Source organism: Phalacrocorax carbo, chromosome 2, assembly GCF_963921805.1.
Source record: "Phalacrocorax carbo chromosome 2, bPhaCar2.1, whole genome shotgun sequence".
Classification (NCBI taxonomy): Eukaryota; Metazoa; Chordata; class Aves; order Suliformes; family Phalacrocoracidae; genus Phalacrocorax; species Phalacrocorax carbo.
Window position 1 is genome coordinate 79,514,230 of NC_087514.1, and position 60,948 is coordinate 79,575,177.

General features: G+C 44.3%; 3 protein-coding genes across 4 annotated transcripts; all 3 read right to left on the minus strand.

The window, feature by feature from the left end:
- Positions 1-13,567: 13,567 nt before the first annotated feature.
- LOC104053917 (serine/threonine-protein kinase SBK2) lies at positions 13,568-23,583 on the minus strand. Its single transcript, XM_009515430.2, has 4 exons — positions 23,511-23,583; positions 15,669-15,864; positions 14,744-14,946; positions 13,568-14,496 (listed from the first exon to the last, which is right to left on the minus strand). The coding sequence occupies exons 2-4, from the start codon at positions 15,853-15,855 to the stop codon at positions 13,927-13,929; spliced, it is 960 nt and encodes a 319-aa protein (XP_009513725.1). The 5' UTR covers positions 15,856-15,864; positions 23,511-23,583; the 3' UTR covers positions 13,568-13,926.
- A 19,511-nt stretch (positions 23,584-43,094) lies between these two features.
- On the minus strand, positions 43,095-50,351 carry LOC104049742 (carboxymethylenebutenolidase homolog). Of its 2 annotated transcripts, XM_064443372.1 has the most exons (8): positions 50,243-50,351; positions 49,946-50,011; positions 48,419-48,471; positions 47,991-48,213; positions 47,094-47,201; positions 45,874-46,016; positions 44,306-44,397; positions 43,095-43,293 (listed from the first exon to the last, which is right to left on the minus strand). In XM_064443372.1, the coding sequence occupies exons 4-8, from the start codon at positions 48,203-48,205 to the stop codon at positions 43,114-43,116; spliced, it is 738 nt and encodes a 245-aa protein (XP_064299442.1). In that variant the 5' UTR covers positions 48,206-48,213; positions 48,419-48,471; positions 49,946-50,011; positions 50,243-50,351; the 3' UTR covers positions 43,095-43,113. The 2 variants fall into 2 exon arrangements, with proteins under 2 accessions (XP_064299442.1, XP_009508786.1); XM_009510491.2 differs by lacking the exon at positions 48,419-48,471 and having other exon boundaries at positions 50,243-50,350.
- A 2,801-nt stretch (positions 50,352-53,152) lies between these two features.
- On the minus strand, positions 53,153-60,471 carry LOC104049744 (carboxymethylenebutenolidase homolog). The gene is made up of 5 exons (XM_064441726.1): positions 60,257-60,471; positions 57,444-57,551; positions 55,611-55,753; positions 54,471-54,562; positions 53,153-53,793 (listed from the first exon to the last, which is right to left on the minus strand). Exons 1-5 carry the CDS (start codon positions 60,469-60,471, stop codon positions 53,614-53,616), a joined length of 738 nt encoding a protein of 245 aa, XP_064297796.1. The 3' UTR covers positions 53,153-53,613.
- Between the last annotated feature and the right edge of the window lie 477 nt (positions 60,472-60,948).

A 60,948-nucleotide genomic window follows, 5' to 3' on the forward strand; every position in this document is an offset into this window, starting at 1 on the left:
TTAGAAATGAGGTCTTCTCATTAACACGTCTCTTGTAATTGGAAGAAGGCCAAAGTCTGGGAAAGTCAAGTTTCCAGCACTGCCTTTGACTTAAGGGCAGCACTAATAGTTCAGGTTAAGTGAGTGTGAGTGCTAGTGGCTGGGAATGAGCTTGGAGGGACAGAAGGTGATGTGTGGTGAGCACTGGGGAAGCAGGAGTGATTGAAATGACTGAAAACCCACTTAGGAAAGATCCTTTACTGAGTAACTTCAGCACAAAGTTGCAATGGCACATCCTCTTTACACTTGTTGCACTGCCTCGCTTTTTGACTATGTTGACTCACTCTCTAAGAAAAGCTACTGCTACAAATCCCATGGGGGCTCTGTTTCTGACTCCCTAGGATCTGGGTCAGGCTCCCTCTCTTCTCTTGTTCCTTCATGCTGGCACCATGAAAGTGCCTAGGAGATGGACAGATCAGCACAGCCTTCTCTTCCCTCCCTTGACAAAGAAAGTTTGCAGAAACATCTTCTGTTTTGCTAATACAAAAAGTGTGTACCCTCCAGCTCCTGCTTGTTTAGGAAGAGTAGACAACATAAGCAGAGATGTGCCTTTTCCAAAACCGAGCACTGCATATTATTGCTTTTGAGTAGAAGTGCAGAAGCTAACAGGGCCAACAAAGTTCAGTGGATGTTTAGCAGTGATTTCATTTCTTGGCTGAAAATAAGCATGGGAGAAGATGAAACTCAGTTCTGGAGGGAGCAGTTTAGAGCTGGTGGAAAACAGGTCATGTTACTAAGTCCCAGGCAAATCTGGATTCCTGAGGCAGGGGTTAGTGAGTATGGGTGTTTGAAGCCTTGGCGCACTCCCAGCACTGGAAGCTTCAGCTACTGCAACGCAACAGTGAGAGCATCTGAGGGACTGAGATATGGTAATGAGAATCCGTGACATGAAACAGTCCCTTTAAGGTATTGTAAAAGCCAGATCCCACTTTGCTTCAAGAAGTTGCTCTGTGGATAAGGCAGAATGGGGACAGGACCTTTGCACACCAGCGGTAGTGCAGGGCGGGATTATAATCCTTACCTCCAAGCCTGAGCTGTAGGCTCTGCTCTAGGTCATTAAAGGAAGATGAGCTAGCTCCTATGAGGGTTTAAGTAGTGCCACAGATGACATAGGAGGGGTCTTGTTGAGCACACAGAGAAGGTAATTCAGTGGCTTTGGTGTCCTGATTATCCAAACCAGAGACCTGATCCTGTTGGTTTCTGGTCTATGTGCCAGGATTTCCATGGAAGACAGGACCTGAGTGACTTGTAGCAGTGCATGCCCAGGCTGCGCTCCATCGTGGAGCAGGGATACGGAATGGGTGTGAAAGAAGTAATTTACATGTATCCCACTTTATGTGCTGCCAAAGTTTACCAGCCCCTAATCCAGGCATGTTGAGTTTATCTTGTGTACAGTTTATTCACTGACAGAAAATGCATACATTTAACCTCTCTGTATACTAACGTTACTGAATCTCATGGCAAAGACGCAGGCCTGAAAAAGTGGGTTTAAGAAGACTATAAAGCCCTTTCTCAGGAACTACTCATAGCTATTCCCTAATCATCAGCCTACTCAGCAGCACTCTAAGGAAAGAAAATGTGGGGATGTGAAGGCAATCCAATTGATTCCTCAGCTCTGAGGCTGAGAAATCTGTCTCAAGACATGTACTGGGTGAATACCTTTCTTAAATACTTCTTTTCAGCCCCAGGACACAGGCAAGAAATTATCTTCTTTAGTGACTGCCCAGACATGACTGGTGCGTTAGTGCTTGCCTGACAAGTTATGGCGAAGGGTGAGTTTTAGTCTTTTAATCTAAGTGCTATATGTCTACATAAGCTCTTCCCTTGTCTGCAGGCTGACAGGTAGTAGCCCTTGGTTCCTAATTGCAACAGAATTATCCGGCAATGAAATCATGAGCAAATTTATCACTGAAGTAAATCCATGTTCAAATCACAAAGACAATGAAGCTAAGGCTAATGAGGGAGATTAGCAAAGCAACAGCTCTGTGAATGAGCATGGGAATTTCTCCCAGCATCCCATGGGATCCTGGAATAAAAGGAAGTGCCAGAAAAGGAAGCTGAACACTGTCCGTCCTAAAGTGGCCTGCCTTGCAAATGGTCTGGTTTTGCTCTTGTTAAGGAAAGGTTCCTCACCTCTAGCAAGGAGTTTCCCATTTCTCTTTCTTTTTCTTTGCCATCGTCTGATTAGGATTACCTATGAGAAAATAGCAAATTCCCCATGCCATTGTCCTCAGACCTTAAGAACAAGCTGAAAGTTTAGAAGCAGGGATGTGAAAACCAACCTAATCCAACCTGAGCATTGGTCCTGACCTGCTACTCTCCCCTGCATAATTCTTGCACATGGATGCTACCCAGCCATCCTCCGCTAGCAAGCCAAAAACAGCCCCAAGAGCCACTGAAGAGCAACAAAATCTGTATCAGAGCTTGGCAAAATAAGTAGCTATGGCAAAAACTGGGAACTTGGCAAAAACTTGCCCTTGGTTTCCCCAGTGTTAGGACTTTAGAGCCTATATGGATTGTGCTGAGGTATGTGCTTAACATTGTTAATATAAGGTCCAAATTGCATGACTATAGACTGGTCAATTTTAATCAGGACTTGAGAAATTAATCATTTGTGCCCCAGGAAGGAACTACTGGAGCTGTTCAGAGGAAATTGTTCTGACTAAACAGAGAGGTATTGGTTTTGGTGCATTTCTTTCATTGGGAGTACAACTCCAGCAACAGAAATGCCCCAAATATTTTGCCACTGTGGAAATACTGTGTGGGGTTGTGCAGATAGTAATCTTTGTTAGACTGCATGAATTATCAGCCAAGCAGCCGAGCAAAAATGATTGCAGCTACAGCAAAATTCTAATGTCTTTGAATGAGACCAGCTGAAACTTTCATGTCATTCTTTCTGTAGTGATTTGGTCTGTAGCAAGAGATATGGAATTTAAGCTGCAAGTATGAAACTCAGATTTGTCCTAGAGTTGTAACTGTTGCGTAGCTGGGTGGCGGGGCTCTGTCTGTATCCACACCTAGCATACTTAAACCATTAATTTCCCTGGTGGTCCAGGAACTCCCTGGCTATTCAGCTGCATTGACGAGGCAGTGGACTGATCTGAGACAGTGGACTGACCTGAGACCAAGCAATCAACTGAACTCCTAGCCACCTTCACAATTAAGTCTTTGACTAATTGCTGCAGGAGTCTCCAGAAGGGATTTTGGACTTCCCTGGAGATCCCGCCAGGCAGCTCCTGCTGTGCCCAGTCCAACTGATAATGTTTCAGTGTCTAGATTAACATCCTGGGTGGAGAATATGGCTGTCCCAGACACTTCCAGGGGGGATCTGATATAGCACTGATCAATCTGTACATAATTCCTACTTAGGGACTAAAGGAATTATCTTCCAGAGCTGTGAGACTCGCTAGAGCTCTCTATGGGAAGAGACTAACACCAGGTCTCTTCTGGATGAGCTCAGAGGGGAGCTACAGTCTGCTGCTGGACTGAGGCAGTGAAACACAGAAAGCCCTATTAAAATCCTTCATATGTTGGCTGAAATCACATAGTAGTGAGAGCAAAAAAGAAATACTGTTTCTGACCTCTGGAGGCAGAAGGATGTTGGCACACACAACGGGAAAGCGATGGCGACCCCAATGCAGGCAAAGTAAGGAGTCCAGTGAATTGTAAACTGAAGACAAGGTGGAAGGAAGACAAGGCTTTTTATTCAAAGAATACAGTCCCAAGCTGAAATCCAAGGGGTGGGAGCTAATGGTAAGAAGAGAAGGAGTGGAAAGGAAAATGAGAACTCTGGGCCAGGGCTTCGATTCTTTGATTAACTCTGGGAGAGCTGTGATATGTGTGCTGGTTAAGGAGGCCTGAAGTCAGGATTACTGAATATTGTTCCCAGCTCCTGCCTGCTGGGTGACCTCAGTTAGAGCTCAGGACGTCGCTCTGTGTCTGAATTTCTAATCAGTAAGGTTTCCACTCATTGAACCAAACTGATTCTTGGAGGTGGGTAGCCAGTTACCTTCCCCTCTTGAGGTCCCATCATTCTTTTGGTCAGTGCCACCTGGCAGCCCTCATATACCACGTGCCATAAACTCATCTCTCTCCCACAGTGATGGAAGGAAAGGAAAGGACAGGGGCGTCCTGTTACAGCCAGGTTTCTGCCAGCCCTATCCAATTCCTGACATGCCCTTGTGCAGCCAGGAACCAGTGGGAGGGTGGCAGGCTGCTCAGGGGAAGGACAGAATCGTTACCTATCATGGCTCCCACTTAATCCCCAGATTTCCATTATGGAGCAGTACGGAAGAGTCCAACCAGTTCAGCAGTCCCTGGGGTAGCCCAGCAACAGTAAACTCAAACAGAGATTGGCAATGGCTACCTTCAAAGACATGCAGAGAGTCGTCAGGAGATCCAGCTTCCCTCTGCCCTCACCTCCTCCAGCGCTGGGAATAGAAGCCGCCCAATCTGCCTGCTGAAGTCCACTCCTACCCTGCTACCAGCAGTACCCAACCAGCAGCTGCTCTTCTTGCAAGTGTTTTCATATGTTTCTAGGGGTAAACAGTCCTGGTGGCATAAAGGTGCTGTAGTCTTCTCTGAAGCACTATGAGCAGTATAGGTATGAGGGCGGGGAACCTGAGGACATAAATGCACGCCTCTTCTTTCTACAGCTCCCCAGATCAGTGGTGCAAGGAAATGAACTGATTCAAATGAGTCATGAGCGAAAGAGAGTAGCACCTCTCCCAGCCAGGTGAAAGGAGCCATTAAGATGTACACTGAGCACCCCTCTATTTATTCTTGACAGCTTAAAGTCTTCCAGGTTTTTGTATCAAGGGATACTTCTTTTGCAGCAGGTTGACCCCTGTGGAGGTGAAATAGCGGCTGGGCAAGTGATACAGAAACAGGGCTGAAGGAGTGAGAAAGATGGAACAAAGAGCAAGAAAGGGAGAGAAAAGAAACACTACCACACAAGGAAGATCCCTGAACGCTCCTCAGGAGCTGAAGGAGAAAAAAAAGTCCCTGTTAAGTGCCTTTCTTCAGCATGAGGGGTGCTGGGCCATAGCAGCGTGAGCACTGTAATACTACCAAAGCCTCATATACATGGAGCAACTACCACCACCCAGCTAGGGTAATCTGTACCCTTGAGAATAACACAGCTATGACTGCCATGCCTCCATGATACACATGTGGCTGTATGCAATAACGCTATGAGCCCTGGCTAGGACGGTCTTGTGCCTGTCTGTGGTCAGAGGCATCGAGTAAATCTGGTGTATGGTGGAATCCCTGCACTCAGTCTGTATGGACCAGTCCAAAGCGATGGAGGTTTACCCTCTGCTCATCTTGCTCAGTTTCAGGGGTTTGAGCATATAAGCACATCCACAGCCACGAGCCTCAGGGAACTGATCTGTAGGTGACAACAGGGCTTAGCATATCATAAAGGCACAAGCAATTAAATGTGTTTTGGTTCCTACCAAGAGGGCTGAGCAGCCAGATGTTATCCAATAGCTTCAGATTGGGGTGCAAGGTAAAGGAGAGGAAAGCTCTGCAGAGGAATTGTCAGGAGTTAAGCTTGCCCAGGATGCCCCTAAGGAAGAGGATTATGAGTTAGCTCTGATTTGGCAATCCCTGCAAGATTTACTGTCCTGAAGAGGAAGATGATATAGTTACTCAAGGCAGAGCATCAGCTGCAATACCTGTTAATAGCAGAACAAGGGGATGTGAAAACCGTCACTTTTTCCCTACCTGGCTTTGGAGAGAGCAGATTCAGTGGATGTCAGCCAAAGTCCGCACGTTGCTGCCCTTGCTCTGCTTCCATCTCCTACTCAGCCAGTGGAAGGGAAGATAACCAGTTGAGGCAGGTGCAGAGCAGCACTGGGGACAAGGACAAGGGACTCAGCTGCCTGCTCAAGCAGCTGTTCGCAGACTTCTCAGCAGCCTCTAGTCATGGTAACAGGACTGCTTTGCCTGAAGCCAGCTCTTTATAGCTAGGTGTCAGATACAAACTGAAAAGCAGACTGTTTTATCACTTACAATAAATTTTCCCCTGAGCATCTCACTTACTTAAATAAATCTGTTTGGTCACAGATCACGTTTTTCACTATCCCCTAAGAAATCTGTCAGCAAAGTTCAGGTGGAAGCTGCACTCAGTCAAAGTTAGCACACAGAAGGTGGCTACCAGAGCCCAGAGTGGGAGCTGGAGCCTGGTGTGATTCCACCCTGAGACACAGGAGCCAGCCAGAGACACGGGTGCTTGGTGGGGTGCAGCTTGTAAACAGCAAAGAAGGGTTAGAAGTTTAATTAGTCCGTGTGACAACTGTGACCACCTTCTGTCACCACCCTGGGCCAGGCCAAATCCCCCTTCCTCCCTCTTTTGCATAAAGCTGGGCCAAGGCACAAGGCTTATAAACATGCCCAGCTGTCTGTCAGACCAGGGGAAAAAAAAAACAAACACACCCACAGCAACAGGCAGGCCTGTATATGGGCAAGCCCAGACTACTGGCTGGCATGGCTGGCTGTCAGACTTTGGATGGGTTGTAAGTAGGGAAACCTAGGATACTGGAGAATTGTTATGGGATTTAGTAGTGGTCAGTCCTCTTCTTGTGGTCAGCACTGATACAGATATCCCACAATAGCACAAGAAGAATTAAAATTATAGTATGGGTAGCAAGGTACTGTGCAACCCAAGCTACGGGATGTGAGAAACACTGAGACTGTTCCTTTGATTTGTCTATGACATTTCCCTCTGGTTCATACATCTCCAGTCAGGGACGCAGGATAGAGGAAGAAGGCGGCTAGAGGTTGAAACTCCATGAGCTATTGCATGTTTCCCAGTCAGGGACCAGGTGTCTTCTGATCCAGCCACTTTCAATCCTGCAGCTCTTTGTCCTTTGGCATGACAATAGGGCTTTATGACTTCTCATGGCTTCTCAGCTACAGGCAGATCTAGAAGACATCAGCTCGGTTGCAGTTGCCACCAGCATGCCCCTGCATGAGTAAAAATGAAAGGTAACAAATTCCCACCGCCTTTATCCCTCAGATATTCTCTCTTTCCATCCTTGTGCTCAGAAGGACAGCTTTTCAGAATAGGGTCTTGTTTGGTGATTTTTATCAAATCTCTGTTCTGCTTTGTCTTTGAAGTGAAAGTCAAACCTTGAGAACAAGCGGTGCGGGAGGAGGCAGGCACAGGCACTTTGCAGTCTTGCATCTGCCTTATCATATTGCCTGGCCTGGGATGCTTTCCCCCACTCATTTTTGGGATCTGGTGCTCAGTCCCTCTGCAGTCTCAAGACCTGACATCTGTGTGCAGAGTGGGAAGGGTCACACAGGATGGTCAGCATCTTGTTCAGGAGACAAGGCTAAGAGGGAACTCTGAGGAATATGGAGAGTTACTCCTTCACTACCCTTCCTAAGAAACTTCACTCACAGTCCTAGTAATGATACTTAACAGAGTTTAAGTGGGAAGGGATGGAAGTAACAGTGTCAGAGTTGACAAGGCAGAAGGAAGGTTATAGACCGCAAGCTTCTAGAAATGATGCCAGACACCTAACTGGAGAGGTTCTGAAGACTGGACCTCTGCCCTGCTTCTGGTCACTGGTCAGCCAGTCCAATGGAGTGGCTTTCATTAGTCTTCCTGTAGAAGGAGGAGATTACATCAACCCCAGTATCCAACCTGGTCCTACCCTCCCTTCTATGTCCTGAGTCCAGCCAGCATCACAACATGGACTATATGTTGGGGACATTGCTGACTTGTGGTTAGCCCAAATAATTTCCCCAAGTGCTTTCTTCAACAATCAACATTTTAATTCTGAGATGACTCATCTGTGGCACTGTTTGATCATTACCACCACCTAGGGCAATCACTTTCATATCTGCCTGCATTTTCCCAGCTCTGTCTAGCGGACAGTTTCCTTCCACTTCCACTTCTTCCTACCAACAGTTCCTAATTGGAAGGAGTGTTATGACCAAGTGACCTGTCCAGTTAACAGATCCAGGCTCAACTCATCACCCTGCCCCTGCAATACCAAAGTGCTGATCTATGCCTTCCCTACACCCTGCAGGCTCCAGTCAGCATCGCAGTCCCCAGGCTGCTGCTGAGTGTGACTATTCAGGAGCCATGTGGAGTGTGTGGCAAAGAGGGAGCAGAATCCATAGTGAGGTGCACAAGGGGATCCAGAAACATAGACCATGCATCCTGCCAAAAGCTATGGGATCCATGCTCCCAGCCTGCACATGCAGTGTGCTGCAGGCACCAGGACACTAGGGCCTGGACTGACACTTCTTGGACCGCAGTCACTGCAGCCAGAACTCACACAGTGCAGCGAGAGCTCTAGTTACCCAATTTATCTCTTCGTTCTATCCCAGAAGGAGTAAAGTACCGTGCCTTTCCCTCCCGTCTGGAGCCACCTGATGCCTTTTTGGACATGACACCAGATCCACCCCATACCTTGTGCCTACATTAGCTGAAACGTTGCCCTTTACGGCGCTGGGCGCCTGGCCAGCCCTGCTGCAGCCAGCGGCTGCGCGTGCAAAGGGCCAGCATGTTTGCACGCAGCTCCGTTCCATTCAGCCTCTCCCAGCAGCTGCTGTGGGGGTGATGGGGACAAGCAGATCTGTTTTCAGACCCCCTGGGGATAGGCTTCAACAGGTCTGTTTATGCATCGATTTAAGGAATCCAGCTGCAATTAAGATTAAGCCACTGAAAAAGGAGCCTGGGCTGGGGACTTGGCTCAGGGCAGGGCTTTTGCCACTGTGCTCACTCCTGTGCTTGCTTCATTGTAACTGTCTGCACCACCAACACAAGGAGGGTGCAGTCAGCACTGATTTCATCACTTAGCTACGTGTCACACAACTTTCTGGCAGCAGAAACCCCTTCTGCCGAAGCCTCAAGGCTCTGTGATAAAGGAGGCAGAGAAACAACCCTGGTCATCACCACTGCTCACTGCCAATAGCCTCTGTCACATCATCTTTGTCACGCAGCACCAAATCCCTGATCCTCATCAGCATGATTGGCTCCTGCAAGAAACTAGCCTTGGTCTTGATGGAATTGTACAGTTTGATCTGTTTCCCCAAAGACATCAGTGTCCACCAGTTCAGGTTTGCTTTAATTTGGAATAAACCCTAAAATCTTGCTAATCCTTTCTTGTCAAGCCAGTTTTGCATCTTGTGCCCAGCTCTGCTGAGGCCACTGCCTGCCTTGCTGAGCAGTTCCAGAGCAGAGCTACTGGGAGCCCCACACTTCTCCAGCTGCAGCACAGAGTGTCTTCAAAATGAAAAATGTTGCAGAATCACACCATGGTTGATGCTGGACAGGACTTCTGGAGACTGCCTAGTCCAACCTCCTGCTCAAAATACAGACAGCTAGAGCATGTTGACTAGGGCCTTGTCCAATCAGCTTTTGAATATCTCCAAAGACAGAGACACTACAATCAATGTTCCAATGTTTGGCCACCATCACCATAAAGCCATCTTTCTTATGTTTAAATGGAATTTCCTGCATTTCAGTTTGTGCACATTGCCTCTTGTCCTCTCACCCAGTACCAGTGGGAAGACTCTGGCTGCATCTTTTTTATACCCTCCCATTGGTTATTTATACACATTGATTAGAATAAAAAGAAAGCTCGTTTTAAAATAACCGCAGTCTAACTTTACACAGTAGCTACATCAAAAATAACACTCTCTGCTCCCGGGTGAGGTTCTAGCTCTGCAGCATGCAGGAAACAGGAAAAGGGAGCTAAATTGGGAAGGTGACCAAAGGACAACATGTCTCTCTGTTCAGTCCTGAAATAAAGACATGGCTGCCATGACCCATTCTGAAACTAGGAGTGAATATCCTCACCACCATCTTCTTTGCATGATATCTTTCCTACTCTGACGAAAATTAGAATAGAATAGAATAGAATAGAATAGAATTGAATTGAATTGAATTGAATTGAATTGAATTGAATTGAATTGAATTGAATTGAATTGAATTGAATTGAATTGAATTGAATTGAATTGAATTTCAGTTGGAAAGGACGTACAACGATCATCTAGTCCAACTGTCTAATCACTTCAGGGCTGACCAAAAGTTAAAAGCATATTATTAAGGTCATTGTCCAAATGCCTCTTAAACACTGACAGGCTTGGGGCATTGATCACCTCTCTAGGCAGCCTGTCCCAGTGTTTGACCACCCTCTCACTAAAGAGATGCTTCCTGATGTCCAGTCTGAACCTCCCCTGGAGCAGCTTTGAACTGTTCCCACACATCCTATCACTGGATACCAGAATGAAGAGATCGGCACCTCCCTCTTCACATTCCCTCCTCAGGAAGCTGTAGAGAGCAATCAGGTAGCCCCTCAACCTCTTTTTCTCCAAACTAGGCATGTCCAAAATCCTTGGCTGCTCCTCAGAAGACATTCCTACCAACCCTTTCACCAGCTTTGTTACCCTCCTCTGGACTCATTCAAGAACCATCACATCCTTCTTAAATGGTGGGGCCCAGAGCTGCACACAGTGCTCAAGGTGAGGCTGCACCAACACTGAATACAGGGGGATGGGCACCTCTTTTGACCGGCTGGTTGTACGATGTTCAATGCACCCCAGGATGAGATTTGACCCTTTGGCTGCCAGGGCACACTGCTCGCTCATACTGAGCCCACTGTCAGCCAGCACCCCCAGGTCCCTTTCTGCAGGGCTGCTCTCCAGGCACTCCTCTCCCAATTTATACTTGTGTCCAGAAGTATAAAGAAGTATAACGTCCACCCTGACCCTTCTCCAGGCTGAATAGTCCCAGCTCTCTCAGCCTCTTCTCCTATGACTGTTTCTTTCCGTAGGCAAGAACCCTCCCTACTGCAATGTTGTGGCTTGATTGAATGTGTTTGGCTCCAGCCTCTCATGGTTGCTCTTGGACCTTTCTCAAATTAAAGTAGGTCATTAGGAGTAGGTATTTTCTTCCCAGTATTTTATGCCATAACCAAACCCCCGTTGAGTCTTCCTGTTTCGGATAGTCTAGCTCATTACTTTCTTTAAGAAGACTTTCTTACAGCCTTAAACCACAGCCCCAGCATGGTTCTTTTCTGACCTGTGTCCAGCTTTGCAGCTTGCTTGTAAATGTGGTACCATCCCCAGGACTGCCCTGTGTGGCATCAAGCACTGATCACTCTCTCCTACTTCCCACACTCCTATTTAGGCCAGCAGGAATCTTGCTAGCAAGATTTTGCTGGATATTTGACCACCTTGAGTGTCTGCCCCTCTGTAGCTGTGCAAGGAGTCCATTAGCCTTTTTTGACAGAATAACACAATGAGAAGTGTTTTATGATCTTGTGTATCTATGATAGATATGATCTTGTGTATCTATGACTTGCAAAGTTTTTTTAGGGGTCCTTCTGTAAGGACACCTTTTATTCCTAAGTGTTCCTACCTGAATACATTTCCCCTGCCTGTAAGAAAATGTATTTTGTTTGAATACACCCAACTTACCCAGTTATCCAGACCTCTAGGAGTGGCCTGTTCCTCTTGCTGTTTATCACCCTGTTTACATTTGTGTCATCTGCAGGGTTTTACCTGCAGTGGTTTTGTATTTACCTTCAAATCATAGGTGGAAATGTTGGCCAGTTTTCATTCAACTATGGATCCCTGCAGAAACCAACCAAACTAACGAAAGAGCATTCCCAACTGACAATTATTTCTTCTGTCCATTGAAAGTTCTCAGTTCACTTAGTGTATGCTTTATTGACCTTACATAGTACATCTTCCTAATCAATAAAGCATCCTGTAATTTTCTTTATGTCAACAGGTCATGCCTCAAAGAAACTGTGTACCATAACGCTATGAATTTACTTTAGCAAACACAACTATATTATCAAACAAAATGCTGAGTGTCACATTCCAAGAAGCCACATTCCTGTTCTATAATTCTCTATTAGCAAGCATCTGTATCAGATTCCCCATTATTTTTCATTGGATAGTTGTCCGCTACGTGGCCTATAGATTCATTGGTCTTAGTGCTTCTCCACTTTAAACACAGGGAGTGTGTTGGTACCTTTACACTCCTCTGCTATTCCTATAGTAATCAAAGAGTAATTAAGGCCAAATCTCAGCAGGCCAGAGTTGAGCAGCATTTATTAAATTTTTGGGTAATTAAATATTCTAAGAGATGGAAGAAGACAGAAGAAAACTGTACCTTGAACAGGGTGAGCATGATGCTGGTTGATAAGGTATGTTGGGGAGTTGGAAGGAAGACACAAGAGATAAGTGATGTAGGAAGCAGGAAATGTACGAGAGAGTAGTATGGAGGTCATGTTGATGGCAGAGGAATGTGCAAAAGGTGTTTACTAGGTGATGGGTAGTAGAAAAGGTAGTGGTTACAAAGTTACAAAGTTACAAAGGCACTGAGAATAGAAACTGAGCTGGAGGTGCTTCCACAAAGAGGATTAGGCTAAGAGCTGGAAGGGATTACCAACAGCATAATCCTGAGGACTGGAAAGAGGTACGAAAGTAAGAGCTTCTGACCCCTAATTCTCTCCTTGTTACCTCTTTCCAGGATTAAAATGTGCACCTAGAAGGGCATTGGTGGTTTAGGAGAGGTGTGTTGCTTGGGAAGGGTTAAAGTGGCGATAGGAGATGGGAGATGGAATGTCTTCTAGAGGGGTAACCAGGCTCTAAAAGAGCGTGAAGAACATTCTCTTAGGACCTGAAGGCAGTAAAAGGGAGGAGGTGTGCTTGGTCTGGTGTTGGATAGACTTGTAAATGGTTCCTTGGGACGGAAGGATTCAGGAGAATAGTAGCAGGGAAGAAGTGGTAGTGGAGGCTTGTGCAGGGGTGGGGCTGGTTCTGTGAGGAGGGAGCAGTCAGTCTGGGGGAGGATGAGGAGTGAGGAGTTTAGGACTGCTGGGAGGTACCACTAGGGGAATTTTTCTGGGGTTATTTGTACAGATAAATTTATGCAACCTGTGGTTACATCTCCTCTGTTAGCCTTTCCCAGTGATGCTCAGGCTGACCACCCTCACAGTGCACAATGCATCAGCTGAATTATACATGAGGACATTTGTGGCAGTGAGCTCACTTTTCCACTTGCACCTAAGCCACTTGAGGAGAGAGAGAGGTTTACTGAGCTTCAGCAGGGCTGTCAGTGTTTGTAGAAGGCCATTTTCCTGAGTGACAGGAACTAGAGGGTGACACTTGTGCAAACTGACAGTAAGACTCCTGCTGCTAACAACCCTCTGCACAGAAAAGCCCCTGCATGGCAGTGGGCAGGTTACAATGTTCCCTGTGGCTTTCTCTGACACCTCACCTCCACAGCTCCCGCCACCTTCTCAACACCATTATCAATCCCCAGCTACCATCCACAGCCACATGCTGGGGGCTCCCCAGAACATCCACCCCACTGGCCTGAAGCCACCCTCCAAGGGTCCTGGTGGAGACCCAGGCAGCATCCCAGCGTGACCCTTGCCTTGTGCAGGTTGTGCTGAGACAGCCACAGGCTGCCCCTGCTCTCCCACAGCAAGCAGGCCCCCCACATGCATTTTATTATGAGGGAAAAGAGCCACATACAGAAACACAAAAGTGCATATTTTGCTCTATTTTGAGACAAGGCAGGTGCTGAGTCCCTAGAAAACACCCTGGAGTCCCTGTGGCCAGGAAGCGAGTGGGTGCTTCACAGGCAGACAGTCATTTCTCAGGGAAAAAAGAGATGCTTTCAAGCCCCAAGGGAGCACAAGGAGGTGGCACTGGGCAGCACTGAGCCATGGATGAGGACCACCAGCTGGTGAAGGAGCCTGGCTCCATAGCGGCAGGGACAGTACTGTAGAGAAGTTGCTCTCTGTGTCACCATGGCCTTTCACATGTGGGCCACCATGGTGCCTCAGAGCTGGAAGCCCCTTGCAGGGTGAGACCCACCTTCCCTCCCTCCATAGGGAGTGGGCTCTAGGGCTTCACCGCAGCTTTCTCGCTGCCCCCATCCTCCAGCCGCCAAGGGCAATCGACGTAGCGCAGTGCCCCGCTGACGGGGCTGCGCTTGGCCGGATCTAGGGCCAGCAAGCTCCGCAGCATCAGGGCAGCCTCAGCCGTCAGGCGTTTCCAGTGGCGGGGCAGGTCCTCCTCCAGGCCCGTCTCCTGCCACAGCATAAAGTCCTCAAAGAAAGGGTCATCTGGCAGGGTCTGCTCCCAGGGGAAGTAGCCAGTCAGCAGGCAGAAAAGCAGCACACCGAAGGCCCAGGCATCCAAGCTGGTGTCGATGGGCACCCCCTGGGCATCAGCAGTGTTGCTCAGCTCGGGAGCAGTGTAGGGGATTACCCCAGCCACCAGCTTGAGTTTAGTACCCTTGGGCCGTGTAAGACCAAAGTCAGTCAGCTTGATGCGTCGACACTCGGGATCAAAAAGCAGCACATTCTCAGGCTTGACGTCACGATACACGAGCCCTCGGCTGTGGATGAACTCCAGCGCGCTCACGAGCTGCTTGGCACACTGCTTAGCAGCTGGCTCAGGGATCCCATCCTGCACAGGGAGAGAGGCGTTACAGCACACACGGAGCACCTCAGCAGCCCTGCCAGCAGGGCTATCACCTGTGTGCTCTGCACTGGGGAAGACCTTTGCATTTCTCATCTTGCAAGCCTGAAGCTACTTCAATGCTGTAGACCCCAGAGAGACCCACAGCGCATTGCCTTTATCTCCCTCCCTCCAACCCAGCCGGCACAGGGGCCAAACACTGCAGTTCCAGTCCCCATGGCCTTGTAGCACTCACCCGGGGTTTGATGATAGAGATGAGGTCTTTGTGCAGTGCTGGTTCATAGAGGAAGCCATAGTACTGGCTGGACTCGATGGCAATTCCAAACATGCCGATGATGGCAGGGTGGGTGGCGAGGGAGAGTGCCACACAATACTCATATAGGAAGGTGTGCAGCTTGGTACTGGCTTTGGGTAGCAGCTTGAGAGCCATAGGAGTCCCTGGGGATGGGGAGAGTGGGTTAGACTCCCCTGAAAGTCACTCACACCAAGGCCAGACAGAGAGGGCACTGAGCAGCCATGGGTCCAGACACACACAGCCACAGAGGGGTCTCTGACCTGAAGCTTCGTGTGGCTATATCATGTAGACACCAGATCTGGGACCAGGCACTGCAGCCAGATTTTTGAGCCAGTGAGTTTTGAGCCAGTCAGTGCGTGCACAGGAGCACTGGGCAGAGCAAGGGAAATTCAGGCTATGTAGGTCCATCAGTCTGTGTTGGGACTACTGGGGAAGAGTAGTGCCAGAGCCCTGTGGGCCCTCATTGGCCTTAACAGCCTTGGCCAACCCCACCTAGAACTTCCATTCACACCCTCTGTCCATAGGCCTTGTGGCACCATTTAAGCTCAGGCTTGGGACTTCACTGCCTGCCTGAGCTGTGTGGTGGGAGTGCTGGTTTCCAGCTATATCACATCCGTGCCAGTGCCTAGCTATGAACCCTATTGGTCCAAGCTTGACCTTGGACCTGCCTCATTACCATAACCCTGCCTCATGTTCTGTCCCACCCCCTGGCATCACCTGCTCCCTGGCTGGGGAGGTCCCTGCCCTGCCAGTCTCCTTGGACACCCCCCACTATGCCTGGTGCCTGGCCCCAAGGAGCCACCAGCCCACCAAGTGCCCTGGTGAATGGAGAGGAGGCCCTCATAAGGTGCAGTTGGTTCCTTACCTCTCTGCCTGTGGGTCACTAGCATCACGTGGCCATACTTGCCCCTGCCCAGCTCCCGAATAACTTCATAGTGCTCAGCCACCTCAGTGCGCACCAGGCTCTGAGCTGTGATCTCCAGGAGCTCATCTAGCACAGTTGGTGCCGCTGTCCCTGCTGCTACCTCAGCTGCAGCTGAGCTTTCGGCCATTGCTGAGTGCTGCAGAAACACCACAGCCCGAGTTAGGAACATGACAACATGCACAGAGGAAACTAGATCAGACATGACATGCAAACTTTGTCGTGGCAAGGGATATTTCTGCCACTTGGAGCCTGAGCACCCTCACAGCTGTGCTAGAGTTGAGCTCGTGCTTTTATACAGCACACCTCTGGGCAAAGCTCTCCATCGTATAAAAGGCCACTGTATGGAAGGCAACATCCATCAGCCCGCTAATCCTTTCTGGCCTCCAGACAGATGCTTGACTTTCTCTAATTGTAGTCTCTGGGGCCTCTCATTTCAAAGACGTAGATCACCTTTTTGTGTCAGCTGTACTAAAGCTTGGCCTCCCAGACCTCTTCTTATTCTAGGCTCCAAGGTGTCAGGCAACAAGCAAAACAGTTACAGAGTCGCAGATTATCAAGCGTGACCAAGTCCTCTTGCTCTCCTTAGCCTACTGCAGCAAGACCATGTCCCGCTACTCAGAAACCCACCCCTACTGGTTATTGAAGAAAGTCCTTGAGGCAGCGGCAGAGACAGACTTGCTCCTTAGGCAGAGGCACAGCTAGTCCATGACAAAAAATGATTTCTAGTCAGAGGCAGTGTGCTCTGAGCAAGCCAAAGAGAGCTCAGTGTCTCACACACCTGCTGACATTTCTGACCCAAAGTCACTCATCTGTGCAGCCAAGAAACTTAGGCAGGAAGGAAGCTGGGACATCAATGGCTTTTTGAGCTACAGCCAGCTGCTTCAGACCTGTTTCAGAAAAATGCTTTTTTCAGTCCCCCCAGCCAGCTACAAGGCAGCATTTTAAGGCACCTGTGGCAACACTCTCTCCTGACTACCTCCCTGTGCTCTGAACACAGGCACCCCAGGCCTGGGAGTCCCTCCTGGCTTTGGAGCAATGTCACAGAACCAGAGTCACAGGATGGTTGTGGTCAGAAGGCACCTCTGGAGATCACCTAGTGCAACCTTCTGCTCAGAGGAAGGTTAACTAAAGCAGGTTGCTCAGGACTCTGTCCAGTCCAGTTCTGAATATCTCCAAGGATGGAGACTCCACAACTGCTCTGGTAAACTTCTCCCAGTGTGTGATTACCTTTATGGTAAAAAAGGTTTTTCTTATGCTTAAATTGAAATTCTGTGTTTCAGGCCCACTGCCTCTGTCCTGTCACTTGATATCACTATGAATACTCTGGCTGTGTCATTTTTACAGGTATTTATGCACATTGGTAAGATGAACCCCTTGAGCCTTCTCCTCTTGAGGCTAAACAAGTCCCAGCTCTCTTAAGCTCTCTTTGTATGAGAGATGCTCCAATATCTTAATCGTCTTCATGGACTAGATTCATTCCAGCGTGTTCACATCTCTCTTCTGCTGAGAAGCCCAGAACTGGATCCACTACTCCAGATTTGGCCTCACTAGTGCTGAGTAGAGAGGAAGGATCACTTCCCTCAACCTGCTGGTAGCATTTTACCTAATGAAGCCCAGGATGCCACCCAAGAGCCTGAGGGTTGCAGATTTCTTGGATGTGTCTCGAACACTGTGCAGTGAGACAGAGCTCCAATGTAAAACCAGTGGCTCACCTCTGCACCTACAAACTCAGGATCTCTTTCCATTAAACATTCTGGCAGACATGATGCCTTTTGGGGGAGGGAATAGGACCTTATGTTGTTAAAAAGGAAGATGGCATCCTAAGAATATGGGTGGGAACAGAAAGAATGAAGCCTTTTCCCTTCAACTTCTTCAACTTCCAGCCCCCAGTGCTGCTAAATCTGGTAATTCTTAAGAATGCCATAATTTAGCAACAGAATTATACAAACCTAGGAAAACTACAAAAAGGCTGGAGTTGTACAGGAGACTGGGGCTACTTGTGGGAGAGTTCCCCTTCTTCTCCCTTCCCTTCCCTCCTAGACTGCATTGCTAAGTCTTATCCAGTTCAGAAGTACCAAGTAATTGGCACTTCTTTTCTGCAAAGGCTTTGGTTTGGTGTGAGAGACAACAGCAGTCAAAGCTCATAGTCTGTAGGGAGTTCAACAATGAACAAGTGTGTGCATGGGAGGTGATTAATGGAAGGCTGGGGAGAAACTCACAGGGAAAGATGGTCTGGAAAGTATTTTAGAGGTTTTGCTTTGATGTCCTCCTCTTTGCTGACCAGCCAGCACAGCTTGTGAAATTCCACACAGCAAGGGCATCGCAGAACCCGCAAATGGACCCACTCTGTTGCTGACACTTCCAAACTGGTGGTGCCACATTTAGGTGTTAAAACAAATAGCTGAAAAAGCCTTTTAAAGAGTCCTAGCTAGGAATATAGGGGAGAATCTTAAAATGTAAGAGGCATTTGAAAGACATCAACCTCCCCGTGATATTAGATAGGCTAAAGCCACACTAAACGGGGTGGAACAACAGGAGAGATGTCTGCTTGTCTTGTGCAGAACACATTAGATTTAAATTTGTGAAAAAAATATCAAAGGACCACTTTTGTAAGATAGCGTTTCTCCTACGTCAAATTTATGGTCATATACAAGTTCTTGTCGGCAAATCGTTCACGATGTTCTCAGATAACTTAATTTCTCAAACTTGAGTTAGCTAAAATTTCTTCCCTTGTAGGCTGGCCACCTGTTAGTGCTGTCTAACCCAAAGGTTAAAATCTTCTCGTTGCAGCCACTTAATGTATTATTCATTAATGATATAATTTTCAAATATCTATTTAATAATCTGGTTTTATTTGTACTGAATTATTTATTATATGATTCATTTATTCTGTTTTTTATATGATTCATTACTTTGATTTACTGTGTGAAAACTTGCTTTTGTGAATGGGAGAATATGCTTCTTTGTATATTTTTGGTTCTTACTCCAGCTTTGGGAGTCAAAACATTTGAGTCCATAAGCTTCTGCAATAAAAAAAAATCAAAAAACTCTTGTGTCCCTCCAATCCACATTTCAAGTGAACTGCAATATAGGTAGCAAGGATCCTTACTTCCATGCATGGCCCTACTGGCATGGGAGGGCAGATATTCTGAGTACAGAGTAGAGCATCAAAGTGAAATAGCCAGCTTGGAAAAATGGATCAACCAGAGGATATGGGTAGAGTGTCCTGAGGGACAGTGACAACCCTGTGGGTCGATCAGCCTCCATATGAAGGAAGCCCCAGCTGCAGTCACTCCAGAACAGTTTGCAGGCTTTGGTCCTTACTGCCCTTGAGGAATCTGATTACAGGACACAGCCCATACTTCAGGAAATAACCAAAGTTGTCAGGTCTTTCTCTGAAATACCACTGCCATTAGCTAGGAAGCTAAGTGAAGGCCAAAATTGGGTCACCGCTGAATAGAGTGTGCCTGGGTGCTCTGCACCTACCTCTGTTACCTTCTAGCATGTCATTTGCCCTCTGCAGAGTGACAAACACTGGGGAGGAGGCTACCAGAGCCCTGGCCAGGATGCACTCACCATTTGGCTGTGCTGTATTGAAGGCAGCTGGCAGGATCCTTTTCAGAACTGTTCTTTCCTCCACTATCCTTCCTGTGCTTCATCCCTGCTAGAGGTCCTGTTTCCAGGCTGTCAACATGTGAGAAACCCTAATTCCCCAGAACAGTCTCTAATTACAGCAGCAAGAAATTCACATCCTTTCCACCACTGGGAGATGCTTCCCAGCTTCCTGAGGAGCTGAGGAGGTGCTAGCCTATGGAGATACAGTGTCTTAGTCCAGGTAATGTTATTCTGGTTATTCAACCCAAATGATTAATATATTTGGCCCAGAAAATAACTTCATACATGTCAAGAGCCAAAGACAGTGTAATCACTATATAACAAGGACAGATGACAGATGACAGAATCACAGAGGTGTTTAGGCTGGAAGGGACCTCTTGAGATCATCTAATACAATTCCCCTTGCTCAAGCAGTGGCAGCTGAAGCAGGTTATCTAGGAAGGTGCCCAGTCAGGTTGTCAGATTTTTAATATCTCCACAGATGAAGACTCCACAATCTCTCTGGGCAACCCAGCAAGTTGTTTCACACCTTCACAGTAAAAAAAAAAAAATAAGAAAAAGCATTTTCCTGTGTTTAGATGGAACTCCTTGTGTTATAATTTGTGCAGTTTGCCTCTCGTCCTGTCAATGAGTGCTACTGAGAAGAGTTTGGCTCCTTTTTCTTCATTCCCTCTCATCGGGTGTTTATATACACTGATAAGATCCCCTCTGAGTCTTCTCTTTTCTAAGCTGAAGAGTTTCAGCTGTCTCAGCCTCTCCTCATATCAGAGATGCTCCATTAAAAATGGCCTTGAGCATATGGTATGTAACGTCCATTTTCTTGTCTGACCTTTTACAGATTTTTAATCCAAAAAAAGCCCCAACAACATTTGGGGCACCTCTTAGGAAAAGTCATGCAGTGTTGGTTAACTATAAAAGACAGTGTTAACATTCTTGCTATTACATATTTATAGGATATCTTAATCTGATTTTAATATCAGATTTAAAAATATGATATCTTAACCTAATCTGCTGCTGAAGTTTCTTGGCTAGAGAAAGGAAGTTTTAATGCCTACTGTATTTCTCCTGACTCTCACAGGGTTTATATGGACTGTGGACAGAGGTACCACCACAGCCTACAAGAACATATTTTAAGCTACTTAGGTTGAATAAAACTAGCAGGGTACAGCCTGAAACTTAGGCTATGTATTTAAGCAATACTTTACTTAGGCTATATATTTAACCAACAGTTTACTTAGGCTTCACAAACCTGCTGGCACACTGTGCTTCTGTAGTGCTCACATCAGTTAGTTTAAAAACAGGCAGGATGCTGCCAGAAATTGTAGTCACATTTTGAATAAACTCCTCCATGCTCCCTGAATAAGACACCTCTCAGTTTTCTTATTGGTTAAATGCCTGCAAACAACCTTCTGTCCAGTTCTCAGATTTTTTTTATGGTTCTTCTCTGAAGCCTCACCATTTTCTATGTCTTCAATGTTAAAACACTGACTGCTCCTGGGGGAATGCCTCCTGTGATGCATTCAGCTAGAATTACCCTCTGCCTTGTATTGTAGCCCCAAGATGTCTTTTTGCAGAAGGACCACACTGAGAAGCTGCACTCTCTTACACATCCACTATGACTCCAGACTTCTTCCAAATTACTAGGGTTTTTTTTAAGGAAAACTCCACTTCCTCTTCACATCCTTTTCTGGGTGTTGCCTGCTTTGTTTCTATCTGAATAGTTTTGCACCACCTTTAATAAAGCACATTTTGCTCAGATGGACTTAGTGTATCAAGTAATTCAGATCACTTGGTGCCTCTGTTGTTATCAGACCATTTCTGTCTAGGGGCTGTGTAAAGATCCTACCTGTGGTGGTTTCCCATCAACCTCTAAATCATTGGTGGGAGTTCAGAGCGGTCCTCAGGATGGTATTGCCAGCTCAGTCTGGCAGGTTCGTGCAGCACCTGCCAGAAACGTCCTATTCACTGATCGTTTCCTGAAAGCTATCTGCACAAATTCATCCTGGCATTGGTCAAAATCAATAAGCCACACATTTTAAATGGATTTAAAGTAAGCCCAGTATAGTGGAAATTATTGTATTTTATTGGTGTCCACACCCTACACAATTAATTTTGTGAAATCTTGACTCTGTTACAATAGTTTTACCTTTGTCCATGGTCTAAAAGAAAGCACTGAAATCATCCAGAAAATGTTTGCAAATGACACAAATTGGGTTTGGGTAGATAATGCATTGCTTGATAAAAGTAGTGCGTGTACATACACGCATACAAAAGTGTTTCAAACGACCAAAGAAGCCAGGAGTTTAGTCTGGCATTGAGTGACAGAAAAAAAATGAAATGTCATATTGATCAGACAAATCTAAGTTCTTCATGCTGCTTTCTAGATAAAATGGTCACTGTGTAAACCCAGAAATGTAGGTCTGGTATAGCCTTACTTCCTTTGCAGGCCTTAGTACATGGGATGATACCGAATTGCACTAGAAATAACCTACAGCAATACAGATACTCGTCTTAATGACACGGATAGAAGTCTGAGAGAGTAACGGTATAAGGGTTACTGATGTTGCAAATTCGACTTTTGCATTCACTCTGCTCAGAAGAATGCCCAGAAAGCATGAGATGCAGGGAACGTCAGCAGTGAGAGGCAAACTAGCATTATCCAGCTGCTGAATTAAGAAAATACGCTTCACTGTAAACAAAAAGATAGATACAGCCATTCAGCTTTACAGAGACTAAGATAGATTATAACAACAGAAGAGATCTGTTCTGAGATGATGTGCCTCTTACAGTGAACTCTAGTTCACTGATGCATTCACTGAACACAGATGCCCCGAGACAGCCTGAAATTTAATCTCTGAAAATCAGCTGAGTTAGGAAAGCTGTATTTCTGAAGAGCTGGCCACCTGCTAATGACTTCTGCACTAGAATTGAGAATATCGTGCACCAGTGGATTTTGTATTTTTATTAGAAATGCATTCCTTCCATTTGTTCTGCTTTGCATTCTTCTTTGTCTACTTTTTAATGATGTTTTTTGAATGTTAAAAATATACTGAAGTGAAATCCTGGCTTCTCTAGGGTAAATTTCCTGAACTCTTCTGGAGGCCAACTGATAGGTCAACAGAACTAGCTATTGGATGTTTCTATCTTTTTAATGTTATCAGTAAGACCACAGTTCAGCAAGCTAACGCTGGTGTCTGCAGTTTGACGGAAAAAGAACCGAAGAATCATGAGAATGACAACAGGGCCGACAATTGCGGGGGAAACTTCCAGGGGAGCAGTCTTGTTAACTTATCAAATAGATAGTGAAGAAGCGACTCTATCATCTGTACGTACCTTTGTGGGTACTAGAATTTCACTAAAGAGGGCTCTCCCAATTAAGTAAAAGCATTACAATAAAACCAATAGCTGAAGATGAAATGAGGCAATTTCAGACCTCAGCTGTGGTGCAGATTTTGTGAAAAAGGATATCTGTCCCTAAAAATCTCATCAAACTGTATGGAAGAATATCCTTCCATCTCTGGAACTTTTACCTCAAGAATGGTGCTTTTTTTTCCCTAAAATGTCCACTCTAGTGCAAACCACGTTTAATACACGCAAGGAATCAGAATAGATTATCGCAGTGGTTGCTTCTGGCCTTATTGCTGATAGATTTATGAGGTTCTTTCTAAAACTGGTCAGCAGGCTAGTTCTTAATCTCACTGCGGAGAACCACACAACTGCCCCCTTCGCAGAAATGTATATTGGTCTTCTTGGTCAGAAACACCTAGCAGCCTCCCTGGAGACAGCCCCATAAGCCTCTCCCCAGCAAGCAGTATACCACAGTCTCCATGCAGCAGCTTCCTCGGACAGAGATCGGCAGCAATCTTGCATGAACCAAGCCACATCACACCCTCCTCCCAGCTAACGAGCCAGCACTGGGGCATCATCCCACTGGACACAACCGGACCCAAAGCAACCTTTCAGGGCAGAGCCAGCTAACGAGCTCACCATCAACCAGATTTGGGAAATGGGTGCACTCCGCGTTGTGCCGGCAAGCTACGCCGGAGTCTCCAAAATCAGTTTGTGAGGGTTGGGTGCCCTTTTATGTTTCTGTCCAGTCTCCTTCATCCTGCCACAGCTGTAACTTCTCTTCCCACACTCCCTCCCCGTCTGTACCAAGCCCCTCACCTTCTCCAGCAGCGCAGCACTGGCGGCCGGCCGTGGACTGCCTCGCTTCCCCTGCTGCAGCCTCTGGGCTGGGTTCAGCCTGCGCTGAGCAGCCGGAGTGGGCTGCCAGGCATTACGGGGCTAAGCGTGACGCTCCGCCCCTTCCCCCTGTCTCTGGTCCTGGGGGCAGACTGCCTCCCTGCTGAAGGTGACCTCTGGGAGGGAAGAAAAGAGGGGTAACAGGGAGAGGAAGGGGGTTATCCATCTGCCCCATTTATAGAGGGGGAGGTGTCACAGGGATTAGGGTGGGGTTGTTGTTTCTGCTCTAACCATACCATCATAAGCCCCACGGACCCTTCAGCTGACCCACCCTTTTCAGCCCTTCCCTCCAGCTTGGGCTGTCATTACAGCTGAGGAAGCAAAGCAGCTCCCTAGGCTGGTGCATGGGCCGTGGTCTGGGGCTGTGCCAATAGTGTGGCCGTGATGGCAGGGCTCAGGATGACTGTGGGCTGCCAGCACTTGCTCTTGGCCACCAAAAGGGCCAAAGACACATCAGCCACAATTGCCTGTGCCAGTGAGCATTGGAGACCAGGCACAAACCATAAGTGTTTCTAGGTCCCTTCATGGGGCCTGGTGGGTCCGGCTCCTCACACACACCAGTACTACAGACCATTACAAGGAAGGAGAAATTATTAATGGAATCTACAATGACTTGCAGATGTTTCCCCTATTCTCAGTACCTCCACCCAGACTGTATTGTCACACCAGAGTCCTCTTTCTTCCACCTGAGCGTGAAAAGTAACACCCTGCAGGTCCCAGACCTTGGCTTTGAAGCACAGGGTTTTGCTCAAAAGGAGACGGACCAATTTGCATATCAGAAGCAGTGATACATGCAGCTGTGATGCTCGTGTGTCACTGGTCTCCATGTTCCCTAGAGCTAGAGCCATGCAGGGGACCTGCAAGTCTTAAGCACCTGATGAGCCCCTGTGCTCCCTCTGGGGGCACAGTATGGAGAGTAGGACTGAGAGAGGACAGAGGTGAAAGACACACTAGCAGAGGAAAACAGAGCAGCCCCCATAACCATAAGTACTCTGAGACTCCAGCACAGGACTGAACCTTCTTGCCTGCTCTCTGAAGGGAGGGGAATTACACCAAGGCCTTGTCTCTCAGTGCTCTGCCCCACATACAGGCAGTAAGGTGAGATGCACTGGACTGCCATCACAGACCCGTGACGAGCAAGTCCGCTGCCGCTCAGGGATGGTGCAAATCAGAAGGCAAGAGAAGTAGCACAGTCAGGATCCCAGCTCTCCCTGTTCTTCGGGATAAGAGGTGGGGAGTGAGGCTGTGGTGCTGATGACCTAAAGGTCTGTGCCATTCAAGGCTGCCCCTTCACACTCAGTCTCGAAGGATGTTCCAGTGATTGGGAAAGGTCTTCAATATACAAAGTCCCTACAGACAGGAATATAACAGCTGAGGGTAGTGTGAGTATATAGGATAAACCTCTCCAATATCCAAGGATTCAGCACTGGGATAAATGGTGTAGTGCAACCACTGCTCTCCAGGAACATGTCCCCTGTATTTTCTGGTCTTCTAGGGGACAGAATGAGTGAGACTGTTGCCTCTACTTGAGACACAAGTCAGAAGTCAAACAGAAGTGTCTCTGGGGATTTGCTTGAAGTCACAGGTACAGGACAACGCTGGAAAAGGAGCCCAGGTGCCCTGACAGCTGAGTTCCTCTTTCCTCCATTCCAATCACTAACTCAAACCTGCTTCCAGATCTAGGAACAAAACACAGTAGTCTTCCTGATTTTCCAGCTAATTTTTTAAGAGACAGATTTCTTATGTTTTCCATTTCTACCGAGTGGGACCTGCTGAGTGGTTTGGCTCAGAGAAGAGACCTCTTTCACAGCCTTGCCTGCAGTGTGCCAACACATAGCAGTTTGGCTGAGGGCTTGCCCCCTACCTGCACTTCATCTGACACTAGATCTGCAGGGCTTATCATGCATTCCCATGACACAGGGAAAATGCCACATACTGCATAAAACATGTGTGTGAGACTTCTGGCTGTCTGTTCCCTGAGGATTGGGCACAGAGCAGCTGTTGGAGGTCCTAGGGCCTCCTGTCCTACTAGCAAAGTCAACATTTGTGCATTGCAGGACCTCTGTAATTTAACATCTACACCCATCTTACCCATGCTACACACATTTTGTCCTCCTGGCAACCAAGATATTGGTCAAAGTCGTCACTGGCAGAGCTGAAATGTGAGGTAACCAAGACAGCGTTTGCCTTTCGGAAAGTTGGTCCCAGGCCATGGACTTAAGAATACACTGTCTCCAGACATCCAGAACAATTTGCCTTCAGCACTTTAAGAAGACCTACAAAGCAAAAAGCAGTAAGTCAGGTGGAGAAGGCTGTACTTCTGTTTCAGAGTTACCCAACCCCACGTGGCTCTTTAGTTTCCATTCTGTACTATCAAAGGTGCCAACAGCCTCTAGGGTGAATGAAGACCTGATGCCCATTTGGGCACAAGAGGCTTATCAGCAGGGACGTATATGAGAGAAAGCTGCTGAAATAGGAACATGAAGCTCCTTTACCAGGACCTAAAATGGCACTGCTCTTTTCAGGTTGTAGTCTATGGCAATACTCAGGTTGTCTATGTATATTCAAGCTGACCATTAGCAGCTTTCAGAGCAGTCATGATCCCTTCATTTCCAGCACTCAGTTTTGCTCAGAACCAGCTTTGTGTCTCATGCTGAAGTGGGATTGGCTCTTTGACTTTCCCCATTGCTTTCCTACTTCTTCTTCTGTTAATAATTCTGTGAGCTGCCAACACTTTCCTCCCCTCCAGCCTCAGCAGTCAGGCAAGCAAGCCAATCTGCAGGGCGCTACAGGGTGGGGGCTGCCTCCTGGACAGAGAGCTGGGGCCCTGAGATCTCCTCAGCACAGGCAGGGTGCTCAGAGTCCACCAGCTGCACAGACCATTTGTGCTCTGAGGTCATTCAGCGCTACCCCATCGCTGAGGAATCTGCTGGCCGCCTTCCTGACAGCACCATACAATGTCCCACCTCGCCTGCCAACACAACATGCTCATGCTGAGCACAGGCCCTGCTCCCCAGAGTTGCTTCTCAACTGTGCAACCCAGCTTCGGCAGAGCCCCTCACACCTGAGACCTTTGGTCACTCACTGCTCACCATATCTGCTTCAAATCATCCAGTCCCATTTCATCCTCCTCCCTTCACATTGTTGTTGGGTGCATTGGATGCAGAGTGGTTGCAAGAGGCAGTGCTAATACATTGGTATCCATAAGCATTGATACCAGTTCCTTGAGCAATGCTGGGATGGTGCCCTTCCACCCCAGCACAGGGACAGGGACTCACAATAGCTGTATTTTTAATCTTCTCTGTTGCGATGTCTCCCAGCCTGACATCCAGGGCTTAAAACAATATACAATATCCAGTATCCAGGATGCACATCAGCCTTCTACCTGAAGCTCAATGACTTATTTGTCACCACAGGTACAGGTAGGGACTGTCCAGGTGGCAGCTCATCCTGCAGGACCTGCCCTAACCCGGTGAGATCGTGCCATCACAGCAGGCTGAGTTGGCTGGGGCTCTGGATGGCTAGGAGACAAATCCTGTGGAGGGAAGGGTTGCGGTAGGGCTTTCCAGGAGAAAAGGCTGAACGTGTAGAGGAAGAGCGGTGTGGCAGGGACAACATGTTTTGCTGGGAAAGCTTCCTTCTGTCAAGGCAGAGAGAGGGGCTAGCTGCTCCTAAGTGGTAGAAAACCAGGAGACAAGGGAGATAACAAGACTGGCAGAGTAGGGGCTCGTCAGCCAGGGCTTGTCCCACAACATGGGAGCACAACATGGGAGCAGGGCAGGCCCAGGGATGGGAGTTGAGTTCAGCTGAGAGTCCAGATCATCATGCAAGTTTGTGATGACAAAGCAGGTGCAAGGTCCAACTGAGAAGTTGATTTGCAGCTCAAAGCCAGTCCCAGTGGTGGTGGTAGTCAGTGCCAGACACAGTCCAGTGATTGCCAAGCAGGTTTGAGGTCAAGCCAGGAAGTCAGTCCAAGTGTCAGGGTCCAGAAAAACAGCATCTATGGCCAGAAACATCCATGAAAGAGGTGGAGACAGACCACAATACAGCTCAGGCAGGGACTAAAAGCCCAAGGCTGAGCTGAAATGGGGCTCCTGGTCCCATGGGCAAAGGTTGCAGTTGGAGGCCCAGGTGAGGCTGGTCAGGGCCATCAAGTGCCCTTGGGGCAAGGCAAAATGATGGTTCCTGCCTAACTCTCAGTTTTTCAGCAGCTTCATGCCTGCTGCTAGCAATGGGCTGGAAGGGAAAGGATGCTCCCACTCCCTGAGAAAGGCTGATCCCTCCTGTGCTGCCTCACCTCATTTCTACAGCTTCATCTGCGTGAGGTACCAGGCCAGCACCCTGCAAAGCATCTTCCACTAAACACCATGCAGGGATCGCTGCTGCTGGGACATTATTCCCAGTGTCAGTGTCTCACTGCGTATGGACTTCTTCTGGAGGCATCCACAAAACTGTGAGGGAGGGAGATGCCCCCCATGGGGTGTTAGCATCAAGCATCTGCTTTCTGACAGGTCTGGCTGGGACTGCTCATGGATGCACATTTAAGGTACACAAGTCATATCATCACAGAATCATTAAGGTTAGAAAAGACCTCTAAGATGATCACATCCAACCATCAACCCAACACCACCATGCCTCCTAAACCATGCCCTGAAGTGCCATGCTTACATGTCTTTTGAACACCTCCAGGGATGGTGACTCCACCACCTCTCTGGGCAGCCTGTTCCAATGCCTGACCACTCTTTCAGTAAATAAATTTTTCCTAATATCCAGTCTAAACCTCCCCTGATGCAACCTGAGGCCAAGTCAGCCGGGCTTTGGTGCTGGCCAAGGGCATTGCAGCATCACAGTGCCAGGAGGCCCCTCTCAAGGCCCATTCATGCTCCCCGGTGCCCACCCTGGGGCTGCTTCAGCCAAGGTCAGTCCTAGAAAAAAGTTTTGTCTGATTTTCTCTGAAAGGCATCCAGCTACATGGGCTCCTGGCTGCCTGCAACACTGCCTTCTTCTCTAAAGAAAAGATGACAGAGGAGAGAAGCTATAATAGCTATAATAAATAGGTATAATAAAACCTTGAGGGGAATAAATAAGATGAAAATAAATTACTGCTTACTGTATCTTCAAAAGACAAGACACAAGAACTAGAGGCAGGTCCAAAACAAGCACAAGGCTTCCTCACGCAGCATGCCTTCAGCCATGGACACCTTGCCTCAGGAAAGCATGAGTAATAAACCCTTATGTGGTTTCATAAAATAACTGGATGGAGACACTGCAGAGGAAAAGCACAATGAAATATAAAAATTCAACATTTGTCTCAGACTGCTGGAGGCTAGCAGAATATTTGGGTGATTTACTTCGTACTTTCTTGGTCTTATACCTTCCACAAGGAATTTGCCACTGGATGGTCTCACAGCCAGGATATAGCATCAAATGGTGTTTTATTCTGATCTAGTTTAGTTGTTGTAATTTATTACACCAATGAAATGCTATGGTGGCATGAGTATTCTGCAGAACCCTTTGGGCAAAGCTAGCAAGGCAATAAGCACCATTGCCCCACTCTGCAACCACTTCTCCCAAAACAGCCCCATAGCTGCTATTTAAATAGCTGGGGAGTGATTGTCTGTGTTGGGCTAGCTTGTCACCTTTGCAGCCTTCTCTGTTAAGGTGACAGCTTTCAGATGTGTTGAGGACATAAGATGGGAGGGAGTTTGCCTTGTGGGTGGAACAGAGACCTCACAGGACAGAGGGTTTCCAGAGAAGGAGTGGATGCCCACCCTAAGCAGTAGCATGCCAGATTATTTGTCCTTTCTCTTCAAGGGCTACCTGTGAAAGCACGGTCTGTGGAATGGTATCAGAGGACTGGGCAGTGAGCCAGCCTTTTAGAAGACATTTGATTTGGTAGCTGAGGAAATCTCTCGGCTTCATGTTGCAGAATTTGGTGAAAGACAGATCTGCATTCTCCTTATCCACCACCTTCAAGATTTTATAAACCTCACTCATAACTTCTCTCAGCCTTCCTGTCTCCAAACTGAAGAGCAGTGGCCTTTTCTGTAGTTCCTCATAAAGCAACTATTCCATTCCTTTGACTGCTGTAGCTGCCCTTCTCTGTGCCTTCTCAAACTCCACAATGTCTTTCTTGAGACCAGAACAGCCCCCACTGCTCAAGATCAAGATGCATGGAGGTTTTATATAGTGCTAAAATTGCACCCTCTACCTGAGTCTAAGTACCTGTGCCAATGATGCTCAACAATTTTAAGGCGGCTGCTGCATAAGCACATTGTATAGGGTAATAAATGACAACTCCAGGATCTCCCTCCTGATCTGCTACTGTAGATCTGAGCTCTGAGTTCAGCATCATGTAGGAATGTGCTGTATTATTTTCCTGAAATGTATTACTTCACATGTATCTAGTTGAAGTTCATCTGATGCTTTTCTGCCCAACCACTTCATTTTGCGGGATCCTTCTGCAGTTCCTTGCCATCAGAACAGTATTTGACCACCCCAGAAAAGCTAGTATCAACCTCAAACTTGGAGATTTCACAGTTCAGTCACTTCTGTGGGTTAGCCATGAAAAGGCTGAATAAAACTAGTCCCAGGACCAATCGCTAGGCTATCCTCACTGCATATTCTTCTCCACCCTGAGAAGTGTCCCATATGCTCTACCCTTTGCCTCTTGTCCTTTACCCAGCTTTCATTCCATAAAAGGACCTTTCATCCAACCCCGTAGCAACTTATTTCCTTTAGTAACTTCTAAGTTACTGTTACTAGTTACTAAGTTACTAAGTTACTGAAGAACCTGTCAATGGCTTTTTGGAAGTCTAAATGTATTACGTCTCCTGGATCCTCTCTATTCATGTGTTTATTTTGAGACCCTCACAGAACCCAGCAAAGCAGTGATGCAGGATTTTCCTTTACAGAAGCCGCACTGACCCTTTCTCAACAGATAGTTATTCACATACTCAGCAGTCTTATTCTTTATTATAGACACCAGTCTCTTACCACAATGGAAGTCAAATTCACCAGCCATTTTTTATAGTGGGGGTTACGCTGGCAATCCACCAGTGCTCTAGCACAGAGACATTAATGACAGGTGTGGCCAAAAGTCCTCAGTCCCACATCTGAATTCCTTCAGGACTTTCAGGCAAATGTCATGCAGTCCTAGTGACTTATTAACATTTAAAGTATCTGTCTGAACTCACTTCAGATGAAGCTGTCTCCTCTGACCAATCTACTGCAAATATGGCATCAGGAGTGGAAGTGTCCCCACCAAACAAGGCACTCCTCTGCTGGAACTGTATCCCAAGGCTTCTTTCCCAGACAAACATAAAAGAAAGGAGTTTTAAAGCTTCCTGGACTCCCCAGGAGAAACATCTGAAGTCTGATGTCTTGGCAAATCCACCTTTCAAGAGCTGAATTCTCTTGTCTCTTTCCCAGAAGCAGGGTGTGGCTGCTGGTGTGGCTGTTGCTGCATCTGCAAGTTGATGCTATTGAGGGGTGGAGGCAAGAAATCAAGACTGGTCTGGAAAAATATAATACATAGAAACTGGAGCCAAGTGACGCTAGGGGGTGATATTAAACTAAGGAAAAGTGTATTAGTTGTATAGATTCATTTATCTGCTTTGAAATTCAGTTCCACAGAAGTGATCTGTTAAATCTAAGCCCTTCTCAACTGGGGACCTCCCAGGTTCTCAGCTTCAGCTTTACTTCACTGTGGTCCAATGATCCATTACTGGTATGAATGACACTATGTAAATACCTAGATAACTGGATGACTGAGGACCCGGGACAAAAGTGAATAGGGAAAAGACATGCAAATATGCAGACAGAATCAAAACAGACAGACATTATTGGATGGACAAGTGGTGTGGGGGGTATGGATTTCAATATAAACAACCCTGCTCCACAGAAAAAGGAGGAAGGACAGTCTTTGGCTGCCTTCAAGCAGCCCCTGATCCCTGCTAGCCTGGGTTTACCTTCATGCTATCCTGCCCTGTAGGAGCTGTAGAACCTGCCTCCTGCTGTGGTCCCTGGAGATTTTTCAGTTTACGGAGCCTATCCAGGGAACGGCCCTCTGAGGGATGATCTTCTGGCATGACACAAGCCACAGGATGCCCAGCTGTGCTTCATCCCTAGAGGAGCTCTGATGCAGTTTAAGTCTTCCAAAGAGGAGATTTCATCAGCCTCTGTGACCATGTGAAAACTGAGGCTTCACTCATGGGAGGTTCAGAGTCTTCTTCCATCAGAGATTCAGGAGAGCTGCTGGTGCTAAAATGTTAGCAGTGATTGTTCCAGAGATGAAAAGAACTGATCCTCCAGATGAGCCCTGATCTACCCCGCCTTTATATCGTGTCATAACTGGTGACTCCACCAGTTCTGAGCAACCTCACATACATGGTAAAACATTGCCACACTTTGTGGAAAGTCTTTTCCTTTCTAATCCAGTTTCTAGTCACAGAACCAGGCAGAAAGGATAAGCCCAGGATAAACATACCCATCCTATTGTGTCCCGAAACATTCAGGTTGTCATCTTGTTCATGTTATTGTGCAATAGAAGGTTCTTCTGCAATGTTTTTTCCTTACCAGAAAGCTCAGATATTAAGAATATATTTTTCAAAGAAGCCCGTAGTTTTGGCTGCTTGAGTTGGACAGCCCAAGCATAAGCACCAAAGCTGCCAGCAAGTCACAGTGCACACTAACGGTGAAGACAGCAAACAGTGCTCAGCACTTCTCAAATTCATACTTTCCTTCTTCCTAGCTGGACCCCAAAACTGTGCTCCTAGTCAGAGGTCTAAAAGCCAGAGATGTCATGTGAAGCAGTAACATATTATTATTTTGGACATATGGCAGTACAAACAGAAAGCTGTGAAAAGATGTACTGAACAGGTTTGGAAAACTCCTGAGTAGGCTTGGCCATTAGGAGCAGACATACGAAGATGCTAAACCAAAATGTATTATCTAACCTGTGCAAAACAGGGAACAGAAAAAGAGGTTTTGGCCTTGAGTCTGTCGTGGTTTAGCCCCAGTCAGCAGCCAAGCACCACGCAGCCGCTCGCTCACTCACCCCTGGTGGGATGGGGGAGAGAATCAGAAAAGTGAGGCAACTCATGGTTTGAGATAAAGACAGTTTAATAGGGAAAGCAAAAGCTGCGTGCGGAAGCTAAGCAAAACAAGGCATTCATTCACTACATCCCATGGGCAGGCAGGTGCTCAGCCATCCCCAGGAAAGCAGGGCTCCATCACACATAACGGTTACTTGGGAAGACAAACACAATCACTCTGAATGTCCCCCCTTCCTCCTTCTTCCACCAGCTTTATATACTGAGCATGACATCATATGGTATGGAATATCCCTTTGGTCAGCTGGGGTCAGCTGTCCCGGCTGTGCCCCCTCCCAGCTTCTTGCGCACCCGGCAGAGCCTGGGGAGCTGAAAAACTCCTTGACCAGTGTAAGTGCTACTTAGCAACAACTAAAACATCTCCACATTATCACCACTGTTTCCAGCAAAAATCCAAAACATAGCCCCATACTAGCTACTACGAAGAAATTTAACTCTACCCCAGCTGAAACCAGGACAGAGTCACATCTTGTTCTTTCGTACCTCCATAAATCCATAGTAACTCCACCAACTACAACAGAACTGCTTCGATTTGCAGCACACTTTGGCTCAAATCACACTTATATTCCAAAGGAGATAAGTTCAGAATTATATTCCAACAAAATTATGTGTAGCAAGAACAGAAACTAGACCTAGAATAATTAAAAATAAAAACCCACAACCAATCAAACAAAAAACCCCACAGCCAACACAAAATAGTAAGAACTTGAATCTGCAGTTCATTTTTTAAAGGATTTTATTTCCTGGGCACTTTTAAAGATGTTTCTTTTAAAAATTGGGGGAAGAGGGGGATTGTCCACAGACTTTCTAAAACCACAAATGCCAGTAATTTCTGGAGGAACCCAGAGTACCCAAAGTGACTCTGTATCATTGCCCAACCATCTAGTTTCCTGAAATATGTGACATTGCTGCTTTTTACCACTGTGAATGTTTAGTTCAGTGTCAGCTCACTTCTGCTGAAAAACCTCGCAGTGCAGCTGTGCTAGCAGAGATCACGGGCTTGCTCTACAGGAACCTGGCCTTCCCATGAGGCCACATCTATATAAGGTCACTTAAGTCGTCCCTATCAACACCAGCCTTTTGCTCAGATAAAATTCAAAGTGCTTTTCCCCACAGCCACTGACCCAGATTTTGAACATGGCCAGCCGTCAGGGATAAAACCAGGTCATTAAGTAGATACTTTGTTCTATTAGGAAAGACACAGATCAAAGCCTTTTCCATATTAGCCATATAAACTCTTTAAAAACTATCTATTTCTCGGGGCCCCTGCACTGTACTCCACTATTCCTTCAGATCAGGAAATGGCTAGGGCATTTGTGAGCATGAATTAGGTGCCTCTGTGTAATGTAGCCCAGTGGCTCTCAGCCACAGCTTGGAAAGCTGAAAGATCTCCAGCTAATGCATTATTTTCTTTCAGTGATCTCATGTTTAAAGCACCAGTTCCTTAGTCTTAGGCTCTCCCGTGGGGTCAGTAAATTCCACATTCAAAGAAGATTTTAATTCCTTGATGAGTGACAAGCTGGAATGGTGATTTGAGTCTTACTCCCTCTCTTGAGCGGTGAATGGAGCATCTTGTCATTAGTACATCAGACAGATGCTATCAAAGATATCATGGGAATAGGAAACACCAGAAATTTGAGCCAGCTGGAAAAAACCAAAAATTTGTGATGGTCCCCTCTCCACCCCATCAGCCTGCAGGGATTTCCGGTGAGCCCTCCCTGACTCACTCCTACTGGTATAGCATGATACGGTGCAGACATCTTTCTTTTCCTTTCTCTTCCAGCTCTTTTCCTTCCTTCAGACCCACCATTCCCCAGTTTGCCTGAGGGGAAGAAGGAATTAACATTTAAAACTTGTTCCACTTTATTCATTCCTGGTTTATTTCCTACTCCTTGAATTGCTTTCCAGAATCTTTCCAGAACCTGCTGAAACATCCTGACATGTTCCTCTTCAGCCCCCTTTGCCTGTACCACTTGGCATCAGCCCAGCAGAATAAGTACATTTGGGGAGGCAGTGAAATTAGGGCTCAGCAAGGGAAGAAGGTGGGGAATATCCCTGAAAAATCCCAGATGCACATTTTTCGCCAAGTTGCTTTTGTCTTACTGAGGATTAACTTCCACCATCCTACCAACTTTGTTGTCTACTTCCTGCCATTATCCTGGGTTCAGCGCTTCCTGGGAATTTAGCTTTGCGCTTTGGCATAAGATCTACAAATCACCCAGCAACAGCCACAAAGCAACACGAGACCACCTGTCTCTTTCAGTGACATTGCTCGCACCGTGATGGAGAAAGGCTTAGTGACAGCGAGGAGTGTTCATCTCCTCAAATCTGTAGGGCACCTGGAAACAGAAACGTCCCCTGCCTTGCCGATGCAGTGCTGACCCACTGCCTCTCCTTTGAAGCATATCTCCTTTTAGGTCTTTACACAGAAGGGCTCTACCTTCACTTAGTACTGCTGGCTTTTTGCTCCTCTCCAACTGAGGTACCTCTGCTAACGTTATCTATTGTTCAGCCAGAGCTGATTCTTGGCCCATTAAGTCAGGGAGGTGGAGGGGAGGCAGGGGATACCCATGTCTTTTTCCACCCTGACACTCCACTTCTGCCTGTCCTGCCTTATCACCTGTCCCCTACACCTTCCACTTGTCTATTTGTTTTTTAACCTCTCTGTCCTCACAGACAGACAAGACTTATTTAACAGATCCTTGGCAAGCAAAATAAATCTGCACAGGTAAGATGTATATAGACTAGTGAAGTGGTCTTCAAGGGTCAGGCTCAAGTCTGTTTTCCCCTTGTTCACAGTGTCTCTTTTCCCTCACTTTGAGGCCCTCAGACCCTCTACTTTTTCCACAACACTGATTTTCATCAACAAGCATCACTCTCTGCTCTCTTCAGTGCCTGTCTCCCACACCTTTCCTTTCACAGCCAACCGTGTGCTCCCTCTTCATCCCACCTAGTAGCTCTTTACTCTTCACCAGTCCCAGTTTCATCAGATACTCCTGCCTCCTTCTTCCCTGCCCTACTGGAAGGACCCTAAAGCTGTGCCATCTCTTCCTATTCTTTGGTCCCTGCTGCTCTGCCTGTAGTCACCTGCCATAGGTAGCTACTTGCAGGCATTTAGTCTGCAAAAAGAGAGAAAAGTGCGAAAGTGAGGTGTTATACAGACAGATAATTAGGGCTGACCCCTCAGCAGTATTTCACAGAAGCAAAAAAAGACAGGATTATGTGCACTCTAGCTGTGTCCTGTAGTACAAGCCCAGTCCCACTTGGAAGCTCTTTGGCTGTGAATAATAATTTTGATCTGACATAACCTGCTAAGACTGCTTAAGCAAAGCGCCCTGCTGACAAGGCTACGCAGCTTTAGCCTGGCTCAGGCTGTGAGCAGAACAAGTTCATGGCTGCTTGCAACAGCTTTGACAAAGCCAAACACAACAGTGTCTCTCTCTGCCTTGGTGTTACACAGCAAAGCGACATTAGCAGAGCGCGGGCTGGAACTGAGCTGCAAGAAATAATATTACTGCAGTGCATCGATACTTTCATTTTTCTGGCTTTGAGCGATATTATTGATGTGATTTTGTAGTTACATTAGCAAAGAGGGTTCCATCATTTTATTTATTTAACTTTTCTTCCACTATTTATTATATTCCACTATAAAGAGAGAACATTTCTCTGGTTATCACATCTGAAAACACAGCTGTGATATACGTCCTGTATACATCAGGAGCGCACCTGAGCAAGAGGAGAGGTCTACTTTACTTTTCCCTGTGGAGCCAGAAGTTGATTTTCCCTGTCGTGGACAACAGACACAAGTGAGCCTGCCCCTTTAATTTTGACCCAGATTATCTGTGTTGCTCAGAAAGAAAAAATTCTGAGAGAAGTTGGAATTAAACCAGCTAGGTTCAGCAAAACAGTGAAAACCTGGGACAATAGCAAGCACTCACTCTGTTCAAGCCATCTGAGAAATCACCTTACCTTGTGCGTCCTACCTATCCTGAGCTCCCAGCTGCTGCACGCAGCTACTCGCAGTGACAGTCCGACTGACAGGGAGAGTTGCAGCAGCTCACTGCTCTCTAAAGCACCATCACAGAGCACTACAATGTACAGTGTTTGCAAATAAATACCACATACAAATGACCCCTTTCCCCTGCATCTCTTTCCCATTGCAAACACCAGTGCCTAAAAATTACCTTCAGCTTTTTGCTCAAAGGAGTCAGGGGAGGTAATAATATTTTTTCTCACTTTGTTGTTTTACTGAAGGCCATGGCGTTTTTACTTGTGGTTAGCTACCCATCTGCGGTATCTTGGCAACTTTCTTAATTTTCTAAGGATTCTGGAAAAAAAAAGAAAGAACCTTAAAGAAATCTTCAACAAACTGTAAGCTCGGCACTATGAAGAAAAACTAAAGAACAGTTTAATAGTGCAATTGGTATAATTTTCAATCCCCTTAACAAATAACATTATCATAGCTTTGCTGAAGTTCATGGCAAACTACCAGCCCAGATGCAAAATTTCCTCACCAGCTCTTAATATAGCAGTGGCAGGAAGGGGAGGAAATGTATTGCCACAGGTGCCACCATCTGCTCCACCGTCTAAAAGGGGAACTTTGTTTCAGAGCTTTATTAGCCCATTCCACTCCCTGCTTTCTGAAATTAAGCATTCTGCTATTTGCTGGACTTTGATAAACTTCAGTGCCAAAGATGAGAAACGGGCAAATAATTAAAATGTGCTGAGGAAGGTTTCTGAAGGCGTAAAAAGGAGACAGGCACATAACTCTCATCACTCTTCCCATGGGAGATCTGCAACAAAGCACTCTTTGTGGGTCTACTTTTATTTTTTATCTTAAATGAAATTTGATTGTTTTGTGTCCCTGTGGCAAACCTGCTTCCTTGAAAAATGGTCCCCTCACTACACCTTTCTATAGGCTAAGCTACCCCTTACTGTCTGCAGTGAAACACATTGAAATGCCATTAGCTAAAGGAACAAAGTCCAGTTTGATTAAAACCTGAGCTAGGCAGGCAACTATAGTCCTAAATAACAAGCTTAATAAGCCTGTGGATGTGGCCAAAACGAGTTACAACAAGGCCCTCAGATGGGCTGAGGCCAACTCTATGGGTGCAGTCACGTCTACCACGTTTTCCATCAATTCCCCAGTTTCCATCAAATTCAACTTCTGGTCAGTCCTCTAGCCCTGAAGCCTCACTAGTGCAGCACAGCAAACACTTGGCTCCCTCCCTAAGGCCTCCTCTAAAGAAGGCAAAGTCAAAAAACCCCTCCAAGACCTAGCAGCAGAATTCGTCGGAGCCAGAGGTTGCAGCTGACTCACATCAGCGCAGCCGAGGAAGGTGAACTGCTCCTCACACTAGTACAGCTGGCACTGTGCAGGGGCATGTATTTTTAAAGCAAGTGCACAGTCTTTTCTAATCTAGCGTAAAGCATAGATGCCATCCTGCCTGCAGGCCAGAGATATTAGACATTTTTTTATACTGAGCGCACATTATTTTATAGGAATATTGGCACTGCTGTATGTGTGTGTGTGTGCGCGTGCACGTGTGCATGTGGTGGGGAGTGCTTTTCTTTGTCCTTATTCACTGTGGCCTGCACGCTGAATGCTCATTCCTGTTTGGAGTTTAGGAGTCAAAAGACCTGAGGAAAAAAAAAATTATGAAATGACTATCCCTTTTAGACACCACATTAAAAAAAAGAAAACCAAAACGAACAAAACACACCAATAAATGCTAACTTGACAGAGGAATGCAGAAAATGGAGCAGAGTCATCAAGTTGATTAAAATTTGTTGCCATAAATATTAAACTGAAAACCCATAAAAAAGCTCCCACTCAATGTGTGGGGAAAAAAAAAAAAGTAAACAAATGAAGAAGAGCTAAAAGTTAAGTCTGCTTAATATTAAACCTATTAAAGGTATCAGATGCTTCCAAAATATTTGTGCTAAATAGCAGAAATCAAGACCTGGAATTCAGCTTCCAAGAAGGCAAAGGATATAGTGGTTCATATTAAAGCTGTGGTTTAGTATTTTCTTTGATATAAAGGATCTCAGTCTTCCCGTGAAGAGGAGATTACCAATGGAGGACAGGATACACACTCTCGTTCTTCAGGACTCTGATGTCACTATGTTTTTTTGCCCTATCTATCTCCAGTCCCTGGAGTTTTCCTTTGGGAGACCTCTTTCACTTCAGTCCATACAACTTCCTTCACTCAGGCATCAGGGATTCCTCACATGCAAGCTATGAGCCTTCCTCGGTTTAATACTTTCTCAGTGACCAAAATTCAGTCTAAAAAAGGTGAGATTAGGGCTCTTCTAGGTTTTCCCTTCCATTTTGTCCATATGTCATGTGACTGCACCCAACAGGGTCTCAGTTCCCCATGTCCCCAGGGTTACCCTCAGCCCATTCCCTCTGTCCTCCTGCTCCCCTGCATCTCTGTTGCCCCCAACATTTCCTTAGTCCACTTCCCTGCTGTATCCTCTGGCAAGTCCTATGCAAGTGGTTCAGGCTTTCTGTGTGCTGACCAGCAGCCTAAACAACACAGAGAACAGATGAATCCACACCACACTATTTTGCTCAGTGCAGTGAGTCTGTCTCCCCTGCGCCATCTGCATTTTCTAGAATTGTAAAAGAACTAAATAGCACTTAGGACTTCACTGTTTTATCAATTTTGTTTGGAATTGATCAAAGGGCTCTGTAGTTACTAGGAAGGAACTGGCAAGACAGCACAAAGCCCAGGGGAACAAAAGCATCTGCATGAGGTCCCCTGATCAGGCCTTAAATGTCTACTATGTCTACCCTAATGGTTTTTCTGCAGCTAATTTATCTTATATCAAGGCTGCTAGGTTCAGTAGAACCAAACATTACAAATCTGAATTTGTCATGTCTAACCTATACACCTATACGTCAGTGCTCTCTAGACACAAAGGATATTCTCAAATGCGAGTTTTGAGAATGGGTGTGTGCAGTTTTTAGTAAAGGAAATGCTAACACTGGCAAAATGTTTGAGTTTTCCGTCTTAGATGCCGTATTTCTACAAGAACAAATTCTTAATGAAATACAGTACCTGTCTGACAGCAAGCCACTGAATTCTCCAAGGGCAATGAATTTTGAGAAAATGCTCCTCAGTTTCACAGTCTTCCCCCATCTCAGGAGAAATTTGGCAAAGCTTAGCCCAGCTCCCTGAAACATCTGTTCATTCACATAAAAAACCAAGCTGGAATGGTTTGCCAGCCAAGATATTACCTTCCAAGAAACCAAGGCTCTTTTATTTAAAATCCATGTGAGATAATAGTTGTAGGGAGCTCAATTTCATCACCTCTGTCTGTTCTCATAGCAACCCTGATAAATTGGGCAGGAATCCATAGCTGGGAATTGAATTCACGCATTACAGGCTATCTGTCTGAAGCAGATACCCACATTGCTTTCTTCTGGGAAGGTTTGTGTGATGTTATCCTCCCTTTACCCCAGAGCTACACAGGCACAAGCATCAGACGTGCCTGCACCAGTGAATGGAGGTGTCTGCAGTTCTCCCATGTGAAGTTTTTTCTCCTCTGTGCTGAGTCCAGAACTATGTCAGGACTGGCAGAAAGCACAGAAGTCACCACCCTGCCGTTCCCTCCGTCTGTAGGATCTGCACAGATCCAGCCCAAGGGCAAGATCAGGGAGGGCATCATGGAACTTCTCACCCCCAATGTGGAGGGACTGTTTTTACCAGCATGACTCACGGCAAGAACACCCTGCAGACCTGAAGAGGCTGTCCTTGTGCTGGATAGACCCACTAAGAACACTTATCTCTCCTGAAATCGAACAGCAAGGAGACAGGAATACGATGTGCAGTGCTCAAACCAAAAAACAGTACTAATCACTGACCGAGGGCATAAGCAAGGGAAGCTTCTGCACTTTTACCTCAGAGGTCTGTGTGAAATCTTTTTGAAACACATGAGCATTTCTTTAGTATCAACACAGTGTGGTGCAGGGAGAACTATTCTTTCACGGGGTATACACGGTGCATTGCAGGAGGAAGGGAAAAGAGTGACATGAAGAAGAGGTTCAAGATGGAGGGATGACTGAAGAACTGCTGAGGATGTGGGACCTGAGGTGGGACCCACCCTGTGGGAGACTCTGAACTCTATAGCGCCTCCGCTTCAGAGAGACACGTGCGGCTGTAGCTCCATCACTGACCACTTAGGGCTGCCCTGGCATGTGCCCCTGGCTGGAGGGGAGCCAGAGGGAAGGTGGCTGCATGAGGGAGCTGCCAGGCATGGCTGGCAGAGGGGCCTACAAAAAGAAAAATATTGTGGGGCAATGGAAGCAACTGAGGGGGCTGCACCTTGAAGGATAATATTCTGTGAAAGCTGTAAGGACTCCCCGGGCTCACAAGTATTTCACTGAGGGGAAACTGGGCTGTGTTCAGTACAATATTTTAACTGCATCACAGATGCAGGCAAGACCTCTCCACGTGATTATTGTGAGTTACACCGAGAGAGACCAAAGGAGCAGAAATACACTGATGTTCCCCTAGTCACTAGGGATGGGCTGTGCCTTACCAATCCTGATGCCTAATTAAATCACAGTAGAGAGAAACCTGATGATATTGGAAGGATTTGTGGAGGTGAAGAGGTAATGTTGTCATCCAGGTTGGTTTAGATTCAACTCTGAAAAAGGGGCAGGGGGCAGGGCAGCTGTCTGAGACCATGAGAGATGACAGAGGATTTGCAGCGAGCTGATTGTGAAATGACATGATGCACTTTCCTGAAAAAAAGGGGGGAGGAGTATCAGAAACTCAGCTGGTGCTGGGGCTTCTGATGAAGATAATGTGAGGGGAAAAAGGAGGGGAGGACACTGGTGCTTAGTAAAAGAGACATTATTAAACATCAGACAATCTTGATGTGGGGGAAGGGCAGACAGCATAGCAAGAGGCCATTGCAGCTGCATGCAGATGTCTGCAAGTGTTTCAGAATCAAAAAGGAGGCTTACAAAGGGAGGAAACACAAACATGTGTCTGCGGACAACAGTAAAGGAACAACACACCCCACAGTCAGGCTAAAGCAGTAGCGTAGCTTACAGCTATCAAGCGACACAGCACTAGTAGTAAAAGTATTTGTAAATGTATGAAAAATGAGAGAAGGGCAAAAGGAAAGTGCTGGCTATAAGCTGGAAGGAGAAGTAATACCAGGAAGTCTGGTAAAGACTGAAATGTCCAGAGCCATTTGGTTCAATCTTCACAAGGTTATTTTTAACCATATTCTGAATGAAATTAATTTTACAGTGGAAACAGGAGTACAGGTGTATGGAGGGGGAAGAAAAAATAAAATACAATAACTAGATATGGGCAAGTTTGAAATTCAACTCGGGGAGTTTAACCACCTCTTTGAGCCATGAGCCACAATGCCTCTGACTGCACAGGCAGGCATGCAATGTCCCTAGGGAATGGAGGAGGACAAACACAGAGGCCAGCCTTTCCGTTGAAGAAAGGCAGGCACTGGTAGCAGTTTTAGGCTACTGGTATTGCCTGAAAGATATGAAAACAGATTATCCAGAAGCCAGTTGATAGACACAGAGTAGATAATAAGATGCTAGAGAAAATTAACAAGGTGGCAGCCAACAAAAAACTCCTGCCCTTCTGAGCTCCCCCTACTAGACCAGTCTGGAAATGGAAGGGGAATAGGGATTGGAAGTCTCCACTCCTATTTTCTCTCTATGCTCTGTGTACGTCTGATGGTAGTGTACTATTCCTACTTTGTTCTTTCTCTTCTGAGTTTCCTGCACTTCATAGTCTCTTTGTGTCCTACCCTCCTCCCAGGTGTTCAGGTCCTTCTTCTCTGGTCCTGCATGTTCCTCTAGTCTCCTCTCCTCAGTCATGGTTCCCAACTTGTTGCAGCCCCCTTTCAGTCTGCATACATTTCTTCCCATTGTTCTTCCCCTTCCCTCTTTCTAGCTCTGCTTTTATGAATCCTGAATAGGATAATCTGTTTCCAAGAAAACATCCCAGCCTTCCAAACCAGAACTACATTTATCTCAAAGCTGAAAATCTCACATCTCAACAGCTCTAAACACAGCTTTTAGGAGGGCATTTCACAAGCATGGGCAGAGTTTCAATGATTTTTTTATCATATTAACATTAATACAAAAAAGTGAAACTTTCAGGCTCTAGAAAATAGCCAACCTGATACTAATAATTTTAAGAGACATGAGATCCAATTTTAAAATCTTCTTTTATATTTATAGCTTTCAGCATTTGAAAAGCCATTTCTAATCATCGACTTAGAAAATAAATGCAGATAAGTAGTGTTACTGCAAAAGAGTTTTACAAAATAATTTGATGGGTTTAAGAACATTTTAATCAATATAGTCTGTATTATTTTTTTATTTCCTACAACAACTGATTTTCTCTGGGGGGCATTTATTTATGCTAAAGATATTTATTCAGCCAGTTGATCATATCCTTTCTTCCTTCCTCAATATAAGGTTTATCTTGAGGATTGATATCTTCTCTTTTGCGATGTACAAACCCATGCGTCTGTCCAGGGTAGATTTTAACTTCATAATCAACTTTACAGTTTTGTTTAAGCTTCTGCTCCAGTAGGGTCACCTGTAACACAGAATGTTCCATGTTGGCTGAGCATGGAGTTAACATGTTATGCATTTGCAGTCCTCACATTGTCCTGGATTATACTTTTCTGGAAGACAGACAGTGTGTCCTTGCCATCATTTTCTTTTCTACTGATTTTATACCCAAATGCATTTCTGTTACTACACTTCATTTATTTATCTAGGCTTTTTTCTCCAGCAAATTAACAGCATGTGACTGTATAAAACTGCAAAATAAGTATATGGGTTATTGAAATAATACCTGTAAAGGTAAAAACAACTATTGCTCAGTGTCATGAGGTTAGCATGTAGTGCTCACTGTACAAGTTACTGTTGATAGACCTCACAAAAAAGAAATATGGGGCAAGATTTTGAATTAGTTTGAAATTGAGGGAGGCGAGGGACAGATACAAAATCAGCAGTTCAAAGCTACTGACATTTTTAGCAGGAAAATTAAAGCCAATGCCACTCAGTGAAAGTGTGTCTTCCTCTCTCATCCCCTTGATAGATAAACATCTTTCTCCAGTTATTCTCCACCTGTGCTCCCCAGGAAGGCTGTTGACAGACTACCAGAAAGGAGAAGCTCTGCAGGACAGTGGGAGAAGGAAAAGGATAGTCACAGGATTTTTTAATTCTCCTGCAACTTGTGATTCCACCAGCACAGGTGGGGACTTCAGCTGATTTTATGCACCATCGGTATGATTAAAGAGGGTCTCCTATCTTAAACTTGACAGAAGTCTTCCTTTGGATTCTTGCCCTTTTCCTTCTACAAACTCTTATATATAAATCATCTATATTTTGCAACAGAAACAGAAAGCATTTTTTTAGTGTCATGGTAAAACTTTTTGATTTGGGGATAAATGACATAAATTTGCTTAGAGCTACTGTAAGAGTTAGTGAAAGAAGAAGAAAAGTGCAAATTAGTTTTCTACTTTCTCTAAATTAAATATCAAATCACAAAAAAAAAGCATGAGAAGCATTAGAAAGATAAACGTCTTTGATGGGAAATTCACCTGCTCCAATGGGATGTAGTCATCCTTTTCAGCAAAAATGAAGAAGGTGGGATGAAGCAAACTGGCTCTGTCCTCAAAGAACCTGATCACTCCTAGGGAAGAATGAGAGGCGTATACAATGAGTCATGCTACTTAAAGTAGTTAAATCACTACCAAAGCTATACAGTTAAAATAAAAGTCATTCTGATCAGCTAGAGATATTCAGCTTGTAATGGAATTAAACACACTTTGCTCAAAAGTCCCTTTTGTTGTGAGAACTTCCTGTGATTTGGGATGTCATTAAAGATAGAAAGACCAGTTGTGTCTGAAAAAGTTAAGGAAGCATCGTTACATTTGCCCCATTCTTGTGGTTTTCTTTGGGCAGCTGCTTCTAACCACTGTCAGAGACAGGGTCCTGTGAAAGATGGACACTTTGAGCTGCTCGCCTGTAGCCTGGCATGGCCATTTTCAAGACAATTGTAAATATCCATCATTCCAGACACATGGTTAGGATTTCAGTGTACATATATTTATATTGATAGAACTTCAGAACAAACTAATATTGTAATTTTGACTGTGCAAATATATTTGAATTTAGGCAACAGTAAAACCAACTAGCTACCACCCTGGCCACTTTTTTCATTATTGAAATTATTACAACAGAAATGTAAAAAATTAGCAAGTAGCATTGGTGAATTGACTCAGCTGATCAGCAGATCGGTGCAGCAAAATAGTCCCCATAAACTTTCTGGAAAAAATACCTTCAACTTCCTTTCACCTCAAATGAATATAAGTTGTTCTGGGTTATATAGAAGTACAGAGTTTTATAACAAAAACATTAAAAGTAGCATAAATACTTCAAGAATGGAAGTGTGTGAGTGCAAGGAATAAAACAGAGAGCTAAAAAATTATTCATATTAGTAACAAGGGGCCACTGCCAGGAGTAACATTGAGGAATAAGGTGTTCATGTCATGACTTGAAGGTCTGCAGCCTGTGCAGCCCCCAGCCCAGAAGACTCATTGGCAAGAGACCCTGCACTTTAACAGAAGGACAGCAAAAAGGTTGCAGTGTATCACTACTGCCATGTCTTTCTCTGTTAGCCCAACAGGGAAATAGAGTACAGACATGTGTGTCAAACAGGTTTTCCAGAGCATGAAACGCAGACGGTGGGCAGCAACCTGTCCTAAGGCTTATTCAGACTGAGGTAAGCAAGATACCATGGTAAAGATCCACCTCATAGTAACTGCTGGCTCCTAAAAGATATAAAAGATATGCCCAGAAACCATTTTGTCATCACCAGCCAAGAAGAACCTGAGCTGCAGTGAGGCCTTGGCATTTGGTGTCCCTTGTACGCTATGTTGAACAGAAACGATCCATGACACCATGCCACTTGAATACATAGATCTTGCTGGTTATGATTAAGTGCAAAAATGTGAGTGTACAAAATCAAATTGCTTAAAGATTTTGTGTAATAAAATCACCTTCTTTCATAAAATGTCACACCAGCTTTGTTATAGTAATACTCCTATAGAATAAGTTCCTGCACTGGTCATGTCTGCTCAGAACGTAATAGGTATTTGAGACTTACCATAGAGGGACACCCCTGCCTTTAAAAGAGGATTTTTCAGCATCAGATGATGTACTGCTGCTCCACCCCAGCAAAACCCAATGACACCAATCTTCTTTGCACCACATTGTTCACTTAGATATTTCAGGATGACATCAGCTTCTCTGAGACATGTAAATGAAAGTGAATTAAGGCTCTACCTCTATTTCCCTGGCCTCCAAGGTGGCTGCTGCTCAGAGACTGACTGGGCATCAGTCTGCTTATGGGAGATGGTGAACGACTGTCTTTGCATCACTCCTGTCTTCTGTCTTTCCTTCACTCATGAAACTGTCTTTATCTCAATCCATAAGTTTTAGTGCTTTTGTTCCTCATATTCACTCCCCTGTCCCTCCTGGGGGGAAGTGAGTGAGTGGCAGTACAGGTGCTTGGCTGCTGGCTGGAGTCAACCCACAACACTAGTTTAGTATTAATCACTTGTAAAATACAAGAGAAAATCCAGGGGAGAAGACAAAGGAGAAAATCAGTCTTCCTAGATCACTGTTACTAGAACCTAAAGGTGATTTTATAAGCAGCAGTCCAATTAATTTCACAAATGGCAATAGCTCTCTTATGGGCTAACACCAAAGTTTGAGACACACAGCCAGTCAAGAGCATCACATTATCACAAATGTGATTATAGGTAAACTACCTCTCATCGAGGAGACAAATATTTTTCTGAAATTGTGGAAGTAAAATTGAAATTATTGCTTCAAAATCAGCAGTAACATTATGCACTCAAGCTACATGTCAGATAAAAATGGGAAAATATAGCTAGAAGAATGGGAAAGTAGTATGCTTTGAACTATCTGGGACCGGATGGGGAGCAGGACCAATGTTCTTTAGTTAAATAGTGTTTGGTGACTACGCTTGCACCCCATCTGAAATCCATGGAAGTTGTGCCTGCCTGCAGAAACTGAATCAAACTGAAGTGGAAGGAGTGAGCTGCATTTTCTAGCCTTTGCCAGTTCTTTTCTTTTGAGTCGTTCATCTCACTTCTACCATCTGCACAGCTAAACAGTGGGCACTTTTATTCTTGTTCAAAATTCTACTTTTCTCCAAAAAGCTCCCCTCACATAACTAAAAACTTGACCCATGAGCTCCATGAAATTAATAATTTAGGAACTAATCCTCCGTCTTTACTGAGGCAAAGATTCCTACGAAAGAAGGATGTCCCCTTGCTTGACAAGGAACAACGATTGTACATGTCTATTTTGCTGGCATTTCGGGTCTTCAGCCAGTTATCGAAAGACGCCCAGTCATTAGAAGGCTTCCAAGCTTCTTGTCCCACAAAAAAGTCTGGGCAGATGGCTCTGCAAGAAAAAAGAAAACATTTTGATGCCCATGAAATAATACTGAGAAAGGATTAAAGAAAATTCCATGTGTACTATACAACAAATTCATTTTGTTGAATATGCATAGAATTTAATCTACATCAAAGCACTATATAAGCAACCCTCATTATTACTCTGTGCTAACAAGGAGATTTAGCATAACTTTCAGGAACATTTTGCCCTGTGAAAATTCATTCATTTATTTGACAAATTGTTAACTGCAGTTCAAAATCCTTGGTGGTTTCCTACCAAATTTCGAAAACAAACAAACAAACTACAATTTACATGGCATTACCTTCATTTGGGCTAGAAGGAATGCTAACATAGTAATACAGGAAAGGGGACATCCAATATGCTTTTCACATATTTGATGACTTGTTTCTTTCTTTGGCACAAGCTGATACACTTTATCTTCATGGAATGACTTTCAGCTTCTCTGGAATTTTTACTGTAAGAGCAAAGTTGCACAGATGCCACGTTGGGAGGGAGGAAGCAGGCTGCTTCAGGCTCATGGAGGATGAAAGACGCATAACAAGATTTTCTGTTTTCCCTCTCTTCTTCTGTGCTTGCCTACTATCTCATTACGGTAGGACTATTTAACTGTATTAGACTTCTTACACTGTTTTAACAAACAGGAAGCTCTTTAGAGAAACACCTAAGTGAAGCCTATGAAATTATTTGTGTTGGTATGGTTTGTATAAAAAAAAGGAAATGGTTCAACAAACTTTCTTATTGAAAAGACACTTTGAAAACAGTAGTATTTCTTACATGTATCCATTAGCTGCAAGCATATCAGCCATGTATCTGGTGTTTGGGAGTTGCCATCCAAATATATCATGAATCACAATCACAGCTTTGTCCACGCTGGCAGGTGGTTTGCAAACGTACGCCTTGATGTGCTCAACTTGTACTTCCTGCCCACGGCCTCCATAGTCAAACCTGTCTCCAATATCACACGGGCAGGGCCTCGATTCATTAGCCATGTGTGATACTAAAGAACAAATAACATTCAGATGTGAATATCCCAGCATACCATACTGAAAAACATTAAAATGCAGCAGTATCATAGATTATCGAATTTTTGAATCATTACAGTAGTATTGTGAACATACTGATTACTGTTAGATCTAAAATGCAACATTGGTCAATAAGCCCATTGGGTGGTTTTGTATAAATAATAATCTTGTTGAAGTTACTTATGTTATGAACTCTTCAGCAGGGACCTGGTACATACATAGGCTTCTGCACCCTACAGTAATAGAGTAAAAATAAAGTTAAGACCAACTAGCCAGGCAACCATCGCAAGTTATTTAAATAGTGATGAAGCCAGTTATTTCACTCTTCATCGTGAGGTGCCCCTGTCAGGAATGCATAACTTTCTTTAGTATAGACTGTAACGGCTTAACACAGGACTTAGCATTTTGAAGGGGGGGGGGGGGAGGAGAAGAGTTACTGTGTAGAAAGATACAATTACACTTAGATTAACTGTGATATTTTCCTCCAGAGACTTAAAATATTCCATAGCTGACCTTTTCCGGTCAAGAAATTATTTTTCTAAACCAGCTTTAGCATCAGATATTGCAGACTTCTGAAGGAGGATACTTAAGGGAGGTGCCAATAAAAACATATCAGTGAAAGCCAGAGTACAAAATCATATTTATCTAATATTAAATAAGGAATACATTCAACCCCCAAGACAGGAAAAAAGAAAACTGAACATAAGGAAAGAAGCTTAAGTTGAGCCAAATGTTTTATGAACAAGGTAACAGTAAGACATGGTTAATTTTTTTACAAACTATTGCTTAAACAAAAATAAACAAGTAATTCACAAAGGTCAAAAAATGCCAGCCAAATATAACACAGATTTATGTAGCTCTTTGGTCTCAAGTTAATGATTTTATGCCACTGACCTTAGGTTAACCAGCTGGGTGAACTGACTTCATACTGCTGCAAAATTACTCAAATAACATATTTGAATATGCACAGAGTATCTCCAAATTATTAAAGAATGTGGAGATAGTTTAGATAAAGCTTTACTTAAACTGTCTACAGGTAAATTGTGTGCACTAAGAGAATTTTGCTAGTACAGAAACAAGGATGTTCAAACTTGACCATGCCAAACATACAGAGAGAAATGGGAAAAAAAGGGTTACTGAACAGTCCCTGCAGTAGCAGAACTTACATAATTGTGGCACTAAAGGGACAGCTTTAGGAAAACAAGCAAGCAACCAACTTTAGAGCCAGGCAATTTGCACAGATTTCCATGGACCAAGATGTTCTGGATTTGCAGGATTTAAAATTGAGAATATCCCAAGCAGTATTAGCAGGGATAGGGTTGCAGATGTCGGGAGATTTCATTTTCACAGATCAATTCAAGACAAGCTGTATCTTACATGAAAGCTGTATTAACTCTGGGAACATATTTATACTAATCCTCTACATTTTTTTTAATAAGCCACACCCACCCATAGGTGTTTTTTCCCACATGTAGTCTCGCATAGAGGACTTCTAATTTAAAATAAGTCTATCGGGAAAAAAATGAATTAATAGATGAGCATATAAGACAAAATACAGTTTAAATATATAATAGGAGAGAGAAGATAACTAGTTTCCATCCACAAACATTTCCTTTTGATTAGACCAAAATATTAAAAAAAACCAGCAACTGAATATTAAGAAACATGTATTTCAGAACTCTAGAAGCAAAACCACAATTCCCTTACCAGTCAGTATATCCTTTCACTTTCAACAGACTCTCCTGAGTCCTCCTCCCGAGAGGTCTTCCTCACCTCAGGAGGGAAAAGAAAAGGTTTCTGAATCGTCATCTCAAACAATTAGGGAAGAAAGTAGCACCCTGATAGCATTTAAATGAGCATGCACTCTTCAAAAAAGCACATAGAAAAAACAAAAGTCCCCCAAACATGCCAAGTCAGACCTCAGCACGCACTTGTTTTACATTTCGCAGGAGGAAAAGCCATAAAAGTTTTAAAAAACCAAACCAAAACAAAACCCACACATACCTGTAGGGCAGCAAGCGAGTCCGATAGCAGAGGCAAGTCGCAAGAGCTCTGCGTGGATGTTACCTCTGAATGTAATTCCAGAAGAAAGTGCTAACTCAAAACGAAAGGGGTGAGTGCAAGGATCAGGTTTCTTCAAATAAGAGTTACGTAAGTTGCTGCCTTTACCTTTGCATGTCGCAGAGCCACAAAGTTGACAGTTCACTTAAAGCCGATAATTTTATTGCTGATGTAGGCAGGGTGTGCTGCTGCGAGGAGTACTGCTATAAACCTTCCTTGTAACTTACACAAAAACAGTATTAAGCATTGGAGGTCTTTTCAGGTTAGGAAACATGTTGACTTAGCTGAGCCACTCATTTAGACAAAACTTTTTTTTCTTTTAAAGGGCGTTCCTTTGTTTTCAAAGGTTGGGTTAGTATCACTTTTAAACATTACGTTGACATTATTTCCTCAGACTATTCATCCGTTGGTAAAAGACATGTCAAAAGTCACCAGTGGGGTGAAGTAGTGAAGCAGAGACATCGTTTCAAAGCTCTATGCAAGACAAAGCTTATATAGCATAGGAAAAATACTTTATCTTTCAGAGTGAAAATAAACACATAAAAAGGTAACAGTTTCATAGATTGCTGTGCATATCATTATAATAAGTGTTTAAAATGCCGATACATTATTATCCTATCACAGGACATTCGATACATTTTTTTTATTTTTGAATTAGAGTCACTGCCTGATCCTTGTAACCCTCCCATTCTCCTGATTTTCTTTTTATTGGATTATTAGAATTATTCTTTAAAGAGCTTTATCTAAGGATATTAGCAATCCAAAATTCACTGTTTCCTCAGAGGCACGTCTAAAATGTAGCACTAAATGCACATTAGTTTACCACATTTTGCCTTGGGAAAGTAGCCAGCCTTACAACTTAGTCCTCATATATAATCTGTTTTCCCATATTCTAAATAACTTTGTCAATGTTATTTATTTACAATTCCTAAAATGAAGTCAAATGAATGAAAAAAAACCCTACCAGAGAATTCCAGAGTGAAGTCATACGGTTCAAAACCCGACCCTTTCGCTTTGGTTTGGATATTTGGCTTTTCCCACTTGTATACTACAAACAACAAATTACAGCACACGGGGGCTTAGATACTCCATAGCAACGTCAAAAAACAGTTGTGAAGTAAAAGCGAGGAAAATTGGCAGTTTAACTCATTCCTAGAAAAGAGAAATTACAGCAATGCTTGCAGAACCTCCTTTCCGCTGAAGCCGCTTAACCACATTTCCACTCCCTTAGTCACAGTAATGCAGCTCCAGAATTTCTTCCATATACAGAGGACTATTCCCCTTTACATTAATATTAACAATAAACTTTAGAAATGGCTTTTAATTTGATTTCCTGTTGATTCCATATTCCTTGCTAGGCAATCCATGGAGGTTTTTTTACTTAGAAGTCAAAACTTAATTCAACACATTCATGATCTCTAAACGTGCAGTTGGTTGTGCTTTGTACTGTAAACACGTACCTCTTTTGGATCCCGCATTTCCGGCTCTCAGTGACTTAGAGTTTTATCGTGAAGATGCGGATGTACTTGTAGTAACTCGTAGCTACCATTTCACTTCAAACAAATGCTGCATCTCAGTTCGGTTTTTTCTTTTTGCTTAGTCAGGGTGTCAGTGTTACAGTACACATGCCACTCCGGTATTTATGAATGACTGCTGTTCTCTAAATAAACGACCCGATCGTCCTCTCGCACATTAGCTAACCGTCTCATGCTGATGGCACTCCATTAATGTGGAATCACCCCAGGTTCCACACTGGGGTAACTAAGGTACAATAAACTTCCAGACCTCTACCTTCTTCCCCTGGAAAAAGGTGTTATAAGAGCTGTATCACCCAGGTAACAGCTGGATTAATACATTACATATGGATGGTATCATATGAAAAGCAGCACTTAATCAGCAGCCGCAGACCAGAATTCTCTGAAGACCTCCCCACAGGGAAGAGGGGGAAGACCTCCCCACAGGGAAGGAGGACCATTAGCAGCATGTAAAGGAAGAAAACATGGATGGGAAAAAGCAAAATAAATTAAAATCCCATTGAGAGAGAGATGGTTAATACATACTGTTGACTATTTTTAAATTACACAGCACAACATATATTTCTCTGATAGCATAACAGTTTAATTTGAGAGATTGTCATTAGTAAAATTAAGGCTTTCCTAAATTCCATTTTCTTCCCATTAAATCACATAGCAGTCTTTACCAGTAGCACTGAGAAGGTCAAAAGGGACATACATTATTTTCTTTTTTCTTCTCTTGTAACTTTAGAAGTACCAGCACCCAGTGAAGACACTAGGCAGCTGGTTTCAAACCAACAAGCACAAGCCTATCTCCCCATGAGGCATAATTAAACTAACTCTGGAATTCACTGTCTTAGGGTGCACTAGAGGTCAGTGTTTCAAGAAGGTTCAAAAAGGGACTGGCAAATTCACAGAGGTTAGGTCATCGGTGGCCATTCTACACGCTGCTCCAGTGGTGACATCCAGCTCAGGAACCCCCTGAACGGCCGGCTGCCAGGGTGCGGAGTGAGAGGGGAAATGCCCTACACAGCCACTGCTGGCCACTGACGGAGGCTGGGTGCTGAGGTAGATGCAGTCTTGAGCTGATGCAACACAGAGATTTTTGTCATATCATCAATGGAAAAGTTACACTAAAGATACATTGCAGAAAAACATGGAACAATGCTTTAAGCAGCAACCATGGTTTGTAAGCCACATATTAAAATGCCCTGCCTCCAGATTGCATTGTCCTTCTGAATTCCTAAACTGACCAGGAAATCATCTATAGAATTGCACAGAACCAAAGCTAACCTGAGAAGGTAGTACCCCATCTGAGTAACCCTAGCCACAAGTTTTGAAAGAAGACATGCCCACTTATGTCACCTGTTAAATGCACATCTGCCACCAGGGTACAAGTCAAAGAAGTTTAGACTTTCAAAATGAGCTTCACCATACAATGTATTTGTCCCTGAATTTTGGGCTTGTGATTTATGTGGAACTTAGATGAACAGTGGCCTTAATACACAAAGAGATTAATTTACCATCAGCCTACCTTACTTGGAGCTTTAAGATCAAGCTCAGGGAACTGGAGAATATTAAAACATCACACTACTAGGTGAAAACTGAGACTTCTTCAAAAGAACAAACTATGAAAGTATCAGAGAAAATCTACTAACAAAAAAACATCTAAAATATTCTGTTTGCTTTTTTCTTTAATTTATATTTCAGCAAACTCCTCTCCAATTTTCTAAAATCTGTTACCAAAAATCTCCAGTGTATTACATAATTGTGTTACAAAGTAAGTTGCTTGCTCTTCTATTAAATGTATTTATTCAGCCAGTTGACCATATCCTTTCTTCCTTCCTCAATATAAGGCTTATCTTGAGGATTGATATCTTCTCTTCTGCGATGTACAAAACCATGAGTTTGTCCGGGATAAATCTTAACTTCAAAATCGACTTTACAATTGTTCTTTAGCTTCTGCTCCAGCAGAGTGATCTGTAATATAGAGCATAGTAGTAGTTATATTAATATAGCCATATTCCATGCTGCCAGCCCTCAGCTTATTCATAGCTTACCTCCCTAATTTATCATTCGTGCTAGACACTAATAACCAAGCCCCATATGGGCAAAACAGAAAGTAAAATTATATAAAGAAAAAACACCTTTGCAGTAAAGGGTCTATAAAATTTGTTAGAATATAAAGGCAGGTCCAACAACCTGCAAAGATATGTATATAACAAAAGTATTTCCTACCTGTGAAATATATGACAATGCTAAATACACTATAACTGAACAAAAACCTTCTAACAGACATCTATGGATGCAGTTCGGCATATCCTACACAGTTTATGGGTTCCTAGGACCAATAGAAAACAGTGTCATACAGCAAAGGATAGCTCCCAGAGTAGAGTACTACAAAACAGCAGTGGGATTTTGATAAAACTTTGTTACCTGGGTTACTAGACATACTTTTAAAAAAGGAAGAGACTTAAGGGAAAAAAAATCTAGTTTTCATTCTTTGTCTAGGTTACATTATCCCTTCTATCTCTTGCTCCACATCTCTGCTTATTTTTTGACCTTCAAGCACTATTATGATGCTGAGTTTTGACTCCCAATTCAGGATGGAAATATAACCATGCCAAAATGAAAGAAGATGGAGGTTATTAGCATACCTGATGAAGGGGAATGAAGTCATCTTTTTCAGCAAAAATGAAAAATGTAGGGTTCAGGAGATTAGATACATCATCAGAATCCTTGATCAGGCCTAGAAAACATTGAAGTAACAAAGAAACTCTTCAATTTTAATCTGAAATGCAGATTCAAATACAACACACTGCTTCTGAGGTGAAGTTTTCATGTCTCATGCAATATGTAGCCATAAATATTAGCTTTACTTTCAAGCTACTGTAACCATGGCTCCTAGAAGAATAGCCTCCTAGATTAAAACTATTTAAGTCAGCTTGAATTCTTTTGAACTGACTGAGAAAGCCAATGCTTTATTAAGTAGACCAAAATTTGCATTCTGAGAACATTAACAAATGGCAGCTTAGCTATCCCAGCTTCTTGAGCAAAGCATAAAAAGAAAGCTGGTGTTAAAGTAACCACAGTCTAACTTTACACAGTAGCTACATCAAAAATAACACTCTCTGCTCCCGGGTGAAGTTCTAGCTCTGCAGCATGCAGGAAACAGGAAAAGGGAGCTAAATTGGGAAGGTGACCAAAGGACAACATGTCTCTCTGTTCAGTCCTGAAATAAAGACATGGCTGCCATGACCCATTCTGAAACTAGGAGTGAATATCCTCACCACCATCTTCTTTGCATGATATCTTTCCTACTCTGATGAAAATAGAATAGAATAGAATAGAATAGAATAGAATAGAATAGAATAGAATAGAATAGAATAGAATAGAATAGAATAGAATAGAATAGAATTGAATTGAATAATTTCAGTTGGAAGGGACCTACAATGATCATCTAGTCCAACTGCCCGACCACTTCAGGGCTGACCAAAAGTTAAAGCATGTCATTAAGGTCATTGTCCAAACGCCTCTTAAACACTGACAGGCTTGGGGCATCGACGACCTCTCTAGGCAGCCTGTCCCAGTGTTTGACCACCCTCTCGCTAAAGAAATGCTTCCTACTGTCCAGTCCGAATCTCCCCTGCCTCAGCTTTGAACCATTCCCATGCAAAATATCTCTCTTCATAAGCTGACAGCCTCATTTGAAGAAATAATGCTAGATCAAATACTTAAACTACACAATATACATATGCATAAGTACCTGTTTGCATTACATCCTTGTATTTACCTACCATAGAGAGATACACCAGCTTTCAATTCTGAGTACGTCATCATCAGGTGATGTACAGCAACACCACCCCAGCAAAAACCAATGATCCCTAATTTCTTTGCACCACACTGTTCCTTTAGATATTTCAGGACAGCATCAGCTTCTCTGGAACATATAAGCAAAGGCAAATTAAGTGTCCATAGTAAAACCAGTATTTGAAAATATGAAAAGAAAATGTAGAGATGCATATAAGTGTCCCTATATCATGCTGCTATTATATTTTCTTTCATATACTTTTAATGAACTGTTATCTCAGACAAATATGAGCAATTGCTAACCTGAAATTATGAGAAAGAGATTAAAAAAAGAACTGAATGGACTTAAATAAAAATGCGACATGAATAACATACATCGAAGGAAACCTAAAGGGATGGAATGGAAAGTAGATGATTGATTAAACACCTACCTCAGAGTTGTAAGAGCCTAAAATTCTCTGAGAAGCTGGATGAATTTTTGCTTTGTAAACATAGATAGAAAAAGCAATAAAAACCTCTCTAGAAAATACTATTCATTAGACAGTCAAAATGCTGACAATAACTCTAAGTTAGCATCTGAAATATTTGCTGCAGGAAAGTCAATGTAACCAACATGGTAGACATTTTCAGAATTTACAATGTAGCTTGAAATACAGCTTGCCCAGATGCTCTTTTCTGAAAATACCCATTTACTCCTGAAGCAGGTAACACCATGCAGAGGCAGTAAAGAGAAAGTATTGGTGGGAGAGAGGTAGCAGTTAAGTCTTTTATATCACCTCAGGACTATATTTTCAGCCCCAGTGCCTTGACCCCTGGGACACACAAGCTGGCAAGACATCAGCCTCGCAGATAGCACATTATTTGCCAACACACAAACACACACAGAGAAGCAATAAGTGCCAAAAAATTCTTTCTCCACTGAGCTGACACTTGAAACATGTGAATTGCCTGTAAGAAATGCCAGGCAGAGCCCAACCCCTCCTTCCCATTGCAGCAGAGAGGGGACAGATTCCAAACTAAAAAGTTTCCACAACAACTGACCCCTCTGAGACAGGAGCTTTCTGGAAATGATTCAGTTATGTCTCCCATAACCTTCTCACCAAATACCTAAGGCCAGCAACCTTCAACATAGCTACTCCCAAGAGTCCAAGAAAGATATTTGCTCTCCCAGGAAGTTAATTAGTTTGGCCTCTAATTAGTCTGACCCCTTCTCAGTATCGCCGTGCCAACAGCTTCCTTCTGTGTTATTAAGGCAGCCGAGCCTTAATAGGGGCTCTGCCTTAAGGGCCCCTGGCACTGCCGCTGATACTCCTCCTGGCTCCCAGCACCCTCTCCCCTAGGGAGCTGCCAGCCCTCACTGCACCCTACGAACAGGTGATCCAGCTACTGGGGACCAGCTGCCCCATGCTGGGCAAGTACAATGGTGCAACCAAAAACTCTTTTTTTCTTTCCATACAACATTTTAAAGTATCAGTCTGTTCCTAAGTGGAACTTAGGATGAGAATTATGCTTTCTCCCTCCTTGTGCCACCAGTCATTTTTAAGCCACGCTTTTTGAGGCAGAGGAAGCAATTGGCAGTCTATGGTATCAACATTAGATGACAAAATGCTTCACTAAGCCACTACTGCAAGAGTTATCCTTGAACTCTGTTCAAGGCAAACTAATAGGTCACCGATTCCATCCATTTCTAAAGAGTAATTTAAAAAGGCCACCTTCACTGGTAGATTGGCTGCACCTAATCTCAAAGGGAAAAAAAAGGAAAAAACCAAGCAATATCTGACAGCAACAGGCAATGTGATATCCAGCTTCTGACACCTTACTTGTTTATTTTCCTGGCATCTCGAGTTTTCAGCCAATCATCGAACTTGGACCAGTCATCAGAAGGCTTCCAAGCTTCTCTTCCTGCAAAAAAGTCTGGGCAGATGGCTCTGCACTCACAGACACACACACAAAAAAACCCAAAATTGAATTAATTAATCAAACACTGAGATTTTTTTGGCCCTTCATAGCATGGAAAGTTTCTATCCAGGCATAACTTTGTTTTGATTTCTTTTTTCCTAAGAAAGTAATGTTTTTGAACATCATTGTTAACTATTCTACAGAAATGCCTATTAGCTTTAGAAAACATTTATAGGTATCTATATAGGCTCTTTTCAATGAATAAACCACAAAATACAAATTGTGGTACAAACCTGGAAAATAGAAGTATTTTTATCCCTAGTATTTTATCTGTTTTGAGTACATAATTTGAAACTATACAACAGTAAAACAATAGATTATCTTTTAAAGGATGGTCAAAGTAGATCCTGATTACAACAATTTTAGATTTTGCATACAACATAATACCATTTAACATAAATCCGTCATTAATGGGTTCCATTTAAATGAAGACAATTATGTAAAATAGTTATTTACTACAGAGCACATCATAAGGCTTACTTATGAGCTAGAAAAAAAACCCACCTGATGGACTGAGGTCAGCAAAGAACAAGTGAAAGGAAAACATGTGGGAAGAAAGGGAGGAGTGTTTTACTGTGGACATCATTTGGTGACTGGGAAAAGGGAAGTACAGTAAGAGTTCAGTCAGTACTAAAGAGTTCCCACACCACAGGGGTGCCCAAACCCAGGCTCAGGACAACCTCGGCTGAAATGTGTCGTGTGACCAGGAGCAGAGCTGTGATGGTGCAGTCACTAGTGGATAATATAGTCTCCTCATGCAGAAGAAAACAAGCAGGGACTCTAGAGGCTGCTGTCACTAGGTCACCCCCAGATGCTGCTGTGTGATCTCCCAAGCCCAGCCCACAGGGAAGCAATGGGATCCCTGGGAAACTCCTATCACCTTTCACTTATTAAATGCCTTTGGTTCTCCCCCTCCTCAGACACACAGTATGTATCACACAGTGAAATTACTTAATCTGTTTGGCCTAAAGCAGACCAAAGTATGTTGCAAACTTTTTTTTTCCTTCTTACTGTGTTTTTGATCATTTCTGTAAAAAAAAAAACAAAAACAGTGACATCCATAGCACATTTGTGTTTGGAAAGGTATGGGCAAAACTGCACAACATTTGGATACGTACCTGTCAGAAAGGGTACATATTGCTTTGAAAGTGAACCTTTCCAAGCCCACGTAGAAGAACAGGTTCTTCTCCACCCAAACTAGCCTGGTAAGAGACTACAAGCTATCAGCCTTAATGTGGTCTCTGCAATACAGCTCCCATAGCTCCTCATCCCATAGAGCACTAGGGAAAAATCCAGCTATTTTCCTCTCAATAAACACTGGTGCACCAGTTCAGCAGCATCTTGAAGCAATCAGGGAAGACACACATGGCCTCTCTTCATTCAGACACTGCTGCCTGAAAACTCTCAGCTCTCCTCCTGCCTGCAGCAATGGGAACACCACCCATCTTCCCTCGACCGCTACAATATTAACAGTACGGGCGGAGGGAAAGGAGGTATTACAAAAAGAAGTATGACATGGCATGAATCACAAGGAAAAATCACAGGAATTAAGGTAGTATGGAGAAATACCAGTTCATCAGGCACTGGGTACTTTTGACTGAGTGGACTCTTAATGTAGTAAGGAAGCGCACTCTCATACTAGCGATTTGCCAGTATTTTGCACAGCCTGAAAGGTGTACATCCAGTGTCATGCTGAGAATGATTGCATTTAGTCACAAGACAAACATAGGAGCAGAATAGGGGATGTCAAGTTCTCAGGAAAGACAGTAGCAAGGAGCAGACTACAGACCAATTCATTGTTCCAGTGTAGCCAAAACCCCTAACCCTCACAAAGGTAATATCTTTATCTTGCAGAGACATAGAGCTCCTTTCAGCTCCACAGACAGATCTCAACCACATGGCAACTGTCTGCTGACATCTGACTTCCCTCATGCTCCATAGGCTGAGAGCATTAAAGGCATCCTCTCTCAAAACTAGACCACTACAGAATTAAGTTGAGTTTTGCTTTTGGAACTGCAGGCCAGTCTCAACCCTATAGGAATGCTTGTAATGTATGCTGCAAATACAGTACCTTGCAGCATATCAACTTATTGCAAGACATTGTTGCATTTTGGAATTTAACTGCTGGAGGGCATCAAAAATGAATGTAAAAAATTTGCAGGATTGCATTGAATACCCCATGCGTACATATGAATCATTCATATGCACATATTCAATGTGCATATCCAATATCATATTCAAAATATATGACATTCATTCATATTTCTGATGGTGACAATTTTTTAAAATCCCATCATATAATTTAGCTTGAACGACTGTTTATTCTAAAAAGACATCTAAAAACAGAATACACACTTGTGTTTCAGAACACACTAGCTTTTTAAAGCCATCTCACATGGCTGGGAAACTTATCAGAATCACTTTTTACTGCATCCTGCTTTCAATATTCTACACATTCTATGTGTGCGGTCACTCCTGTAAACAGCGAAATATGAAAGAAGCATGCTGTACTCTGCAACATTGCGCAGCAATGCTCCTTTGTGTTTTTGTATTATGGAAATATATCACTCAAGCTGCCCTGGTAAGTTTCCTCCCATATATAGGAATAACAGTTCTAATGTAAAGCTAGAAATCATTAAGAGTGGGATTTCTTGGAGAAGAAAAGATTTCTTACATGTATCCATTAGCTGCAAGCATATCAGCCATGTATCTGGTGTTTGGGAGTTGCCATCCAAATATATCATGAATCACAATCACAGCTTTGTCCACGCTGGCAGGTGGTTTGCAAACGTACGCCTTGATGTGCTCAACTTGTACTTCCTGCCCATGGCCTCCATAGTCAAACCTGTCTCCAATATCACACGGGCAGGGCCTCAATTCATTAGCCATCTAGGAATCTGCAGGAAAGCAAAAAGGACAAAGAGTAACATAATTTATTTGCATGAACAACTGTGATTATGGGTCATAATCTTCATGCAGTCCCCTCCAGACACCTAGTAATACCCACCTGACACTGCAAGGTTAGAAGTGAAAGCTCCAGCTGCTTTTTGTAAACAGGCTCTTGACACTAGCCCTCTCTGGTTGCCACAAATATTCAGGAATTCCAGGTCAGTCAGCATAACCCAGGAGTACAGTAAAGCCAGAAGAAGGGCTTATGTCAGTCCGCCATTCCTGGCTTTGTGCCTGGAGCAATCCAGCATGCGATAACTACATTTCCATGTGATGTCCCCACACGCTGTGTGTCATAACCTCCTTTCATTTGTCATACAGCTCCTCCTCACAGGCTGGCACTTGGTAACCTCTTGCTGTTACTCCTGTGAGACCCCACTCTCACCACACTGCTTTTCTGACTACTTTTTCCCCTTC

Bases quoted from the DNA above. Each gene is read 5' to 3' on its own strand.
- LOC104053917 (XM_009515430.2), bottom strand. From the start codon at position 15,855: ATGGCCGAAAGCTCAGCTGCAGCTGAGGTAGCAGCAGGGACAGCGGCA. The intron at 14,947-15,668 runs GTAAGGAACCAA...CCCCATCCCCAG, and splicing joins AGTGACCCACAGGCAGAGAG to GGACTCCTATGGCTCTCAAG. The intron at 14,497-14,743 runs GTGAGTGCTACA...CTCCCTGTGCAG, and splicing joins TCTCTATCATCAAACCCCGG to GATGGGATCCCTGAGCCAGC.
- LOC104049742 (XM_064443372.1), bottom strand. From the start codon at position 48,205: ATGGCTAATGAATCGAGGCCCTGCCCGTGTGATATTGGAGACAGGTTT. The intron at 46,017-47,093 runs GTACAATCGTTG...TACATGTCTCAG, and splicing joins AATGCCAGCAAAATAGACAT to AGAAGCTGATGTCATCCTGA. The intron at 44,398-45,873 runs GTAAGTCTCAAA...ATTCTTCCCTAG, and splicing joins GGCAGGGGTGTCCCTCTATG to GAGTGATCAGGTTCTTTGAG.
- LOC104049744 (XM_064441726.1), bottom strand. From the start codon at position 60,471: ATGGCTAATGAATTGAGGCCCTGCCCGTGTGATATTGGAGACAGGTTT. The intron at 55,754-57,443 runs GTAAGGTGTCAG...TATATGTTCCAG, and splicing joins GATGCCAGGAAAATAAACAA to AGAAGCTGATGCTGTCCTGA. The intron at 54,563-55,610 runs GTAGGTAAATAC...AATGTTTTCTAG, and splicing joins AGCTGGTGTATCTCTCTATG to GCCTGATCAAGGATTCTGAT.